General features: G+C 42.8%; 1 protein-coding gene and 3 long non-coding RNA genes across 5 annotated transcripts; all 4 read right to left on the bottom strand.

The window, feature by feature from the left end:
- Positions 1-27,509: 27,509 nt before the first annotated feature.
- On the bottom strand, positions 27,510-49,734 carry LOC311428742 (ubiquitin carboxyl-terminal hydrolase 17-like protein 6). Its single transcript, XM_084540050.1, has 19 exons — positions 49,637-49,734; positions 48,531-48,577; positions 47,379-47,532; positions 41,767-41,858; positions 39,938-40,175; positions 38,999-39,199; positions 38,300-38,410; positions 38,036-38,140; positions 37,766-37,831; positions 37,539-37,609; positions 36,925-37,007; positions 35,895-36,006; positions 35,377-35,517; positions 35,082-35,182; positions 34,477-34,618; positions 33,515-33,796; positions 32,628-32,716; positions 30,182-30,493; positions 27,510-28,245 (listed from the first exon to the last, which is right to left on the bottom strand). The coding sequence occupies exons 5-18, from the start codon at positions 40,164-40,166 to the stop codon at positions 30,274-30,276; spliced, it is 1,953 nt and encodes a 650-aa protein (XP_084396176.1). The 5' UTR covers positions 40,167-40,175; positions 41,767-41,858; positions 47,379-47,532; positions 48,531-48,577; positions 49,637-49,734; the 3' UTR covers positions 27,510-28,245; positions 30,182-30,273.
- An 8-nt stretch (positions 49,735-49,742) lies between these two features.
- LOC311428744 lies at positions 49,743-51,076 on the bottom strand. Its single transcript, XR_014687850.1, has 3 exons — positions 50,966-51,076; positions 50,721-50,869; positions 49,743-49,779 (listed from the first exon to the last, which is right to left on the bottom strand). It is a non-coding gene; the product is annotated as an uncharacterized lncRNA (long non-coding RNA).
- Positions 51,077-51,418: 342 nt separating this feature from the next.
- Positions 51,419-54,594, bottom strand: LOC311428743. The gene is made up of 4 exons (XR_014687849.1): positions 54,428-54,594; positions 53,075-53,204; positions 52,719-52,923; positions 51,419-51,572 (listed from the first exon to the last, which is right to left on the bottom strand). It is a non-coding gene; the product is annotated as an uncharacterized lncRNA (long non-coding RNA).
- A 3,301-nt stretch (positions 54,595-57,895) lies between these two features.
- On the bottom strand, positions 57,896-60,320 carry LOC311428749. Of its 2 annotated transcripts, XR_014687851.1 has the most exons (4): positions 60,180-60,320; positions 59,578-59,737; positions 58,626-58,717; positions 57,896-58,198 (listed from the first exon to the last, which is right to left on the bottom strand). It is a non-coding gene; the product is annotated as an uncharacterized lncRNA (long non-coding RNA). The 2 variants fall into 2 exon arrangements; XR_014687852.1 differs by having other exon boundaries at positions 59,578-60,320.
- Positions 60,321-60,948: the final 628 nt, after the last annotated feature.

Raw genomic sequence — 60,948 nt, forward strand, 5'->3', positions numbered from 1 at the left:
TCTCAACCCACACCCCTCCCCAGACGAATAGCAACGGAGCCCACCTGCTGGCTCTCCGGACAACGGTGGGCAACAAAATAGACCTGGCCCGGTAGCCAGATCCCTGTCCGTGCCCGCCAGCTCCGAGGGGACAGCTGCCGGGCTGCGGGCCGGCTAACTTTTCTGTGTGTTCAGAAACAAGTTTCATGAACTTCTTTATGCATTCATAAAGACAGCAAAGCTAAGGAAAGGAGCACAGGGAAAAACAAAGCGGTGCCACGAAAGGGAAAGCCAAGGAAAGAAAGCACTTTGAGGCAAAGCAAAGCACAGCGAGGCTAAGAAAGGTCCAGAAGAGCAGAGAAGGGAAAGCAAAGCACTGACAGGAATACGAAGCAAAGAAATAAAAAATAAAGCATGACCGCACAAGTAAAAACGTAGCAGGCTGAGGAAAGAAAAAGCAAAACAAAGCAAAGCAAAGCAAAGCAAAGCAAAGCAAAGTAGCACAAGGAACAACACAGCATTTCCAGGAGAGAAAAAGCAAAGCAATCTGAGGCAAGAACAGCAGAGGAAAGGAGGTATGGAAAAGCAAAACTGTGCCAGCAAGAGCAAAGCAAAGCAGACCAAGGCAAAACAAAGAGAAGCAGAGTGAACGTAGCGAGCTGGCGGCCAGCCCTCCTTTGGGTTCCAAGGGCCTGTTGTGGGGAGACCGGACGGCTCCATTTTGTGTACGGGTGGCAGCCAGACTTGGACAGTGGCTGGACCCTGATCGCCCCCTCCTCAGCCTTCTTCACAGCTCCTAGTCCACTGTGACAGCCGGCAAGAACCATGTCTTGCTTTAGCTGGTTTTATATATCTATATACATGTTGTTGTTGTTTGTTGTGGATTTCTTCCAGCGTAGTTGTGGGAATCATGTAGTTACTTACTGTCTCTGAGAACCTCACACACACAACTAGCAGTGTGGCCCACCTGGCGGCTCGCCGCATGGCTAGGGACAAAGTATGGACCATGTCGGGCGGCCAGGCCTAGTGCCCCCACGCGCTGGGTCCGAGGGGACAGTGGCTGGGCTGCGGGGAGGCCAAGTTCTGTGTCTGACGGTTTATGCGTTCAGAAATTTACCAACCGACTCAGCAGCAAAATCAGTGAGACGGTCTCCAAAAGAAGCCTAGCACGGCACAGGAGAGCAGAGCAATGCGGATAAAAGCTGAGCAAGACAGAGTAAAACCCTGCTAAGGAAAAGCCCTGCTAGGCATAGGGAAAAGCAGTGACAACCAGGGCCTGCAAAAGGAAAGCACGGCCTGTAAAAACACATCAGATAGGTCCAAAAGGAAAACAAAAGAATGTAATGAACATTTAAAGAAAAATAAATAAATAAATAAATAATAATGATAATAAAAGAAATAGATGCAAAGCATATCCAGAAAAGGCAAAACATAGCAAGGCGAGGCAGAGCAGAGCGAAGCTAAACAAAGGCAAGCACGGCCCTATAAAGCAAAACAAAGAACGGCCAGGGAAGGCAAAGCTGAGCAAAGGAAAGTAGCGCCAGGAAAAGCAAAGCAGTGCCAGGAAAGAGAAAGAAGTGAAAATAAATAAATAAATAAATAAATAAAATAAAATAAAATAAAAAAACAGCAATAAAAAGCACAACAAAGCGAAAAAGTTCGAGGTAAGGCAAATCAGAGCAGGGTGAAGAGAAGCTAAGCAGAGCAGAGAAGGAAAAGCAAAGCAATGCCAGGAATACAAAGCAAGGCAAAGCAAAGCAAAGCAAAGCATGGCCAGGCAAGGCAAAGCAGAACAAAAGAAAGTAGCAAAAGGAAAAGCAAAGCAGTGCCAGGAATACAAAGTAAAGCAAAACAAAGGTAAGCATGGCCTGAAAATGGAAGTGAGAACAGGAGCAGGTGAGGCAAAAGAGAGCAAAGCAAAGGTAAAAAAAGGCGAGCATGGCCCAGTAAAGCAAAACAAAGCACGGCCAAGGAAGGCAAAGCTGAGCAAAGGAAAGTAGCACCAGGAAAAGCAAAGCATAACCAGGGAAGACAAAGCAAACAAAGGAAAGCAAGGCAGTTTGAGGCAAGGCAAAGCACAGCACGGGTAGGAAAAGCAAAGCAGTGCCAGGTCTATAAAGCAAAGCTAAACCGAGGAAAGCATGGCCAGGGAAGAGAAAGCAGAGCAAGTCAAAGCAGAGCAAAGGAACGTAGCACAAGGAAAAGCAAAGCATTGCCAGGAAAGAAACAGCAAAGGAACTTCTTCTTCAAAACTGTACTGGGTCTGGCTGGAATGTTAACTTTCCCGGCAGCAGCCCATTCAGTGCCGTACTCTGTACTTGTAGCTGGAACAGCAGTGTTATCACACCAGTGTTGTGTCTACTGCTGAGCAGCAGTGGCACAGCATTGGGCCTTTCTCTAACCCTCCTAGGGGGTGGGCAAAAAAGTGAGGAGAGAAACATCACTAGGGCAGCTGACCTAAACCAATCAAAGGGATATTCCATACCATGTGGTGTCACACTCAGCAATAAAAGGTGGAAACAGGAAGAAGAGGGGAGGGGTGGGCTGTCGTTGAGAAGACGTCGGTCCTCCTCTCGAACACCGGCTGCGTGCGTTGAGGCCTTGCTTCAAGGACGTGGTCAATCATGGCTCATTTGTGGGAAGTAGAGAGTAATTTCTTTCCTCTGCACTTCCATATAGCTTTCATTTATTTTGTTTGTTTGTTTTCCTCCCTTTTTCCCCTTTCCCTTTTATTTCCCCTTAGTTAAATTGTTTAGTTCATGGTAGTCTTTATTTAATTATTATAATTATTTCCCTTTAATTAAATTATCCTTATCTCAACCCGTGAGTTGTTCTTTGCTTTACTTCACCCCCTCCTCATCTAAAGGAGGGGGAGTGAGAGAGCGGTTGTGGGGTTTAGCTGCCCAGCACGGTAAAACCAACACAAAAACCCACTATCAATTCCCATTTAACTTAACGACCAACGAGAACCCAGCAAAAACCAATGGAGATTCCCAAAAAAGTCAAAAACTCCCCAAACAAGAATGGGATAACCTCTAAAAACGAAAGAAAACACCAAAAAACATAGATCCACCCCAAAACCACCCTAAAGCTACCTGATGTTCTCCAAAACCCACAATTTACACTTTTCCACCATGATGACCACGGAAAACCCAACAAAACCCAACGGAGACCACAAAACACGTCAAAAACACCGCAAACAAGAACGGGATCACCCCCAAAACTGGAAGAAAATTCCCAAAAAACACGGATCCAATCCCAAAACAACCCTAAACCTACATGATGTTCTCCAAATCCCAAAGTCCACTCTCAACCACCATAAAACACATTAGGAACTGAACAAAACGCAACGGAGACCCCAAAACACCTCAAAAACACCCCAAAAGTGAACCGGATCAGAAGAAAATACATGATTTAAAGCCCAAAAAAACCTTACACCTACCTGATGTTCTCCTAAATGTACAATCCACTCCCAACTACGATAAAACCCATTAGGAACTCAACTAAGCGCAACGCAAACCCCAAAACACGTCAAAAACACCTCAAAAAAGAATTGGATCAGAAGACAAAAACCCAAAAACGATGAATTTCCCCCCAAAACCACCCTAAACTCACCTGACCTTCTTCAAAACCCACAAGCCACTCCCATTTACCTTAACGACTAACGAGAACCAAACGAAAACTAACGGAGACCCCAAAACAAGTCAAACAAAAACCAAACAAGAACGGGATAACCCCTAAAAGCGAAAGAAAACCCCAAAAAGCATAGATCAACACCAAAACCACCCTAAACCTACCTGATGTTCTCCAAAACCCACGATTTACACTTTTTCACCATGATGACCAACAAGAACCCAACAAAACCCAACGGAGATAACAAAACATGTCAAAAACACCCCAAAAAAGAACGGGACCACCCCAAAAACAGAAGAAAACCCTACAAAAACAGAAGAATTACCCCAACACCATAGATTCACGACCAAAACTCACCTGATGTTCTCCAAAACCCACAATTTACACTTTTTCACCATGATGACCAACGAGAACCCAACAAAACCCAACGGAGACCCCAAAACACGTCAAAAACACCCCAAAAAAGAATAGGATCACCCCAAACACAGAAGAAAATCCTAATACCATGAATCCACCCCAAAAGTCCCCCTAAACCTACCTGAAGTTCTCCAAAACCCACAATTTACACTTTTCCACCATGATGACCACGGAAAACCCAACAAAACCCAACGGAGACCCCAAAACACGTCAAAAACACCCCAAACAAGAATGGGATCACCCCCAAAACTGGAAGAAAATTCCCAAAAAACACGGATCCAATCCCAAAACAACCCTAAACCTACCTGATGTTCTCCAAATCCCAAAGTCCACTCCCAACCACCATAAAACCCATTAGGAACTGAACAAAACGCAACGGAAACCACAAAACACCTCAAAAACACCCCAAAAGCGAACCGGATCAGAAGAAAATACATGATTTAACCCCCCAAAAAAACCTTAAACCTACCTGATGTTCTCCTAAATGTACAATCCACTCCCAACCACCATAAAACCCATTAGGAACTGAACAAAACGCAACGGAAACCCCAAAACACGTCAAAAACACCTCAAAAAAGAATTGGATCAGAAGAAAAAACACAAAAAACTATGAATTTCCACCCAAAACCACCCTAAACTCACCTAATCTTCTTCAAAACCCACTATCAATTCCCATTTAACTTAACGACCAACGAGAACCCAACAAAAACCAATGGAGATTCCCAAAAAAGTCAAAAACTCCCCAAACAAGAACGGGATAACCTCTAAAAACGAAAGAAAACACCAAAAAACATAGATCCACCCCAAAACCACCCTAAACCTACCTCATGTTCTCCAGAACCCACAATTTACCCTTTTCCGACATGGTGACCACGGAAAACACAACGAAACAAAACAGAGACCCCAAAACACGTCAAAAACACCCCAAAAAAGAACTGGATCAGAAGACAAAAACCCAAAAACGATGAATTTCCCCCCAAAACCACCCTAAACTCACCTGACCTTCTTCAAAACCCACAAGCCACTCCCATTTACCTTAACGACTAACGAGAACCAAACGAAAACTAACGGAGACCCCAAAACAAGTCAAACAAAAACCAAACAAGAACGGGATAACCCCTAAAAGCGAAAGAAAACCCCAAAAAGCATAGATCAACACCAAAACCACCCTAAACCTACCTGATGTTCTCCAAAACCCACGATTTACACTTTTTCACCATGATGACCAACAAGAACCCAACAAAACCCAACGGAGATAACAAAACATGTCAAAAACACCCCAAAAAAGAACGGGACCACCCCAAAAACAGAAGAAAACCCTACAAAAACAGAAGAATTACCCCAACACCATAGATTCACGACCAAAACTCACCTGATGTTCTCCAAAACCCACAATTTACACTTTTTCACCATGATGACCAACGAGAACCCAACAAAACCCAACGGAGACCCCAAAACACGTCAAAAACACCCCAAAAAAGAATAGGATCACCCCAAACACAGAAGAAAATCCTAATACCATGAATCCACCCCAAAAGTCCCCCTAAACCTACCTGAAGTTCTCCAAAACCCACAATTTACACTTTTCCACCATGATGACCACGGAAAACCCAACAAAACCCAACGGAGACCCCAAAACACGTCAAAAACACCCCAAACAAGAATGGGATCACCCCCAAAACTGGAAGAAAATTCCCAAAAAACATGGATCCAATCCCAAAACAACCCTAAACCTACCTGATGTTCTCCAAATCCCAAAGTCCACTCCCAACCACCATAAAACCCATTAGGAACTGAACAAAACGCAACGGAAACCACAAAACACCTCAAAAACACCCCAAAAGCGAACCGAATCAGAAGAAAATACATGATTTAACCCCCCAAAAAAACCTTAAACCTACCTGATGTTCTCCTAAATGTACAATCCACTCCCAACCACCATAAAACCCATTAGGAACTGAACAAAACGCAACGGAAACCCCAAAACACGTCAAAAACACCTCAAAAAAGAATTGGATCAGAAGAAAAAACACAAAAAACTATGAATTTCCACCCAAAACCACCCTAAACTCACCTAATCTTCTTCAAAACCCACTATCAATTCCCATTTAACTTAACGACCAACGAGAACCCAACAAAAACCAATGGAGATTCCCAAAAAAGTCAAAAACTCCCCAAACAAGAACGGGATAACCTCTAAAAACGAAAGAAAACACCAAAAAACATAGATCCACCCCAAAACCACCCTAAACCTACCTCATGTTCTCCAGAACCCACAATTTACCCTTTTCCGACATGGTGACCACGGAAAACACAACGAAACAAAACAGAGACCCCAAAACACGTCAAAAATACCCCAAAAAAGAACTGGATCAGAAGGAAAAAAAAACAAAAACAAAAACAAAAACAAAAACAAAAAAAACATGAATTTCCCCACAAAACCACCCTAAACTCACCTGATCGTCTCCAAATCCCACATTTCACTCCCATTCACGATGATGACCAACAAGATCCCAACAAAACCCAACGGAGACCACAAAACACGTCAAAACCACCACAAAGAAGAACAGGATCACCCCAGAAAACACAAGAAAACCCCAAAAGCCATAGATCGACCCCAAAAGTCCCCCTTAACCTACCTGATGTTCTCTAAAACCCACAATTTACCCTTTTCCACCATGACAACCAATAAGAGTCCAACCAAAACCCAACAGAGACCCCAAAACACGTCATAAACACACCAAACAAGAACAGGATCACCCCCAAAAAAACAGAAGAAAAACCCAAATATCATGAATCCACCCGAAAAGTCTTGCTAAACCTACCTGAAGCTCTCCAAACCCCGCAATTTACCCTTTTCCACCATGACGACCACGGAAAACCCGACGAAACCCAACGGAGACCCCAAAACAAGTCAAAAAGACCCCAAACAAGAACAGGATCTCCCCAAAAAAACAGAAGAAAACCCCAAAAACCATAGATCCACCCCAAAACCACCCTAAACCTACCTGATGTTCTCCAAAACCCACAATTTTTCATTTTCCAACATGATGACCACGGAAAACCCAACGAAACCCAACGGAGACCCCCAAAAAAGTCAAAAACACCCCAAAAAAGAACAGGATCACCCCAAAAAGCAGAAGAAAACCCCAAATACCATGAATCCACACCAAAAGTCCCCCTAAACCTACCTGATGTTCTCCAAATCCCACAATTTAAAACTTTCCACCACGATGACAACGGAAAACCCAACAAAACCCATCGGAGACCCCAAAACATGTCAAAAACACCCCAAAAAAGAACAAGATCACCCCAAAAAACAGAAGAAAAAACCAAATACGTTGAAGCCACCCCAAAACCACCCTAAACCGACCTGATGTTCTCCAAAACCCGCAGTTTACTCTTTTCCACCACGATGACAACTGAAAACCCAACAAAACACTTCAAAAAAGAACGAAACCACCCCTAAAACAGAAGAAAACAATAAAAAAAAAAAAAGAAGAAATCCCCCAAAACCAAAGATTCACCCCCCAAAAGTCGTTAAACTCACCTGATGTTCTCCAAAACCCACAATTTACCCTTTTCCACCATGATGACTGAGAACCCAACAAAACCAAACGGACACCCCAAAACACCTCAAAAACTTCCCAGAAAAGAACGGGACCACCCCAACAAAGAGAAGAAAATACCAAAAACGATGAATCTGTCCCCAAACTCCCACTAAACCTACCGGATGTTCTCCAAATCCCAAAGTCCACTCCCAAACACCATAAAACCCATTAGGAACCCAACAAAACCCAACGGAGACCCCAAAACACCTCAAAAACACCCCAGAAAAAAACTGGATCAAAAGAAAACAAAACAAACAAACAAAAAAAACTATGAATTTTCCCCCCAAACCACCCTAAACTCACCTGATCTTCTCCAAAACCCACAATCCACTCCCATTTACCTTAACGACCAACGAGAACCCAGCGAAACCCAACGGAGACCACAAAACATGTCAAAAACACCCCAAAAAAGAACACGATCACCCCCAAAACTGGAACAAAACCCCAAAATCCATAGATCCACCACAAAAGTCCCCCTAAACCTACCTGAGTTTGCCATGGCACCCCATGTCTGCCATGGCAAGAGAAACCTTGGTTACCATGGCAACAAAATGTGATGGTTGCCATGGCAACTCAACCCCATGGTTACCATGGCAACACAACCCCATGGTTGCCATGGCAACAGAACCCCATGGTTTCCATGGCAACCCAACCCCATGGTTACCATGGCAACACAACCCCATGGTTGCCATGGCAACTCAAACCCGTAGTTACCATGGGAACAAAACGCCATGTTTGCCATGGCAACACAACCCCATGGTTGCCATGGAAACACAACCCCATGGTTACCATGGCAACACAACCCCATGGTTACCATGGCAGCAGAAAACCATGGTTGCCACGGCAACACAAGTCCACGTTGTTTTAGGGACCATTACAGTGTTGCCGTGGCAACCATAGCGTTGTGCTGCCATGGTAACCATCGGGTTGTGTTGCCCACCATCCCAGAGACTTCTTCCATATTTGGCGAATCCTGGTGGCTTCCCACTACCAAGCTGATACAAATCCTCATGGATAAGGTGGTTGTGCTTTTGCAGCTAGGTTTTTTTGAAAACAACCTAGAGCATATTACTGAGCCACCGGATGGGTCTCTGATGGGCCAGGATGGAAATAACTAAACTAAGGCAGGATTTGGGAAGGCATAAAGACCCGTGACATTTCTCAACCAACCTTTGATCCCCTTTTATATCTGTGTTCTGCTGCAGAGCCAGTACTGGTTGATGCTGGAGTGTCGAATCCTTCTAGTTTGATTTTTCAAAATTCAGGAGCCCCGCAATTGTTTTTAATGATGCTCTGTGGCATACACCTTTACACGAAGGGAAAGTGCCATAGGCAGCATCACACAACCTGGGTTGTCTAGTACCTGTACAGTGCTTTGTACATAAACAGAAGAGTTGGCAGGGATTTTTGTATCGTTCTTTTCTATTTCTTTTCTACAGTTTTTCAAAGACTGTATGCAAACTGTGTTTACAAACTGATTTTGCTGTCAGTATTGCAGATTATCGCATGCCCATTTTGCTGTTTTCTATCGTCTTGTGAGTCCTTGTGTGTTACGTGTTGTCCTTCCTTCTTAAAAAGAATTCATACTCTTCCATCCAACATATCCTGTGGCCTTCTTAAATATATCCCATTTCCCATGGTCCAGTGTGAGCTGTAGCTTGTAGAATGCATGAGAAAACACCGCACATATATTAATATAAATATGATATGCTCAATACTGATGTAGTTATTAATATAGGTTTTAGGGGGTTGCACTTGTTCTCTGGAAACTACAGTTTAGACTGAACTAAATTGCCTAGTATCTGTAATTTACAGACACTCATATTTTCATATAATATTTTCTATATGACCATATAAGATAGGGGCATAGGCCTTTAAAGGTGATCTGTACCTTAGAACAAAACCAGTTTTCTCATAGCATTTAGGATCAATGAAATGTTTCTGTGTTACGTTTAGTGATGAATTATAAACAAAGCACAAAATGCAAGAAGCAAATAGGAATTTCAAGATGTCCTTAAATGCCGCAGTTCATTATAGAACAATGTTATAATAACCTGAACAATCTTCTAGATTGACTGTCTTGGGCAATTGCCCCTCATTTTTGTCATTTTTCCTGGTATTCCCTTTGCCAAATCTTGCAGTTCTTTCTATCAACCTGATCATGTGTAATTGACTCACTCAGACTTCTGATGAAAGAAAATTGGAGGTCTGGGTAGGCAAAAGATAGGTTGTCAGTTACCTAGTCCATCTTGCTATAATGTAATGTAGCCTGCAGAAAGACTTCACTACCCACTGCAATTGGGTAGCATCTGTACAAATACCTCCTGCATTCTTATGTATTTTAAAGAGATCAAACACTATTTTTTTGACCAGGACAAGTAAAGGTTGCTTCTCTTTTATGGTCGACTCTTCCCATTAGACAAATACCTGTTGGCATTAAGGCCTTGGCTACAATAATTTTATTTCGTGAACAAAGTACTGTTTGGAGAGGAATAAACATGATTTAATATAAATATTAATAACACTTACATCACAGAAGGTTTCCCTTATGGTCAACAAGTTCCCTGATCGTGATTAAAAACGAAGAAAATATTGAACAGCAAATATTGCTATCCCAGTGTGACTGATGACTGGGCATCTCTTCATCTAGTCAGAAACCTGTGGGGTGTGTTATTGTGCTGAGGTTTTGGAGACAGTAGGATGCTCAAAACCCTAACTCTAAACATTAGGATGCTCAAAACACAAACCAAAACCCTAAACTTTAGGACGCTCTAAACACAAACTGAAAACATTAAGACACACAAAACTCTGACCCAAAAATTAAGATGCTTAAAACCCAAAGCCCTAACCCAAAACATTAGGACGCTCAACACCATAACCCAAAACCTAAGATGCTTAAAACCCAAAGCCAACCCAAAGCAGTAGGATGTGCAAAGCCCTAATCCAAAACAGTAGGACGCTCAAAACCCAAACCCTGGAGAACCTCACCTAACCTGAAAAAAAAAAAAAAAAAAAAAAAAAAAAAAAAAAAGGATCTTAAAACACTAACCCTAAGTAACTGACCAAAAATAAAACCCTAGGACCCTAACACTAAAAAACCTATCAACACTACAACCCAAAAAATTCTAAAACCCTAACACAATAACCATGAAACCCAGTTATACACCAGTTACCTCCCTTAAGGGATATAGAGAACCTCTCTCAGATATGGCAGTCCTACTTCTCCTGCATGCAGCCGGAGGTCGGTCTCATTCTGGTGCTGATGGTGGTGGAAGCAGGGGCAACGGTGGTACTGCTAGAGATACCACAGCCACCGGAGGTGGATTGGTAGGATATGGAGATGGTAGGTTATGCAACAGCTCCCGTTTATTTTCTTTTTCTTTTTCCTGTTCTTCTTCAAATTTCTTATCTGCTTTTAGTGTAAATATTGAGGCTGGAAAAGGACATGAAGTCCTCCTGATCCACAGTCCTGCATAATCACTTTCTTCCCAGCAAAAAGGTTCTTTCGAATTAACATGTGTATTTTACTCGATTGGATGTAAAAAAATAACTGCAGTGACAACCGCACCCCAAAAATAACAGCTACCTCTGCTCATCACACACCACTCACTCCAGAGGCACCTCGGGTCATGATGTCATGGACTACACACTGCCTTTCAGCCTGAACAAAGGAAAACACAGTCACAAGATAATCATTCAGCTGCCAGCATTAGCACCCATCCCTCAACAACACAAAGGAACCCCATTTACAATATTATCATTTCAAAACAGCAGCCCCATTGCCTCAGCACCTGGAAAGGGGATCAGGCCAGTCACCGAGTTGCCTACCGAGTGCTGGACAGTTCCAGAAGGAGCTCTTCCCTGTGACAGGTTCCTCCAAAGCTGTACACTCTACTGGGGACAGGAAAGAAATAAAAATAAGAATTTCAAAACCCCATATCTGTAAGCTTTCAAGATTCAAAAGACCTCCTCAAGCACACCGTTCAAGCGCTATGTGAGCAGCTGCTCGCAACAAGATATAGTCTCCCACCTCCACATTTGCCAAACACCACAGAGATGACTGTGCCAGCTGCCCTTCAGTACGTGCCCAGAGGCAGACCGGATGTCTTTGCCAAAACAGTCCGGACAATGTATTAGTATACCCATGGACATTAGCTACCATCACTAACTGCCAGGCAGGACAGTTCTAGACCAAACACATACACACAGGCACACCACAAACACTACAAACAAAACACACAACACAAGGCACAAGAAAAAGCGACCCCCAGAGGGAAGCCCTGTGGCAACAGCAAGTCAGAACAGGTGCTCTGCAGCAGACCCAAGGAGAGACTCAAATGTCACGACATGTGACTGGAAGCAACTGCCAGAACTGGGAAGATGGGTGCATAAGAAACCTGCCTTCAAGACAAGAGACCAGAAGGATGGGGAGTAAAAACTCCATAGGAAGACGCTTAGGAAATCAATTCCCAAGCAAGAGCTCCTGATGCAGCCCAGTTGACTTCTTCAAGAGTGAGGATGGAAACAGATGTGATCTCAAACTGAACACGATGCACAAGACCTGAAACAGATCTGTACTTCAAGCAGTGACTGCAAGACAAGAAGTGCTCAGATCAGAGTCATGATGACAAAACAAGCATTGAGGCCCTTCAGCACCGCTATCAAGTCGCATGTCTAGTCAGTCCAGTGTAAAAAGCTAGGAGGATATCAAGACCTGAGAAGCACAGAACAGACATTGCAGAAGCAACACTACAGGACAGATGAACAGAAGGAAACTGTCATGCCTGGCACACGCACTCAAGCTACAAAATAATCCCGCTGCTTCTATTAGGCTGGTGACCCAGCCACAAGCAGCCTGAACATGACCCAGCCTGAACCACCCTCACCATGGCACCAAGTATATTCAGCCAGCTGGCTCCACGCTGCTCTGACTCCCAGCTCCCATTAGCCACCCCAGATATGCAAATACCAGGTGCCCCCCAACTTAGCTCTCATGTTGCTGGATGGTAAAGTCCCTCCTCCTCAAGAAACGCACAGGCACTGATTGTCATCTTAGTCAAGTGCCAGGCTCATCATCAGCTGCAAAAAGAGTATCAGCATTCACTAGGACGCCGGCAATGACGCCCACCTTCTCCACAATGCTGACTACTTCTGATGCAACATACTATTGTGCTCACGTGTACCTCTCCAAATCCAAACTCCAACAGTGCAGCCAGTATCATCCACACCACCTGGGAAAACAAAGGGATTAAATGATCGCTGCGTTCACAAGAAGTCACCCAATGGTATTTTTTTTTTGTTGTTGTTGTTTTCTTTGTGTGTGTGTTTCCTGTGCTCTCAGGCGTCCCGGTGGCAGAGCTTTTGGTGCTAAGCTGGCTGCCAGGAGAAAAGGCTGCCGTGAAATGGCTGCTCCACAATGCCAGGAGCAAGGTCTGCTGGGCTGGGGGTTCGCAGGGGAGCTCGGCCTTGGGCCTGACAACTGCGCCTGGAAGACAGGGATGGCCTTGGTGTGCAGCTGGACACCTGGGCCTGAGAAAGCAAGGTCTCTTTCAAGATACTTGGCCCCATCGTCACCCAGTGGCTGTCTCAGGGGGACGAGAGAAATGCACAGCATCTCTTGCTTCCCTGAAAAAGGGACGGATTTGGACCCCAAAGCGAGCTCCTTTCTCTCGGAAGCATCACGTCCTCCTGTCTTTCTTGTATTTGGCAATGACTTTAGGAATCCCTGCAATCCCTGCAGCTGTGTCCCCTGCCAGCTTCTTGTGTGCCCCAAGCATCCTCGCTTGCAAGGCAGTAGAAGATGCAGAAAAGGCCTTGCCTTAGTGGAAGCACTGCCCTGCAGGAGCTCCAACAACCCTCTCAGCAGCACGCTGTAGCCCCCAAATGCCCCCGAAAGGGTACATTTCAGCTACTGGGAAGGAAATGAGCTCGCTCAAGGTGAGCTACCCGCTCAAGGCCCAGGTGTCTGTGAGGCAGTGTTGGCAAGGAGTCCTGTTGTGTGAGTCCGTTCTTTGTGGGTGCTCCGTCCCCACAAGGCTTGCTTTTCAAGGCCCAGGAGCGTCTTGTGGGCACTGGCCTGGGGTCCCAGGCTGAGCCAGCTGCTGGCTGGCAATCAGGGAGGCTCGCTCGGTGTCTTGGCTTGGGTTTGCGTGGCCAGGCTGTGGGAGCAGGGGGCTGCAGGGGTGTCCTCTGTGAGGAGAATGCAGCAGCTGCCCCATGGGAGCTCAGGGCCGCTGCCAGGAGGCTCCTTCCAGGAGGGACCCACCCGCTGCTGCCCAGAACGCAGAGCAAAAGGATGATGTTTGCGCCTGGGGGAGAGCCCATCTAAGAAAGGGAACAAAAGCTGCTGCCCAGCAGCGTCTGGCTCAGGGGGGAGTGAGAAAGCTCTGTGCAGCCCCCAAGGTCTGTGCAGCAGGAGGCAGGAGGTGCTCCAGGCTCACAGCAGCAGTTCCCCTGCGGCCTGTGCAGGGAGAGGCCCCTGGTGGAGCAGGCTGTCCCCCTGCAGCCCATGGGTCCCCCGTGGAGCAGATCTCCACGCTGCAGCACCCCTGTGGCTGGAGGAGCCCCCGGTGGAACAGGTGGATCTGCCCTAGAGGAGGCTGCGACCTGTGGAGGACGCCCAAGAGGAGCAGGGTGTTCAAGGAAAGGTTGGAGCTGGTGCTTAGGAACATGGTTTATTGGGTGACATTGGTAGTACAGTGATGACTAGACCGGACAAATGTGAAGGTCTCCTCTAACAATTGTGATTCTATGATACCTCCAGCACGTCCTCCTCCATCATTTCCTCCTCATCGTCCACGGCCTTTTTCTTGTCCACTGCCTCCTCCTCGTTCACTGCCTCCTCCTTGTCTACTGCATCCTCCTCGTCCCCCGCCTGCTAATCCTATTTCTCATTTTCCTCCTCCTTCTCCTCCTTCCCTGCCTCTTGCACCTCCAACACCTCCTCCACCTCCACTGCCTCTTCCTCCTTCTCCTTCTCCAGCCCTACTGACTTTTCCTCCTCCACAGCCTCCTCCACCTCGGCAGAAACTTCCTGGCCAACTTCCTCTGCATGTTCCTTGCTAAGGCATGCTGGTAGCAATGATGGTGAGCCCAGAGATGTCAGGAGGAGTTGCCACGAACCAGGTGTGCCAAGGCGGCTTCTCTGGGAGGCTATGGTTGTGAGCGCTGCCCACCGCTCCTAATTCGAGTTCCATTTGTCACCCCACAGGACCATGGCACCGTGGCCCTGTAAGGTAGCAGCTGGCGGCTCCTAGCAACTTGATGACGCTCTGTGATGCGTTGCTTGTGGCCTGGGTAGCGATTGTTAGCTATTATGCAAATGGCTTGTCATCAATCAGGGGTGTGGCTGCTCCTCCCTATAAAAGGGCCAAAGGGGGGCAGTGGGAGCCAGAGTGCTGGAGAGGGGAGATGGGAGAAGATGGAAACAGAAAAGGAGGAGGATGAGGAAGAGGCATAGGTGGAAAAGGGGGGGGGTAAGAGGGGAAGAGGGCAGTGGAGGAGGTGGCGGAGGAGGAGGTGGTGGAGAAGACTGAGGAGGTGGCGGAGAAGATTGAGGAGGTGGCGGCATTTCTGGAAAAGGAGACGGATGAGTAGGAAGTGGTGACAAAAGAGGAGGTGAGCAAGGGCTAGGCAGAGGGACACGATGGAGGTGGAAGAGGAGAGAAGAAGGTGGTGGAGAAATAGTAGAATATGAGAGAAGGAAGTGGCGGCAAAACAGAAAAACAAAAAGGAGGAGGTGGAGGAGGAGGAGGAGGAGGTGGAGGAGGAGGCCAAAAAAAAACAAAAAACAAAAGAGAAGGAGTAGAAGGTGGAGGAGGAGAAGGAGGTGGAGGAGGAGGTAGTTGAGGAGGAGGAGGCGGAGGACTCCAAAACAAAACACCCTCTCTGGTGCTGAGCGTTGACCACTGCTCCTAATTCTAGTTCTGTTTGTAATCCCACAGGACCATGGCACCGTAGCCCTGTAAGGTAGCAGCTGGCTGCTCCTAGCAACTTCATGATGCTCTGTGATGCATTGCTTGTGGCCTGGATGCCTGGGTAGCGATTGTTAGCTATTATGCAAATAGCTTGTCATCAACCGGGAGTGTAGCTGCTCCTCCCTATAAATGAGGAGGATGAGGAGGTGGTGGTGGTGGTGGAGGAGGAGGAGGAGGTGGAGGAGGAGGAGGCGGAGGTGGTTGAGGATGAGGAGGAGGCGGTGGAGGAGGAGGAGCCGATGGATGAGGTGGAGGAGGAGGAGGAGGAGGAGGTGGAGGAGGAGGAGGAGGAGGTGGAGGAGGAGGAGGTGGTGGAGGAGGTGGTGGAGGAGGAGGAGGTGGTGGAGGAGGAGGAGGTGGAGGAGGAGGAGGTGGAGGAGGAGGAGGTGGAGGAGGAGGAGGTGGAGGAGGAGGTGGTGGAGGAGGAGGTGGAGGAGGAGGAGGTGGTGGAGGTGGTGGAGGAGGAGGAGGTGGAGGAGGTGGTGGAGGAGGAGGAGGTGGTGGAGGAGGTGGAGGAGGAGGAGGAGGTGGAGGAGGAGGTGGAGGAGGAGGAGGAGGTGGAGGAGGAGGTGGAGGAGGAGGTGGAGGAGGAGGAGGAGGAGGTGGAGGAGGAGGAGGAGGAGGAGGAGGAGGTGGAGGAGGAAGAGGAGGTGGAGGAGGAGGAGGAGGTGGAGGAGGAGGAGGTGGTGGAGGAGGAGTTGAAAAGGAGGAGGAGGCCAAAATGTAAAAGACGAAAAAGAGGAGGAGGACGACATGGCGGAGGAGGAGGTTGCTGAGAAGGGGGACAAAAAATCACAAATACAAAAAAACATGGGCGAGAAGAAGGAGGTGGGAGAGGAGGAGGCCAAAAAATAAAAAACACAAAAATCCTAGAAAATGAGGAGGAGGAGGAGGATGTGTTGGAGGAAGTGATGGTGGAGGAGGAGGCCCCCCCAAAAAAATATGAAAATATTTTTATTTGAAAAATGGACGGATTTGGACCCCAAAGCGAGCTCCTTTCTCTCGGAAGCACCACGTCCTCCTGTCTTTCTTGTATTTGGCTATGACTTTAGGAATCCCTGCAATCCCTGCAGCTGTGTCCCCTGCCAGCTTCTTGTGTGCCCCAAGCATCCTTGCTTGCAGGGCAGTAGAAGATGCAGAAAAGGCCTTGCCTTAGTGGAAGCACTGCCCTGCAGGAGCTCCAACATCCCTCTCAGCAGCATGTAGCCCCCAAATGCCCCCAAAACGGCACATTTCAGCTACTGGGAAGGAAATGAGCTTGCTCAAGGTGAGCTACCCGCTCAAGGCTCTGCTCTTTGGCCCAGGTGTCTCTGAGGCAGTATTGGAAATTAGTTCTGTTGTGAACATAAGAACATAAACATAAACATAAACATAAACATAAGAACATAAACATGAACATAACATAAGAACATAAAATAACATAACATAGAAAAAATGTATAATAACATAATGTACCATAAGAACATAAAACAAGAACAACTATCATCATGTGGTCTGCTAAGATCTAGGAGAAAGCAGAAATCCAGCAATGCTGTGTTTCCTACTCCTCTAAACCAATTCAGTTGACAACTATGAATGCTTCCAGCTGGAAAAAATTGGAAGAATGAAGTGGAGGACTCCTTGCCATCACTGTGTTTCTGGAGCACACCTCTACCTCTCTGCCCAACAAGGGCTTCTTCTTGGGAGAGAATTGCAGAACATGAAAAAACATGACCAAAGCCAGAGGACCCATCTCCACAACAGCACGATAAATATAAAAGACATCTCTAGATGCAGACCTGTCGTGGTTTAACCCGGCCGGCAGCTAAACACCATGTAGCCGTTCGCTCACCCTCCCTCCTCCCTCTCTGGGACGGGGGAGAGAAATGGAAAGTGAAGCCCGTGAGTTGAGATAAAGACAGCTTAATAAGACAGGAAAATAATAATAACAATAATAATAATAATAATAATAATAATACAATGATGATAATAGTACTACTACTACTAATATGTACAAACAAGTGATGCACAATGCAATTGCTCACCACCCGCTGACCGATGCCCAGCCTAACCCCGAGCAGTCCGGCCCCCTCCCCCCAGCTAGCCACCCCTATATATTGTTTAGCATGACGTCAGATGGTATGGAATACTCCTTTGGCTAGTTTGGGTCACCTGCCCTGGGTCTGTCCCCTCCCAGCTCTTACTGCACCCCCAGCCTGCCTGTTGGCAGGACAGAGCAAAAGGCTGAGATGTCCTTGGCTTGGTATAAGCACTGCTCTGCAACAATTAAAACATCGGGGTGTTATCAGCACTCTTCTCATCCTAAGCCAAAACACAGCATTCCACCAGCTACCAGGAAGAAAATTAATTCTGTTCTAACTGAAACCAGGACAGTGACCTATTTGGGATTTGAAATTTCGGGAGGACCACGAGAACTAGGAACTGAACGTAAGGAAGTCATTTGCCGGACTCCAGAACCTCAAACGGTAAAGGAGCTACGAACCTTTTTAGGAATGACAGGTTGGTGTCGCCTTTGGATTTATAATTATGGGCTAATGGTAAAGCCTCTATATGAATTGATAAAGATTAACCAGTCAAAGTTAGTCTGGACTGGAGAAGCACGAAAAGCCTTTAAACAACTTAAACGAGAATTGATGCAAGCTCCGGCTTTGGGATTACCGGATCTCTCAAAACCCTTTTGATTGTTCTCTCATGAGAGACAAGGGATAGCTTTGGGAGTACTAGCACAAAGATTGTGTCCCTGTAAACGAGCAGTAGCTTACTTCTTTAAACAATTAGATGGAGTAAGTAAAGGATAACCTTGATGCCTTTGGGCTGTTGCAGCTGTTGTTATCAATATACAAGAAGCTCGGAAGTTTACAATGGGACAGAAAATGACAGTGTTAGTCTCCCATATGGCCTCAGCACTTTTGGAACAAAAAGGAAACCATTGGCTTTCACCTCAGAGGTTTTAAAATATCAAGCAATATTAGTAGAACAAGATGATGTGGAAATTGTGCTCACTAACATCGTAAATCCAGCTTCTTTCCTTAGTGGAACTCTGGATGAACCCATAACCCATGATTGTATAGAAACAATGGAGACCTGATCTTAAGGAAGAACCTTTAGAAGATGCTGACGAATCTTGGTATACTGATGGAAGCAGCTTTGTGAAACAAGGACAACGTAAGGCAGGGTACGCCGTTACAACCACTCAACAGGTAATCGCGTCCAAACCATTACCCCCTGGGACATCCATCCAGAAAGCAGAGACAATTGCTCTTACGCGAGCGCTGGAACTAGCAGCAGGATGGAAAATCAATATTTGGACAGATTCTAAATATGCATTCAGCGTGGTACATGCTCATGGAGCGATTTGGAAAGAACGTGGATTGCTGACTGCTCAGGGAAAACAGATAAAACATGCTGAAGAAATTTTAAAATTGTTAGGGGCTATAAAACAACCAGAAAAGGTAGCTATCATGCATTGTCGGGGACACCAAAAGGGGAACGCCGATTTTGAAATTGGAAATCGATTGGCAGATCAGGAGGCTAAGCGGGCAGCTGAAATAACTGAAGTGAAGGTATGGTCTTTGATACCAGATGGTAAAATCCAAACTATATACATGAACCAAAAGCCAAATTATATAAAAGAAGACTTAAAATTAATTGAAGATTTGAAAGGTAAAATGAAACCAGATGGATGGGTATATTTAAAAGATAACTGCGTAATAATACCCTCTAATTTGACATGGCCCATAGTTCTTACAGAACACAATAAAACACACCGGGGGCTGACATATTGCATAAGAGCCTGAGTCAGACATTAGTGGGACGAAATTTATATACAATGATAAAACAAGTAACTCAACAATGGAGCATTTGCTTACACAATAACCCCAATACCAAGAATAGAATAAAATTTGGAATAATCGATAAAGGAAATTATCTGGGGCAACGGTGGCAAATTGATTTTTCAGAACTCCCTAGAAAAGGGGGGGTATCGTGATTTACTGGTTCTGACTGACACGTTTTCAGGATGGCCTGAAGCCTTTCCCTGTCGAACAAACAAAGCAAGAGAAGTGGTTAAAGTCTTGTTAAATGAAGTAATACCACGCTCTGGGATTCCAGTAGCAATGTCTTCTGATAGAGGTTCACATTTTTGTGCGCAAGTGGTACAACAGATAAGTAAGATTCTAAAGATAGATTGGCAGCTGCATACTCCTTATAGACCGCAGGCAAGTGGACAGGTAGAAAAAAATGAACCGTTTAATTAAACAACAAATAGCTAAAATCGGCTAATTTGTCATGGCCTCAATCCCTCCCTTTAGCATTACTTAGAATCAGAGTGAAACCTAAAATAAAAGGGAATATGAGTCCCTTTGAAATCTTATATGGAAGGCCGTATCAATTTCTATTTAGTGGAGAAGACCTAACGCAGTTAGGATCAGAATATTTATATGCTTATATATCCGAACTTCAGAAACAATTAAAGAAAGTACATAAATTTGTTTTAGGGACCAGGGCTAGAGGGTTGGATCAACCAATCCACCCCTTTAAGCTCGGGGATTATATAAAGACTTTTTCAGGACAACCCCTAGAGGAAAAATGGAAGGGAAGTGGAGGGGACCATACCAGGTATTACTGACAACACACGCTGCCATTAAGATTAAGGAGCAAGCAGCTTGGATCCACTATTCAAGGGTGAAGAAGGCCCCGGCGAGGATATGGAGCACCACCCCAATTGGACCAGCAAAACTGCGGTTTTCCAGATCCTAATGATTGCGGGGGTGATGTTCTCGGATTTGGGGTGGGCAACTTGGGATGAGAACTTACACCTGTCCCTGATACAAACAATATCTCAAGTAATTAATAAGACGAGATGTTGGGTATGCACCCATCTGCCAGAGCATGGGAATAAGAGTGTATCGTTAATCGGGATTCCCTTGCCTGCAGATTTATCTTGGACTAATTTGTGGGAAAACACATCTTGGGGTCGAAAATATGAAGAAGTTTTGGAACTAGAAGTGAGTAGCTTCCTGCCGTTGGAATCTTACTATGCATGTGTACAAAGGTGTAACCTGCCTAAGGGCATGGGAAAACAGGATTGTATAAATACGAATACTACTTCTGTGGGAAATCAGACATCTTGTGATCGAACAATTGATATTAGTACGACTAGCGGTTGGGCAAATTCAACCAGCTGGCCGGTTCCAGAAGGAAAAGGGTGGTATTGGCTATGCAATGATACAGCCCATAAGGTCTTGCCCGAGAATTGGAAGGGAACTTGCACTCTTGGAGCAGCAGTCCCCAATATGATGGTTACTTGAGTGATCATATCAGGAGAATCAGACGACAAATTAACAATCCGTTGATAGAGAGACCCACCGCTTTTCATAGTTTTGTTCGATGGTTTATCCCATGGTTAGGAGTGAGTGAATTGGAAAAGGCAATAGTTAATATTTCTGCAATTATAGAGAAGTTAGAAAACAAAACTCCGGATGCTATAAAGGCTCAACAAGAAGAGATATCTAGCTTATCACAGGTAGCATTACAAAATCGGATGGCCCTAGACTTGTTATTGGCCGTTCAAAGGGGAGTCTGTACAGTAATAAACACAAGTTGTTGTCTGTATGTAGATCAGAGCGGAAGAATCTCTGCTGACCTGGAAGAAATAGGGAAGCAAACAAAGATCATACATGAAATCAGTAAAGATGATCTTTCATGGAATTTTAGTGAAATATGGAATAAGTTAACCTCCTGGTTGCCCAATTTCCAATGGTTGAAACAAGTTTTCATTGCTCTAATTGCGCTAGTGGTGTTAGGAATATTTGTGTACATGTTGTTTAGATGCCTGCTTTGTTGTGTTACTGCGAATAATAAATCTGATGCAAAAGAATTTGCATGGGAAAAGAAAAGGGGGGATTGATTAAGGAGACATTGGGGAGGCAAGGGCAATAGACATTGGGGAGGCAAGGACAATCCCCCGATAAGGAAGCGGCAGACAGACAGAGAAACAGATGTAAGGACTATAAATCTCAAAACAGAACATTGGAATTCATGATAAAGATACAACAAACAGAAGAATCAGCAAAAGCCAGCTCTTGCAATTCAGAAACATGCCAACCCAGCAGAATTCTGACCAATGGTGAAAAGTACACTGTGAGGAGGACTCGGGCTCTTCCTCCCAAAGACCACTGCCCACATCCCAAAGACCCCTGCCTGCAATTCTTGGGAGGCTATACACAGGTGCAAGGTGCCAAAAAGCTAATTAGCATGAGAAACGAGGGAAGGTGGGGATAGGTGATGAATATGTATAGGCGCTTGTAGAACATTAATAGATTGATTGTATAAATTCAAGACTGCTTTCCGCTTTGGGTATGCATGATAGGTGGAGAGATCCCCCGTGCATCCAGCGCTGCAATAAAGAATATACCACTTCAAGGAATTTCGGCTTCAATCTTTGAATCACCTTTGAGGAAGGTACCCCTTGGGGGGCACCAGGGGGAAATAGGGTTTGTAGTGGTTCCTTTGAACACGTCAGATGTAAGAAATTTTAAGAAGGAAATGGGAAACCTTTTAGATGACCCTTTAGGAGTTGCCGAAAGATTGGACCAGTTCCTAGGTCCAAACACGTATACCTGGGAAGAAATGCAGTCCATATTAGGAATCCTCTTCACTATAGAAGAAAGAGGAATGATCAGGCAAGCAGGAATGAGACTGTGGGAAAGACAAAATCAGGGAGGTCCTCCAGGGGATGTGAAATGGCCAAATACCAACCCTAAGTGGGATCATCAGGCTGCTCAGGGGAGGCAAAATATGAGGGATCTTAGGACCATAATGATACAAGAGATAAAGGAATCGGTTCCAAGGGGACAAAATATAAATAAAGCTTTTAACGAGTGTCAGTGCAGAGACGAATCTCCAACTGAAGGGTTAGACAGGCTGAGAAAAAGCCTTCAGATGTACTTGGGGATAGATCCTGATTCCCCTGCAGGAGGGGCACTGTTGAGAACCCAGTTGGTAGCAAAATCCTGGGAAGACATCCGAAAGAAATTGGAGAAACTTGACGATTGGCATGAAAAAGGATTAGAAGAATTATTGAGGGAAGCACAAAAGGTCTATGTGAGGAGAGATGGGGAAAAACAGAAGGCAAAAGCAAGTTTTTGTGGCAGCAATAAGGGAAAGTCAAAAACAAAGTGGACAGGAAAGCAGGAAAGGATCAGGAGAAAAACAGGGTGAAAGAGAACCCATGGATAAATGGAATGGACAAGATAGAATCCTTATCTGTTACTATTGTGGCAAAAAGGGGCATCTTCAGAGGAACTGTAGAAAAAAGAAACAGGATGAAGAAATGTTGAAGGAAGACTAGGGGTGTCAGGGGCTATATCTTTTGGGGACCCGAACATCGAATGAGCCCTTGATAAAATTATTAATAGGTCCCCAGAGGGAAGAGGTGTATTTTTTGGTAGATACTGGAGCAGAGAAATCACCTATGAGAAAATTACCAAAAGGGGTTAAGGAAGGAAAGGGGAATACCATGGTAGTAGGAGCCCTTTAAGGTTCCTATATTGGAAAATATAGAAATAGAATCAGAAAAGAAACTATGTCTCAATGACCTATTGCTGGTGCCTGAGGCTGAGCACAATCTATTAGGAAGGGACTTAATAATAAGATTAGGGTTGGAAATCAAGAGCCAGGGGGGAGAATTTAAAATTCAGCTATATACCCTAACCCAAGAAGATGAGGGAGAAATAGACCCACAGGTATGGTACCAAGAGGGAGATTCAGAAAAATTAGATATGGAACCCTTGGTAGTAGAAATAGTGGATCCACAACAGCCAATAAGGATTAGGTAATATCCTATCCCATTGGAGGGGAAAAGAGGACTCAAACCAGTGTGAGGAATGTTTGAACAATTCTTGTCAATAGAGAGCTTGAAGGAAAATGTATTCGTAAGTTTTTTCCTTGAAGTCTCTGATATCCGGGGGTTTCAGAACAACTGCTAACTATTACGACTTTTGCATGGGACACTATGCAAGCCCCTGATATCTGGCCAGGAGATGAAGGAGAAGGGAAAAGCTGAAGGACGGCTACAAGACAAAGCTTGCAGGGAACGCTGTGCAAGCTTTTGACATGCACCCAAGAAGTACAAAGAAGAAGGACAAGAAAAAAAGCCTGAGAGGAAGACTATGAGCCTTCAGTATGGGAGACCCCCAGAGACCCCCAGAAGGACCACCAGAGACTGATACGCATGCTCCAGTAGGGGGGTTCAGATTCTGGAACTAATTATAATAACCCTGCTTTTTTTAGAAGTAGTAATGAATATGTATTAGTCTAGGAGCAAAAAAAAATCATCATCTTGATGTAACGGGTGTGCGTCTAGGTGGAGCGGAGACTCCTGGCACACCCAGCACTGTTTGCTTACTTCTATTCCTTTAATAAATTGTAAACGTTGATTATAATCCTATTTGGGGATTTAGCCATTTATAACACCAGTTATAGACAGGTTGCTCCAAAAGGGGATGCTGGAACCATGTATGTCCCCACATAATACCCCCATTTTGCCAGTAAAAAAGGCTGATGGATCATACAGGTTGGTTCAGGATCTTAGGGCTGTGAATCAGCGAACCATAACCAAATTTCCAGTGGCGGCTAACCCATATACTTTATTAAACCACCTAACACCTCTGCATAAATGGTATAGTGTAATAGATTTGAAGGATGCTTTCTGGGCCTGCCCATTAAGTGAAGGGTCTTGGAATTACTTCGCCTTTGAATGGGAAGACCCTGAAACAGGAAGGCGACAACAGCTTAGATGGACTGTACTTCCTCAGGGATTTACTGAATACCCAAAGTTATTTGGCCAAACCTCAGAAAAATTATTACAACTTTTTGAGGTAAAGGGGGAAGTGAAATTGTTGCAATATGTGGATGACCTATTAATAGCTGGGGAGACTGAAAAAGAGACACGGAGAACCACTATCGAATTACTTAATTTCTTAGGGAAAAAGGGTTGAAGGTCTCAAAATCTAAATTACAATTCGTGGAAAAAGAAGTAAGGTACTTAGGACATGGGCTTAGCCAAGGAAAGAAAAAATCGGATGCTGACAGGGTATCTGGGATTTTAGCCCTATCATCACCCAAAACGAAGAAGGAAGTGAGGCAACTGCTCGGGCTCTTGGGATATTGTAGACCCTGGATTGAAGGGTTTAGTGAAAAGGCAAAGTTTTTATATGAAAAATTGACTGGAGAAAAAATTAAGTGGAACGAGGAAGATGAGGAAAAGTTGAGGTTGATCAAGAAAACGTTAACAGAAGCGCCAGTGCTGAGCCTCCCAGATTTACAAAGACCCTTTTATTTATTTGTAAATGTTTCTAACCAAACTGCATATGTTAGTTGCAATTACAGCTAAGTCAAGAATGGGCAGGAATCAAGAAACCTGTGGGATATTGTTCCAGACTATTAGACCCTGTGAGGAGGGGGTGGCCAGTGTGCTTCCAGGCTATTGTGGCTACTGCCTTACTGATTGAGGAAGCTAGAAAAGTCACTTGTAGGGCACCTCTGAAGATATATACTCCACATAATGTTAGGGGAGTACTCCAGCAGAAGGCTGAAAAATGGTTAACTGATAGTAGGATGCTGAAGGATGAGGCCATCCTGATCGACTCCCCTGATTTAGAATGAAAAATAGCTGCTGCACAGAGCCCTGCACAATTTCGATATGGGGAACCCCTAACAGAACTACAACATAACTGCGTGGAAGTGATTGAATTGCAAACCAAAATCCGACCCGATCTCGAGGAGACAGAATTAGAAACAGGGGAAAAATTATTTATTGATGGATCATCCAAAGTAGTAGATGGAAAAAGAAGATCAGGGTATGCCATCGTAAATGGGGATATGGTCCTAATAGAGTCAGGACCACTCAGCGCTGCCTGGTCCGCTCAAGCATGTGAACTTTATGCATTATTACGAGCCCTAGAACTATTGAAAGGAAAAAGTGGCACTATTTATACAGACTCTAAATATGCTTATAGAATAGTCCACCCATTTGGGAAAATTTGGGAAGAAAGGGGACTCATAGGCACACAGGGAAAAGGGCTGATTCACCAAACTTTAGTTACTCAAATATTGCAGGCACTGAGAGGACCTAGGGAGATTGCTGTGGTACATGTCAGAGGACATCAAAAGGGAACTGCCTTCCACATAAGAGGGAATAACCTAGTGGATAGAGAAGCTAGGGAAGCAGCTCTTAGGAAGCATGATGTAGTCCTCACCCTACAAGAAACGGATAACGGAAAAGGGACACAAGAGAAAAAGTATACAGAAGCAGAAATAAAAATTATAAAGACCATAGGAGCAGAACTGAAAGAAGGAAAATGGATTCTGCCTGATGGAAGAGAAATACTGCCAAAGGAACAAACTAGGTGTCTACTTTTACAGCTACACCTACAAACCCACTGGGGAACAAAAGCATTGAGTGATCAATTTCTAAAATTTTATGGGTCTGTAGGAATATATGAGATAGCCAAACAAACCATCCAAGGATGCTTAACATGTCAAAAGGTGAATAAGAAGGTGATTAGGCAAGCACCTGCTGGAGGAAGACGAATTGCATATCGACCATTTGAGAGAATACAGGTGGACTTTACTGAACTACGAAAGAGACGGCTAGAAGAACGGTGGAAAAGGGGTGAACACACGCATCACGAGTAAAGGGACCCGTAACAGGAACCTGGAAGGTTGAGTCTACTTCTGGAGATCCGAAAGTTAAGCTTAAAAGAACTTGAAGCATATCAGGGCATAGCTACCCTTTGGATGCTAATTGTATGTATATTAAATCTTGTACTGATTAGAATATTAGCCATCATTGGAAACTCATATAAAGGCCCTAATAGAAGGATTGGGGGACCCCAAAATCCCATAGGGGGAGTGCCACCTCCAGTAGAGATACCCACAACATCTTGAATTACCTGAAAAATTTAAAATAATAGGTGGGAAAATTTACCTAGATGATTGGTTATCTGCTTTGAATCGAGCCCCCACTAACTCGTGGAAAAGTTGAACGCAAATAGAAGAACTATTGCGTGTGTAAGTCTGGACCATTTCCTAAGAAGCATCAGGGAGAGGGCAAGACCGGAGAAGGGACCAGTACTGTGGCTCAAGAAGGTTTACCAAGGGCTGCAACCCCTTAGGGTAATAACCACCGGGTAACATGGCCTTTACCGGACCTCTCCTAATTACATGTTATTGGTCTCAGAATTGTAGTGAATGTATTGTTAACACCCGGAGGGGAAGAATTCAGGAACAAACACTACTATGCCTGTTAAACCTATGCTATGGAAACCAGAGTATGCTCGATGTAATGAAAGCAATAAGATAACCAGTTACAAGCTGAAAGAGGTCCCCTATCAATGGCGGATAGAGGTAAGAGCTAATAATGAAGGAGGGTTAACTGGGAAAAGTACAATTATTATACACCCTGCGGAATCATGAAATTGAAACACGAGCTAACTATGGGATTCCAACCATTGCTAAAAACTTGTTTATAAATCTTACAGAGAATATTGTGAAAGCATTCTTTTATGGTTCAATTGGCCTTGGCCAAATTCAAAGCCAGGACACGAATTAATGACATTCAAAAGAAGAGGAGGGATTGTTATATATGGAGTGGTAATTTGTGTCAGAAAAATGGCTGATATTAATAAAGAAGGGAGAGATTTGGGAATGTGGCAATGGGGGTCGGAAAGCCTCCTGGTTGATGATAACATCAGACTCTTAACGGTGAGGTCATCAGGAATGTAAAGAGGTTAGAGGAAATAAAGAAGGGGGATTGAGGCAACGCCCTGCTGTCTGGGGTTGCTTGTTTTCCCCTCTGTTAAGGCACAAGGCACGGAAGTTGCTGGGGGGGTTGCTGGTTAGAACTGTTAACATTTATTGTTTTATGTTATATGATAATAATATTATTAGTGTGGTTTCAAGGGTTAATGAAACGCGGGAAAAGCAATCCCGTTTTGTTGCTTTTGGGAACCTTGTGGTGGGCAGAGCATGTGCAGAAGAAGAGGGAGACAGTCGAAGCCGCTCCTGCAGTCTGGAACAAAAGGTTGCTAATGGTGATGGGGAAACCGTGAGCCTTTCACCCACAAGGACCGCCACAAAGAGAATTCTAATATGAAGCGGGGATAGGATATCCATATGTATAGGCGTACTTGGGTTTCTTGTAAATATGTAACAGCAATGTCCTCTATATATTTGGAAAGTTTGACAGTTGGGTGCGCATGGTGGTAGAGCATAGACTCCCCACGCACCCAGCGCTGTTTACTTGCCTTTTATAAATATTCTTTTATGTTACTAAATTCAGAGGGAGTTGAGACTTCATTTATAACATGATGAGGTTGCATCGTCGGTTGTGAAGGTAAAAGGCAGTCAGTTTTGACTGTAAAAGGCAGTCGGTTTTGACGGTAAGAAGACGTTGGGATTGACGGTAAGAAATTGTAAGAAGTTGTTGGGTTTTTGATGGTAAGAAGTCATAAGACGTTGTTGGGTTTGACGGTAAGAAGTTGTTGCGTTTCGATGGTAAAAAGGTTGTCGGATTTGATGGTAGGTTTAGTCTGAGTATTGAAGGCTTCCAGCAGTAAGCTCTGCATCTGAAAGACAAAGGGAAGAAATGTCATTCCCTGCTGTGATAGTCTACATGGAACTGTCTGGCTCACTGGTTTTCTTTCCAAAGAGAGAAGTCACAACCCTGTACACGGATTGATCTGCTCTCTGACTACAGGGCTGAACTGACTGGAGAAGGCGGCTTCCAAAGCCCTCCCATTAAACGGACTACATTTGAATTCTATGCTAAAATTGGTGAGCTGTACAGAATAGTAGGACAAAGCTACCTGCTTTGATAGCAAATGGTTGCCCTTAGGTAAGTTACAGTCATTTGAAGGTTTGACTGGACGGCATCCTTGGTTTACTAGTGATCAAAGCTGACCAAATCCTAGCCACAGAACAGAAGCGTTCAGAAACTTGCTAGAGAGAACACTTAGGAATGCAGGAATTTAACTGCTTTAATGCTGCTCTTTCTCTCACGTATCTGCAATTTCCTTAAATCACAAATTGTCACTAGCTATCCTTGTTCATTTATTCAAAGGAACATGATTCCGGTTGAAAAGGCACTCTAACAAGTCCTCCGTTGCTCCTAGTCTGTCCCTAGCTTCTTTGAGAGCTTCAATACAGTAGAAAATTAAAAATAATAAACTAGCAAATAATTAACATGTGGAAGTGGTCGTTTTTCAGATTAGATTCCACCATTCAGAAAATCCTGCTTAAGAGACATTTTTTCTTTGCTTTGAAAGACTGACCTTCCCCAAAAGGAAACTAATTAGTATCTTTAGGCTTGACGAAATACTTGAATTCCTCAATTTAACAGAATTGCTTTGCACAGCCCTCCTATCCTGCTTACCTTGCAAGCAGTGTATCCAAGTGGGGTGGGTACTGCTGTATTTATCAACGAACATCTCTTTCACGTATATAGCCCAGGGATCCCCATGCCCCGCGCTTGTGTAATGCATGCAAGACGTTTACTTTCTTCCTCTACTTTGGACTGGTTTAGAAAGAACGAGTTCGCCATCTGCTGGCCAGAGAATTCACTGAAGCCCGAAGAGCAGTAGAGCAGAGGCATTTTCTTCTGTGCTCTTCCTGATTTTTCAGCTAGAAGAGATACTTCCAGTCCAGTACAATCAGGATTCTTTTGACATTAGTATCGTAAAAAGTCCATTTTTGCAACACTGGAAATTGAAAGACCTCCGTTCAGTCCCTAATTTTGTTCTTGATAATGGGACAGATTGCATGAATGTTGGCAAGAATGTGTGAACAACCAGCCTCCCCTCCATGTCGTATTTTAAGATGACAACTTCTGGTGCTCCCTGTCTCAGAAAAGAAAAATGCTTGGAAACAATTGCACTCGCTCTTAAGCTTGAAGAAGCTTGTCAGTGCCAGAATCTACTGACTCTGGCAATTTACTTCATCATCCAAACTGGGCAAAAGATATGAAAACCTCTTCCAAGATTTTACTTCTCCAAACATTACGTAAAAGGCATTCAGCTGTACAGCAAGAAGCTGAAATAGCTGCAGGTAGTATGTTATTCACATGAATTATTCAGGCAGGTTTTTTTTTAGGAAGGCTGCGATTCATTAGAACATTACTAGCCTGTAAGCCTCATGGCATCACCTTCCATCTTGACTGCTAAACCTCCTTGCTGCCTACTATCTTCTTTGCCAAGATACAGCTGTCCACATTTACTTTTCCTACTTGGCTGGACTGAATTTAAGAAGGGAGCTTGCAACTCTTCCTCTTGTTTGCCACTTCATCATCAAACCAGATGAAAACCATTTGCCTTTAACCTCTTTATTTCAGGCCTTCTTTCCTAGTGGTCATTCAAAACTGGGAAAAAAATAGTCTACCAAGTCGGGGTTTTTTTTGATTTGATAATAAATCTGCAGACTGTTAAGTCATCAAGCACTTCAAGACTGTTTGAAATAGTCTCGAGATTAATATAAAAGGAATTCCTCAAACACGCTGCGGCCGCTTACCTTTAGTATAGTTGTTGGATGTGATGGAGCTGTATTTCTTGCTTTCGCCTGCACTGGAAGTCTTCCCTTCCTTGTAAGGTTGTTTACTGCTCTCACTTCTGCATTACTGACATGAAGAGCCATCTGGAGGATGGCATTCTTCCTTCTTCTCCCGCGTTATCTTCTGGAAACGAGGATCTAAGTGTTCCAAGGAGCCTTTCGCTTTCCTGGTGTTTCTCCTTTTTCTTCTTTTTCTTCTCCTTTTTCTTCTTTTTCTTACGCTTGCGATTGGCATTGTCAAAGTGAAGCGCACAGAAACACAGATCATGAAGTCTGAAAGAAACATGCAAGTTAAAAAGGGAAAAAAAGATGTGGCACTTGTTGCCTATATGAAACTTGATTTATTTTACCACAGGTGATGATTTGCAGCATGCCAGCTATTTTGTGGTGCTTTGTGCACACGCAACTTACTTTAGATGCAGCAAACTTAAGCCATCAGATTGAAGGACCATAGGTCCTGGTTTGTACACAGATCATTAACAATGGCTAGCTCTGGAATACGTGCAAGCAGAAAAAATCTTTTAACCTAATCTGGAATGGTGTACGGATGTGATTCGAACTATGTGGTCCAAAGCTAGTGCTCTGACACAATTCAGCAAGAGCTTTCCTGTCTTCACTGATCAACCTAACAACATGATCCCCAGCCAGCTGATGCTATCTAAATAACTTAGAAACTACCAGGAAAAAAAAAAAAAAAAAAAGGAAGACATGAGAAGCACCCAGAAAAGAATTAGGATAAAAAATGCGGAGTATGCTGGAATCCTTGCTTACTTGGAATCCTTCTCTCCATCTTTATCCTTAGACTTCTTTTTCTTCCAGAACTTGTGATATTTTTGCATTTTTTTCACCACCTAAAAGCTCCTTTTCTATCTTTCTGTCTTTCCTTTCTATTTCACTTTCACTACCTTCTGCACGGGTATATTTTCTTTTTCTGTTTCCTTCTGTTTCATTTTTCTGGCGACAGTTCTCCAAATGAGCTGACACAGGTGGAAGCGCATGTCTTTCACGAGAATGTCTTCCGGAATGTTGCTGAGGTACCGAGCAACGATGCAAGTCTGCTCGGGGTGTGCTAAAGCGACGTACATCTTCCTCTCTCAAGAGGGAACCGTGAGGCCATCCGCTTTTGTAACGATAATGCTTATGTGACCTGCTGTAGTAAGTTGCAGTCGATCTGTCAAAGGCTGCATCGCCGTGAGAGAACTTTCTCTCTCTACTGTCTCCTGTCGCATGAGGTGAATAGTAATCATTGTAATAGCTACATCTTTCCCATCTCCGTGCTTCGTCTCGATAGTATCTTTCTCTGCTCCAACTTCTTTCCCCTTTGGATCGGTAGTATCTATTGCTACCTTGTTCTGATCTTCCTCCACTGCCAGATCTGTACTTTGAATATTTGACTGCTCTTCTGCCATTCTCAGGGCTGTTTCTTTCACGAGGGAAAGATCTGTACCTGCTTCCCTCCCAGTACTCCTGCTTGTGACTCTTTTGCTCAACAAATTCCACGCTCTGAGAACACCTCCTCTTGCTGGAAGGACCTGCTTTTTGACTCTCCTTCTCTTCACTAGGAGCATGTTCCCTCTTGCTTCGGTAATGCTCTTTCTCAGTGGTTTTAGTCTTGTCCTTTGTATCTTGGCGTCTATCTGCAATAGCTAAGGAGGAAAGGTTTTTAGAGCTACATTCAGTGTCACACTTGAGAGAGGAAGTTTGCCGCAATTTCTCACCAGGCTCACAAGACTCTTTGCCGGACAAAACGGTTTCTTTTGAAATGAGGTCACGTTCTTTTGATCTTCTTGGTTTCTTCTTGTCTCCACGGTCATCACATTGGTACTGGGCGAGGTATTCATCATTCCCAGGAGATTTCAGAGGTTCCGCAACACTGCATAAAATAAAAACCCATTTCTCACTTCTGCTGAAGGACGTGAATATTAAGAGTAAAACCTTCCAAAGGCAAACAAACAAACAAAAACCTCCAGACTACAGGAACGCTCGCAAAGATATGCCATTTAGAAACCTCTCCTGTGATTAGGACACCTTCTTCAGCTCCCAGAGAAAGTGTTTTTTCCCCTCTTGCTTCTGAAGCCATTGCACTAAAAAAGCAAACGCATCTGTCTCCTTCCACCTGCTGCTCTGAGAAAAAAGGCATAGGGGCGAGCGGGGAACAGCCAATGTTTCTCCAGACAGTGGAGAAAAACGGAAAAACATTCTATAAAGGAACACAAGTTCTCCTTGAGGCACCAACCTGCATCAGAGTGATATGCTCAGTGCTGATCATTAGTTCTGTTCGTGACACTGGACACACAGTATGGAATTGTACTAATTTAAATCCTTCCATTAAGTACTATTAGTAGACAGATAAAACTGTAACGAACTTCCATAAAGTCTTTTCTTAATAAGACTGTGCTCATTTTACCTCATTTCCTCTGACAAGCTGTTCAGCTGGCTGGCTGTGAGGGACTCCGTGATGACTTCTCGATTGACTGAAGGCATAGCTCCAGGCATCTGCAATTAAAACGCACAAGTCAGCAGACAAAAAAATGCTATTTGTAGTAGTACTGAGGACTAGTCTTGTCAGAATGTCTCCATTAAATGGTAAGCAAGACCGCTGTGAGTTGTATGCGTTATCTACACTTCAAAGATAACCCCAACTCACCCCCCAAAATCTACTTTATGAAATTAGGAATTTTTATCTCAGCTGAGCTTAAGTTGACAAGTTCTAATGTAAGCTCAGGTCTGCAAATTCTAATGGGATAATACCACAAAGTCTTACGATCACATTTGTGCTGTGTTTTCTCAGTATTTCACCTGAATTAGGAACACAATAAACACTTCCGGATACATCGTAGGTGAGAAATTCTCGATGGAGCAAATCTATGTTTCAAGCAATCCATTTGTTTTAGAAAAGAACATCTCAGAAGGTTTAACATGTTCAACTCGGCAAGTGGAATCATCAAGTTTCAGTCCGTTTTCTTTAGATTCATTAACTAACCTAATAGCACCATTTAGTGAATCTGTTTTTGGCAGCTCATGCTGGGATCTTCCTTTGTCAGCATTCTGACAGGAAGAGTTGGAATGCTGCAATGTACGGACTACCTTTCCAACCAAAATTCCATTAGAGGACATTGCATTGCAATTCCTTTGAAATAAGCCCTTTGACTCCTCCTCAGATTTTCCTGAAGATTCTGCACCATAAGGGACTGTGTTATCAGAGCTGAGTTTAGGATTTTCATTCACTGTTGGCTCCACAAAAATTTCATCAGAAACTTTTTTGTTTGTTTGCATTTGCTTCATTTGCATTACCGAATTTGTAATTGTGGATGAAGGAACAGCCTGGTAGAGATCTTCATCCTCCACAGCACTGCTAAGACAGTCAGGCTGTGACACAGTCTGACGAGCAGGCAATTTATTGTGAATACTGATGGTGATCTTCTGTTTTCTTGACGTATCAGTCATTGAAGGCCTGGTAATTGCCTGGTTTTGAACACAGGCCATTGGTGGTGCTGAAGATGGCCTTTTTAGGGTGACACCAGTGGTCTTTGCGTCCTCTTTTATGGATCCATTTCCATTTAAATGGCTTGAATTCTGTATTTAAAAAGAAGAAATTGCAAGATGGATTAACGCAAACACTGCATGTAACATTTTGAAACACAAAACTCTCCTACTGAGTGTTTCTACAAATGGTCTTAACACCTAAAAAGAAAAACACACTGCCCTTTAAGGATAAATGCAAGTCCAATAAGCGTATTCAATTCCTGCTTTTGGTTTACTGCAGATTGGTATCAAATTAACATCATCTTTGAAAACCAGCCAAGCAACTTAACATTACCTGCTGCTATTCCCAAATATATTTATTTTCCCCTTTAAACATACCCTGAAAAGCCTGAAATAATTGTTCTGGTGCTCAGGAATAAGACAATTAGTTTTCCCTGTCTTAGCTAAAGTGACGAGGATAGGAAAAACAAGTCCTCTTTTAAATGATTTGAGGATTAGTACACTCTGCTTAAATTGTCAAAGAGCGTAGCTCTCTGTGCTTTAGAAAGCTGTCTTGGAGGTATAAAGTAATGGAGTCGCATGGCTGCACAATTTAGCAGTAAACACTGTTTGAGTGACTCTGGCTGTAGCATGAGGGCTGTGAAGAAAGCTGCAGCGTGGGAAGGAAAACAAAACTAAGATGCCGAAAACCAAACCAAAAACCCCACACCAAACCCCAAACCCACTAGCAGTTTGGTGCCGTTATCTGCCCTCCCACTTCCCTGAATTACCTTAATCATATGAGGAAGAAGTCGTGGTCCCATAAATCCAGCCTGCTTACTATTAGTCCCCTGCTGACCAGGAGGGAATAAACAGGGATAAGATGGAGCTGGCAAGTAAAACGCACGTTCTCCAAGTGTCAAATCATAGCGCCTTCAGAAAAGAGCAGTGATTGTAGTTTAGTTTTTCTTTCAGCCTACTCTTGGATTAAATCCCATCCTATCATTTTAGAGGAACAGCTCATACGATATGGAAGCCTTCTCTACAGAAGGCTTCGCCAAGACTACAGACTGAAAAGTAGAGAACAGTCTTCCTACTAAGACTATCACTTGCACAGCAATAATTCATTCTTACACCACAGATGACCTTCATTTCTCTCCTTCTCTAAATTAGCCAGCTACAGATAACACATAGATAGCAATTTACACAAGTGCTGCAGTTTAAGGCCAAGCAACAAAAGATAATAAACGACACAGAGAATTTCAGGTTAGACAGAACTGAATTAGACAAATAATAATCTTCTCCCCGGATAGCAAGAAAAACACTTGCAAAACATAAAAATATCAATAACGGGAAAGTAAATCTCTTCTGAACACATTTTAAGATTTGTTATTACCTGATATAAAAAAGTATGTAAGCTTGCTGACCAAGAACTCTTTTAATGTCAGTACGCACTACTTTAGCATCATTCATCTGATACCAAAGTCCATTACCAGCCTGCAAATAAAGACAACGATTTCTTTAGGTGAATTGCACGTTTTCCAATTGAAATCACGGATAGGAACAAAATACACACATGTCCAATAAAAATATAATGAAATCTTTTTCCCTAGAAACAGTAGCTGCTAGTCATGCTTTAATTGGTTTGCCAGCACAACCTTTACCCTGTTAGAAATGCTGTTGACTTCTACCTTTACATAGCATATATAGTGTCCTGAGTGACAGTTGACACCGTGATGTACCAGCACCGCATATAAGGCATAGAGCAGTGGTTCTCCCATTGACTGCGACATGTAGGCTCTCAGGTCCAAATACTCCGGATATTTCACCTCCTAAAGAGACACCAAGAAGATAGAAAAATTATCCCAGAGTACTTCGTGGACTAGCCAGAGAAAAACACTTCCAAAAAACACAGACTAGAATTTATTTCTAGAATATATTTCTAGAATATATTTCTTGATTCACTACAAATAAGTCTTCCCATAAACAATGGTTAAGACTAGAAGTTGCAGAGAACTGTTTCCTGATGAATCAGCCTTCTCAGAGGAAAGCATATGCTTCTTGTCAAGCGGGAACTTTATTGATATTAAGAGAAAGAATAAGCCATAGTCGTTAGTCTACAATTATTGTCTGAAAATATTAACAACTTTCAGCTTTGGGGGATGTCCCATTACACAATGATATAGTTGCATTACAGTGGTAAATATACCTTGTTGATCTTTCCACCTGTGAAATCTGCAAATCTTTTCAGTGATATTGTGAGAACCTGGGAAGAACGGTGTATGGTAAATCTCTTGGACGCAGGAACCATCTTTTTACACCTTAAAAACAAGCAGAGAGAAGTGTTTGAAGGCATCTTCTTTTTTCGCCCCCAAAACAAACTCCTTTTAATGTCTCACGCATGCCTATGCTATTTGAATGATATTTACTTGCATAATAGGTTGGTCTTTTTTCTTTTCATAAACCCATGCACTGCGTGTCAGGTTTGTTAATACAGAGAAGAAGGTCAATTTTCCCAACAACTCAGAGCATAGCGGGAACAGGAATCTCTCACGAAAGGGTATTACCAGGTTGGATGGCAAGGTACCATTTCTTGGTCTACAAAAGTGGCTATTTGAACTCCAATCCTGGATACATTCTTTCAGCTTTCAAGGGAAATACAAATACTGAAAGCGGAACGAGAGAGCCTTGGTCCCCAGGACTAGAAATTGCAAATAATCTCCAACATAGGTCGACTATCAACATCAAAAATACAACAGAAGCACATGGTCATTCTACAGGAGGGAGACATTTAACAGTAGGAAGTCTTCATGTACTGAGCTTGTCTGGAAAGACACTGAAACCATCTGCCATCCTTTGAAACAAAATAGTTCAGTTTGACACATTGCCCGCTCCAAGGTAGGACCTACGGCGTAAGCAGTGAAAATTAGCCACTAGCCCAGAGAACAACGGAAACTGGGCAGTTTACATCAAGAAAAGTACTGTCGAGAGCTAATAAATAGAAAGAACAAAAGCACCTCTTTTTGAATTCTGATGGCAAAATACAAGCCAGAGAATTGCAAACCCATAGGGAATGCCTATGAACAAGACTTCCCCCCTTCAAAGAAACAAAAATCCAAGTCTTTTATAAACTTCCACAAAACTTGTAAGTAGATCCAAAGTTTAGAGGTAGTCCAACAGAGTCATGCAACATAGAAAACTGACATCTAGGATTAAGACCTAATCCGTCAAAATCTTACTCGCTACATTTATAGCAATTCTCTCCATCCAGCTCTTCAGGTTTCACAAAGAGTTCCAGAGCTCTGCTAACAGACGAAACCGCCTAGAGCAGCGAGAAAGAAGAGCGTAAAGTCACCGTAATTCAAAATTCCAGAGACACACTAGTAGTTTATAAGAGAATCTTACTAACATACTCAAGCGATCTACTAGGAGCACTGTGAAGAAGGAGGCAGAAAGAGCATGCTCAGCATTGACCTCACCTGGAAGGCATTTGACTTTGGAACAAATACTTTTCCAGTAGCCTAGACAGCATCTATAGTGTGCTTTGTCATCAATACTGGGGACAAATTCATCAGTCTAACAATTAGATGTATATTGAGGTAGAACAACAAAGAAGTATGACAGCATTATCATTTTTGCAGAAAGAGAATTCCTTCCCCTTAAACCCAATGCAAATGTGGAGACTATTTACATGGGTTCCACAGAAGGACAAAGTCCAATCCACTTCCTTAGCACCACCAAGCTCTTACGTTTTAACATTATATGTGGTTTGGTTTTTTAAGTTAAACAAGTTTAATTTAGAAAGTTATGCATGTACTTAAACATCATGAATTATATTTAGAAAACATCTTACCTTTATATCCAAAGTGATATCAAGAAATGCCTCATACGTATCCGAAACTGCTTTGCAATTCAAGCACTTCACTGGAAGCAAAATATAAATGCTTAACATTATGTGAAGGAGACTAACTGTCCAAATTCAAGTTGTTGACAGATACTACTTTAGACAAACTACAGACTGCTTTACTACCGACAAAAGACACAGATCAGTTCTAAGGACAGGAATATTTTTTCAAGTACCTCTCGATCTTAGAAATCCTCCAAATATTTGATGAATGATGGTGGTAGCTTGAGAAGATCTGTCCAATCTGGAAATAAATTATAATCAGACCTCAGAAGATTTAAGGCACAGAGTTAACTCTTCAAAGAGTTTGATGAAAACCAAGGATGATGTAGACTTGCGTTGCTGATAGTAAATAAGGCACTAAAAAGTGCTAGAGATCATTTCTGAGAGTAAATAAAGGACTAGAAGGTGCTAGAGAATGTATGAAAGTGAACTTGTTTATGCTTATTCGGTGCTTCCGTTCAAGCACGCTTCCTGCATAGCATCAACAGTATAGCGCAAGAACTCGTGTGCGTCTTCTTGACTGCCAAAACGGAAATGTTGTCCTATTCCTAAATAAGAAGATGATAGTATTGACCCCATTTAAAAATGAAATCATTCTTGTATTTCTAGAATCTCTCTTCATTTGAGTGTTAAAACCACTTAGACACATCAAATAATTATTTGAAGATTACAAGCTATCGAAAAGAAACACATCTGAAGCCACTTACGACTGAGATTACTGATAACATGCGTAGGCTCGATGGCATCAACAGTGCAATGCAGGGCCTGGTTAATGTGAGTCTCCATCGTGCACATCATGCAAAAATCTTGTTCACGACCTGAAGAGTGAAAGAACAAAGCATCCCAGTCCAGCGAAATATCCATAACTACAAACATCTAAGTACAATTTAAACTATAGATACAATATCCACTCTCCTTGCTACATTCTATTCTCCCAAGATGCCAATGTCCCAACAGTCTTGTAACATTTCATTTCACACAACTTGACAGAAGAAAAATATCCACTAAGCCTGTATTCAAATGCATTTTGTGATGAGAAATCTAAAAGACTACTGCAAAGTCGCAGTTGTAAAGGCTGACAGGAATGTGAACTCCACAGGCTGCAAAATGTATTACTCTCCAAAATTACTACTAAATGCATTACTGTCCAATGCACTTCATTATTCCCATGAAGCAATAAATGATCCTTTAATAAACAAACAAACAAACAAACAAATAACTAAATAAATAAAACATGGTGCATTAATTGCACTCCATATGCTATTCGGAGCCCACTGCTAATACGGTGCTCAAAGCCAGCTTCTACAGGTAAAATCAGGCAAATAAGCTTATCTCACAGAATCACTGCTGTTCTTTCACCTTCAGAGCTATCCAACAGATTCAAAATACTGTTAGAAAGTACTCACATGACTGGCTGTGCTCAAGAGAAAGCATGTAATTGGCAAGTGGGGGTGTGTAGGTCAAACACTGTAGGGTAGCATTAAGAAAACATGTGTTGCCAAGATTGTATAGGCCAACTCCAACACTTTGTGTTTCTCGCCAATCCATACAAATCTTCTCAGGTGGAAAAAGAATGCTCTGTGGTGGAGCAATTCCATCATTAACGACTGCAAGAAAGTTAAATTTAAAAAGAGATTTTGTTTGTTTGTTTCTAAGAAAGGTATTTAAAAAAATACTATTCTGCAGGAGCACCTAGAGGAGCTAGCTACAATCCAAACCAGAAAAACTTATTGCAGACAGCTTTAATACCACCAAATTCAAATTGGCTGGTCAACACAATGTTTTGGGGAAAAAAAAACAAACAACTTTAGTCAACCATTTTAATTTTTCTAAGGCAAGGCTAACTGCCATTCTGTTTGTAGCACCTAATGCCAAGTTCCTCTCCATCTATAATCTTTAACCTGATTAACTCAACTACTGTTTTTTTCCTTATTATAACTTAAACCACAAACTTAGACTTGAAATTATACGGTAAAAACGTAAAAACTAGGAACTAGGAATGACGGTACCCCTACAGATACCAGGTTTTTTCCTGAGCAATGTTATCATTCAAAAAACCTGTGAAGAATGGAAGCTGTGAATAGCAACCATCAAACACTTTTCTTTGCAAAACAGAAAAGACATGGAGGAATCTGTGCATTACAAAAAGCTCCCCACATTTCTCTGTTGACTGTAAATATATCAAAATTAATTTCTGTAACATCAGTCACTTCAGTTGCCTTAGGGGATTCGCTTTTGAAGTCTTTCTTCACAGTAGTCCCCTTCTCTATCAGTGCAACAAGTAAGAACTGCATTTTCTACTTTTGCTTTGAAGAAAATGGAGGCAGGATAAAACGCACACTTACTTAGATCTCTTGGGGCAAAAGCCTTAGATTTTTCAGATGATCTACAGTAAATAGCACCTCCACGTCCTTGGGCCACAGAGACTTGGCTTGAATCTTCTGCAGGCACTATCCGGCCCCAGTTGGTGGTGCGTGACATCAGTATTTTAGGACTTGGTTTCTTGGATTTGCCAGACCGCCTTGAAGAGGGCTTTTTAGGCTTTGAAGATTTGGGCTTCTTAGCTACGGTCATTGTTCACATCTGCAACAGAGACAGAAGTTCTGGTTGACGTAAGAATATCAAGAAGCATTCCAAGAAGAAAAGAGTAGCAGAAGTCCTGTCACTTAATCTCAAAGAAACAGCCTTAAGAACTAAATCGCTGGTATGAATGATTTAAAAAGAATCCCCAAACTAAACACACAAAGTGAAAATTTCCATCTAAACTCTATCAGTATTACTTCTAGCTTCTGCAGAACTAGTGGCTGATGCCATTTCTTTCCCTTCCGTAGGATTTTAATCCATTACAACTCTGGAGTCTTTTTAATATAAAAATGTAGAAGACATTCTCTGAGGGGAATCAGTTATTTATTGATTTCCGGAGTTGCGCAATTATCTGTTAATTAGTACCTATGATCTAATAGATAATTGTTGCAATTATCTATTGCTGGCATGAGTAACGGAACACTATTACTTCACTGCCTGCGTTTTTCTGTTTCGTCTGCACAAAGGTACCCAGAACTCACTGCTACTTTTCTTCTGTCTTTCCAGGGCTCGCCCTCTACCTCACTGTCTACTGCACCAGTCATGAGGGGTTCGTTGTGATTCTATAATGAGCCTAGCTTTTAAATACACCTTTCATGGGCGTCACTTGGTGATAGCAAGTTAATTTCTGAGGGCTCCTCAGTCTACATCATGTGGTCGCTTTTTCCAGGTGAAAAAGCGGAGCCGTAAGTGGCAGTACACTAAAGCCCTGGCATGTTGAGATCCAAGAGGAGAGATGTTTGGCCCTCCTTTTCACTCCTGGGAACCATATACCTCAAAACCCACAGAGGATGGGCTATATCTCAGAGAAATCTTGGGAAAGGAGAGCATGAAGAGCATGTTTGCAAATTTATTTCTCCCTGGGCTTCTTCTGCTTCTCCAAGAAAGACGAGTTTGAATATAACTTTGGCAGCAGTACTTCTGGTGTTTTACTCCTACCACATTTAAAACTCCTACGACAAACTGAAAAAAGCAGCTCTTTCCGTTCTACTTTGTAAAGTTGCACGTTTTCCTCATGCAAAACAACAGGGGAATGTAAGCTAGAAACGGAAATGCTGAATGTAAAACAAAACAAAACAAACCTCAGCCCTCCAGGACAAAAGCCAATAACTGCTACAAAGTCCTTTTTAAAATGCTGATTAGGTTTCAAGGTGATACCGCTTTAAATAAGCATAGCTGTGTGTCCATAGGCAGAAGCTGAATAATGACAGGATGAACTTCTATACTTCATGTTTTGTTACTGTTTTACTGTAGCACACAGGGACTTGTTACCTTTAGGGAAACCACTAACCTCATGGAGGGTTTAAAACATAAGCTAGTTTGTTATACCAAAATGACGGAGAGAACAAAGCATAAAGTGCTTTCAGATTTCTAGCACGCCTTGATTGCTATCCATTAAACTTCAGACACGTTAAACAAAACACAGTAAATAAGAAAACTCCTAGTCCCACAGCTGGCAAATTGTGTGCAGAGGTTGTAATTAGAACTTTTTTTGCCTTGACGTTTTACATTTAAAATTGATTTTAAATCCATTCTATACACACTTTCCATTCCTGAAAAAACAATACGCAAACCTGACAAATGCATTTACATGAGAAATGAAGTCGTCCTTGTCCGATTGGAAGACTAAGGTGACAGCTCCTGGGCTCAGGGATAAGCTCTGATCTTCACCAGTGACAGCTCCTTTTTTAGGATTGAAAGGGAAAATGTTTCAGCAACACATTGAAAACATACTTAAGGGACAAGAAACAAAATCAAGACTGCAGTGAGAAGGAGAACAGAAAAACAATACTGGGGAGAAAGGGAAGGGAAGGGAAGGGAAGGGAAGGGAAGGGAAGGGAAGGGAAGGGAAGGGAAGGGAAGGGAAGGGAAGGGAAGGGAAGGGAAGGGAAGGGAAGGGAAGGGAAGGGAAGGGAAGGGAAGGGAAGGGAAGGGAAGGGAAGGGAAGGGAAGGGAAGGGAAGGGAAGGGAAGGGAAGGGAAGGGAAGGGAAGGGAAGACCTTGATCTTTATACTGACCAATGAGATAAGCCTTACACATTTTTAAGTTTATTTTTGACAACTGATTGAGGTGTTACCAGGTATTAAGTACGATTCAAGAGCAAATATTAACACTAGAAAGAAGAAATCCGATCCACCACCACTTTTTCAAAATACATCCATTTCTCATTTGGAGATGACGTCTCTCTGACAAGGTAGTAGAAAAACTGTAAATACCGATAGAGCTTCCTCTCCCGATGTTCCATATACATACCGATGCTGTTCCTACACCTACGCTCTGAGCATAAATTTATGTTGACATGAGTATCGGGTGTTACTCCTCTCTTTGTTTGCCTTGAGAGACACACCTCTTGTCCATTGAAAAGTAAATTCAAGATTCCAGATCAGTTAAGACAGTTGCTATCCCCCCATTCAGAGTTCTGCAGCAGCACTCTTCAGATGTGTTTAGCAGTCTCTTTAGAAAATGTTATCACTTAGGACCTGCTTCTCAGGAGGTCCATGTTTGGCCTCCGCTTAGCAGAGAGTCAATCCCAGCTTAAGCTTTCGTACAAGAGCCCCTTCACGAAACGGAGTTGAACCCTGACATAACTGAGTTGAACCTTTAACCTTGAAGCTTCCTTAAAGAAGAAAGCAGCACCCAGGCCAGGAAATAGAAATTAATCGTCACTTTACCCTGAAACACAGTGGGCTATTCTGTGCTGGCAGGATTGCTGCCGGGCTGGCCGACGAGGCGGCGGGCAGCTCCCCGGGGCCACAGGGCCTGGCACAGGGAGCCGCCGGGGGTCTCCAAGGTCCGGGAACAGCGGCAACAGCGGCAACAGCAGGGACAGAGGGGACAGCAGCGACAGCAGCAGCCACCTCAGCCGGGGCCGTCTCCACAACCGCCACAACGGCCTCGGAACGCCGCCAAACTCCGAGCTCCAGCGTGACGCCTTGTGAACCTGGCCGCGCTGCTCATGGCTAAAACCAGAGCGTTTCCTCCGGCGTGTGTTTACTGTCGGTGCCGGATCGGCCCTCACCCCGAGCTCTCCCTGCCGGGAGGGCTTTGGGGTTGGGGTTTCCCTCCCACCGCCGCCGCGGGCAGGCCCCGCGTGCAAGGGGTCCGCACTGGGGAGCAGCATCTCACCCACGGCGAGAGCCTGAGGGCGCGACACGAAAAAGCCCCGACACAAAAAAGCCCCGACATGCGGCCGAGGCGGCGGGGAGACGGCTCTGAGGGAGCTGCCACTTCGCCCCGCCGTCCTCCCCTCCCGGGCCGCCCCGCCGAGCCCCGTGCGCCTCAGGTGCTGCGCTGAGGGGGTGGCTGGCTACTGAGACAGCTGCCCAGGGCACTGCTCATGGCACCGAGCCTGACGGAGGTCAACAAGTGTTGAACAATGCTCTCAGACATTGGGTCTCACTTTGGGGTGGTTCCTGTGTGGAGCCACGAGTTGGACTTGGTGATTATTGGGAGTCCTTTCCACCTTGGGATGTTCTCTGATTCTAGGTCAGCAATCCAGTAGCTGATGAGAAGTGTGGAGTCATTCAAAGGGAAGAGAGAACACAACACTTCTCATTTGCAGAAGCGGCTATTTGTTAACCAAAACGATGATTCTTTTGCTTCTAGAGCAACTAACAGCAGGGATCCGCTTTACAATAGAGGGAAAAGAGTCATTGGCGTGTCATGTGAAGTAAGCTTCAAATCCCAGAGGATGATTTTGTTGGAACTTTATTCAGCTGAAAACACGGAAGCCTTGCTTCTGCTTGTGTTAGTTACAGATCCAGTTTACTTTGGTTGGGAGGGAAGGCATTCCAGGCTAATGTGCTGTACCTGTTCCTTCAGCTCATTGTCCATAAACGGAGGAGCAAACGAAATCAGTTTAATCTCCATTAAATGCAGCAGACAAAGCGGAGTAGAGGGTGATCTAGCACTTAATTTTTCCTGTAAGCAGGAAACCCAGAACTCAACAACAGTTTTCAAATCTTGTCCTGCAGTAAATGACCAGCTGAGTGAAGCTTGCATTTAGAGGATGTGCTCCTACAGTAGATGGAAATAGCTCTTCCCCTTCACAAGTGCAACTGAGTGGTGGACTGGCAGCTATGTGGTTAACTAGTTGTGCCAAAGGGGTTGTGTTGAATGCACAGAAAAATATGCAGGTCCCAACAGTAAAGGGTTGTCTGTAGGCATGACATTGAGTACAGATGTTGTCCGCAGGTTCGTGCAGAGTGCACCACGCCAATAAGCACCCAGAGTCGGAATGCACACAAAGGTCTTTTAATTATATAATCACTTATAGAACTCTGCAGAGTCAGGTACTTGGCCATCTTTCGCAAAGCAAGCACACCTCTGACTGGAATCGTCATCATTTATACACAGGAAACTTGTGAAAACTCTCTCTTTGGCTCCTTTGGATTGGTTATTACAGCTCACCTAACTTATCTCCACTGAGCTTGTGCATTACAGAGGAATACCGGGGGGGAGGGGGAACAGGAGAGGGGACACACACACCGAATCCCACATTAGCATAGATTAGCATTTTGACAGGTGTGATTTTTAATGTGCTAATGACCCTTAATGAGAAAAAGGTTACTATAGGTCAGTCTGGAGCTGGTGTTCTCCTTCCTGTTTTTTCCCTTTTAGCCCTTCTCTTCCTTGCTTCTGCTAGCTCAAGGCTACCTGTCTCTCTCCTTCTTTATTTTCTCAGCTAGAAGACTGCACAAGCTACAGGCCTCCCTATTTGCTTCAACATTTCCTTGTTTTTTTTTTGTTTTTTTTTTTTTTCCCAGCTCTGGGACGACACAGGTGTGGTTTGATATTTGCCAGTATAGCTAAAACTCACGCCAGTCTGCTCACGCACAATAAGTAGTAAGATTTAAGGACTGGTTTCATCAGCTTCTTCCTTACTAACATCCTTCTTATGTTTTAGATATGCTGTAGTTAAATCAACACTAAGTTACTACTTGTGGAGTAATTGCCTTAAGCGACTAGGCATCATAAGCACACCTCCATTCCAAAAGCACCCCGCCTCCAAGGTGCAACCACCCCTCACTGAGCACGCCCTCAGAATTTCTCACAGTCTGTACCTTTAAACGCAAGTGAGATCATTTCTACCAAGCACAACCAAGATATGCACGACTAGAGTCACTCAAGCTCCACCTTAAAGATAGAAAATAATACCAATTGGTTTAAGAGAAAGGGGATGTTAGGGAAGATACTATCAGGAAGGATTCCTTCTGACATCACTCGACAGGCTGAGCCTCTTACTCCCCCACCCCCACTCCATTGGGACGCCGTGGGGTAAGATCTGAACGCTTGCTTATACCAGGTGTCTCTGTGGAATCTTAGAAATCTCTAGAGTTTTGATGCTTTTTAATGTCTTAATACCTAGGCTGTGTGCCTGTGCATTTCATGCATGCTAGCTTGCTTTTGCAGACAGTGAATTTATCACTGACAATCCAAAGAACCTGTGTACCTGTCGCCGTAAGAAATTGCACTTAATTGCATTCTTCCTAGCTGTGAGAGTTCTCCTTGAACGCGACTAGAGCGAGGCCGTACTGCGTTGTTGGTGAATCCGTGACCGTGATAGTTCAGCACCCTGAATCCGACGGGACCCATGACGGTCAATTGGCTACACCCCTTAACGCGACACTACTAGAGGAAGAAGATGACAGGGCTTGCATGCACTGCATTAGGCTTTGCATGTGAAAACACCCCCAAATAATTTCACGTGCATTTAACGTTTTTAAAGGGAAAAAAACAGGAAGGTGTAGTCTCTCTGTAAGCTACAGCCCTACATAGTTAAGGCATCAGCATTCATTCCTTTGCTTGATAGCAAAGTATGAACATACAGAAGAGTTAAATATTTTCTTTGCATTCTTAAAGGCGATTTTTCAGACTTGGGCTTCAGTTGTTGGAGTTGAAGAGATCAGTAGACATCCTTACTTTTACGTTAAGACCAAAATCTTTATCTAAGATTGTGTTATCTAACGCAACTAAACTCCCACCCCCATGGTTTTTTTGTAACTTCGGAACGATCTTGCTGCAGTCCTACTCCGATGGTCTTTCAGTAACATGCAGACTGCCGTGGCAGATTCTGTTACAGTGCTTTTCTATTGACAGTGTGCATAACACTCAAGGTAAAGCCCCTCATTTCGCAGTGGGGACATAAAGTGTTTCTTTGGACCCTGCTGCTTCTGTTAGTACTCATTTTTTCACAAACTTGTTGAACCTGAGCCGTGCCTACTGAGCCAACGAATGCTTTGATGACACAGTATTTGTTCAAAGCAGTTTTGCTTCTTGGAGCTACAGAAGCAGCTCTGGCTACGTGATAGGGAATTGTGCTGCATTGGCAAAACCAGACTTAGCTACAGACTTACAACACTTGCTAACTTGATCTATTTCAAATCTCATTTTAACTTTAAAGGACAATCAGTTTTGTGGCTCCTGTCTTACTAATTTGCCTTGTTTTGCATGGAAGGGCAGCCTGTGAATGTTTTGCTTTATTGCATGCTTCAAAAAAAAAAGGCTGAGGAAGAGACTGGAGGAACCTTTTCTATTCTATGGACTTTCCACCGAGAGTGTGGAATTGCAGGCTACTTGGATGAATGTTCGAATATGAGTAAGGGAGCAGACCTCAGCCAAAGGAGGTGGAATCCTTGCTTAATAGTAAGTATCAGTGTGGGGACATCTTTGCTTAACGGGAGCCATTTAAACTCTTCATAGAAACAAAATAAGCTGGACATCTTATGCTTGGAAAGCAGTATGGTTACACAGCTGCTAACATAATGACTTGAGTCTTCTGCTCTGCAACTTCAGGTTTTGTTTTCAAGCAGTGCATACATCAGTTTAAGCTTTGGACAAGGATATTTGCAATGCAAATAGTGATAAACCAGAATCAGCGGTGCTGACGAGTGTAATGGTGAAATGCAGCAAATCAAGTATTCCTGGAGAAATGTGAGATTACAAAACTAGTAAGCCATGAAGCACTTTTGTTGTTGTTGTTGTTTTTTAAATCAATTCTTATATGCTGAAATAGCACCTTCAAGAAAATCTGTTTATCTAGCCAGGTAACGGTGTCTCCCTGTAAACATGAAGGAAATGCCAGGAGCAGCCATAACTCTTTGCTGTCAAAATAAAGAGCAAGTCGAGGCCAACATCATGCCATAGTGCAAAGGCTTGCTAAGAAAGATCATTCTAAGAGGTCTGCAAGAAAAGATGACTTACTTTGTCATAAGTTTGTCAAATAGAATGGATGAGTTAGTAGTCGAGTACTGACTGTGTCCGACTCTACAGCTGCGGCACAGCTCCAAGTCCCTGTTTTCTCCGTGGACTCGTCTCACAGTTTTTGCACCAGCTCTGCTCCTCAATGTTCTGGTGACTGAAACGCAGAAACAAAGGATTTTGAAACAGTGAAGATGGGATTCTCCTTATTTCACCGTTGCTCTTGTAAAATGTAAACAGACAAACAAAAAAGGCACCCTGAAGTGGATTGATTTTTCTTTACATTTCAGATCAGAAGTTGTTGTCACAACCACTGCATTCCACTTCTTTATCGCTCTGCACGTTTAAACTGTCTACTTAAAACTGGGACCTGTAGGGAAATTTTTAAAGAGACTGAAAGCTAGCCAGACAAAAACAAACGTGCAACTTTTGTTCCATGCAGGAGGGAAATCTACTCCAGTTATTTCTGTCTTGGAAAAGTGAGAACAATCAACACCTTTCTCTAAGGTGTTTTCACTCCATTCATGTCAAACTGTATCTAACAGTGCTCAAAACAAACACTAGGACATTGCAAGCCTCTTCCTAAGAGGTGTATGTTTGATTACTCTGTTTATGCATGCAGCACTTCCATTTCCTGCATTAGGATCTAACAGCTCAAGGAGGGAAGAATCGTTTCAAGAGAAACACCCAAACACCACATAACTCAAACTCGTGCTTTTTAGAAAAAAGCCTGCCCATTGTTTACCATACAGCACCCTTTGGCACAGGTTTGTTGCTTGCACTGTCATTAAAAGAGACAAGAGGACAAGGGGAAGGGAAGAGCTACACCACTGTGCTGGTAGGATCACAGCTAAGGTTTACTTTTGTGCTTGCCAGCTATAAAACTAAGTTTGAACTTATCAAGTATCGATTTACTTTGCACAATTAGAACAGTTTGCTTTGTGCCTACCAAGCTGCAATTCACACTGCTCCCTCCCCAAGGAATTCATAAAATCTCCTATTTGCACCTACCTCTCTTCACAGAAAAGTCACTGAGGAGTGAATTCAGATGACTACAGAAGGCTTTGGGGCCAAATGAAAGCCATGGAGTGACCAAGTGCCATCCTCTTCAGTAACCAGCGTAAATAGGTATCCCGGGGACTTACAGCCACTTACCTGTGTTATATTCTTTTTTTCGTTCCAATTTTGGCTTTCTCAACTGCCTACATTAAGAAAGAGGACAGGGCAGAGAAGGGAGAAAAGACTTGTTGTATTAGACCCATCAAGGATGGGAAATTTCACCATGTTTACAAGCCAGTGCTCCATGGTATACAAAGAGAAGCCTGTAGGCCTCACGCAGGATCCACATCCCAAGTCTGTTGCGTGCCATATACACGCGGTTCTGTATGTACCCACATTTCCTAGCTTGCTCGTGTTGAATTCTCAAAATTATGAGCAATAGCACCCAAGTGGAAAAGATACATGTCCTGGTTTCAGTTAGGACAGAGTTAGTTCTCCTCCTAGTAGCGGGTAGGTTGCTATGTTTTGGCTTAGAATGTGTGAAAGGATGTTTAGAAGAGTGCTGATACCACCCCGATGTTTCAATTGCTGCAGAGCAGTACTTACAACAAGCCAAGGACCTTTCGGTGTCTCACTGTCCTACTGGCGATCAGAATCGGCGCACAGCAACAGCTGCGAGGGGACAGACTCAGGATGGCCGACCCCAACTGGCCAAAGAATTCTATGCCTTATGGCAACACGCTGCACCATGGATAGGGCGGGGCAGCCGGGCTGCTAGGGGTTACGCTGGGCACTGGTCAGCGGGTAGTGAGCAACTGCATTGTACATCACTTGTTTTGTACACATTACTAGTAGCAGTACTATCATCATCATCATCATCATCATTATTATTTTCCTGTCTTAATAAACTGTCTTTATCTCAACTCGTGGGCTTCACTTTCCCATTTCTCTCCCCCGTTCCAGAGAGGGAGGTGGGAGGGTTGCAGAAGGGCTGTGTGGTGTTTAGCTGCCGGCCGGGCTAAACCACAAGAACACCTCAAAGGGGTTGGGAAAAAAAAAAAACAGGTTTTTTTAGAAAAGCGGGAGACTTTCACTGAGAAGAGGGACTCTAGTTTTAAGGTACTGGTACGCCATCAGCATGCTCACAGGCCTCTGCTGATTTTAGCCGGAGGTTTATCAGGCCACAACTCACTGCACATGCTTTCTCTCTTGCTTTTCAATCTACAAATCGAACAGAGATTGAACATATAGAAATACAGTACCTTGAAAAGCATCTTCTCTTGACATTTCCCCTCAGTATCGCCATACTTTCTTCAAAGCTGGAGACTGAACACCGCAGGATGCTTTTGCTCATTGATCTTCAACGGTGTCCGTTGAAACATTCAATACTGGGAGAAGAATAATCCTAGGGAAAGAAGGAAACAAGAATATATTTATGTGAACCACGTAGATTCAGATAAAGAAATTCTGCCTCACGCAAGTTTAATTGACCCTCCTGACTTGGTAGTGGGGCAACTAATGGCAGGCAGACACTGAAACGCTGCTGTGCTCAAGAAAAACCTGGAGAGAAAAAAAAAAAAAAAAAAAAAAAAAAGCTTTCAAAACTAAAGCTTCCCTCTCCCCACCATTTTCTTGTGGATAACTTAAGCTTAATATCCTTGGCAAAAAGATATTGCAGCAAAACCTTTCACATAAACTTAGTGTTTCGTGAAAAACAACAACAAAAACTTTAAATTCAATTGGAATTTTTTTCAATAAATTCAATTGGAATTTAAATTCAAAACTTTAAATTCAATTGAATTTAAATTAAAAAAACTAAACTAATTAATTTAAATTAAAAAAAAATAAATTCAATTGACTGTTCAGAGGAACAGTCAAGCTTGACATTATACATCCTAGAATTAAAATCTAGTTTGAGTTTTTCTCCCATCTCCAGACCTTGCTAAAGATGCTTATTAGGAGCTCTGTCAAAAAAAGTGTAAGGCTTGTTATATCAAAGCTTTGAACCCTTCTTACTGCCCTTGACCTTCTTCACATTGCTGCTCCTACAAGGGTGAGTACTATCATTTTTAGTACGGGAGGGAAGCTGTGATATCCTTGAGTGGGGGGTCGTTCTGTTTACAAAATGAAGTTCCAGTAAGAGTACATCAAATGAACCAACTTTCTTTGAACTTTAATTCATCACTATATTGAATGAATGACCTCTGGATTTCTCTCTCCCATTTGGAAGTCAATTTGAAAACAAAATACCTCTGCCATAAAGAGCCAGGCATCAGAGACACCTGTTGCGCCTCAAGAACAGAGAAGGTATGAACGACAAGAGCAGCTGAATAAAATGCAACTTGCCATTAGAAATGGGTGTACTGGCATCTACAGGTGCCGCTGGCACCTCCTCATTTTCATTACTCTCTTCATCTGGTTTCTCGTCTTCAGTAGCAGGGTTCTGCTGTGGTGACTTGGAGCTGTCGCATGGAGCCACGCTGCAGAGGTGTGACCTTGCAAGAAAGAATAGATACCAAAGATCTTCGTCGTGCATTTTTAGTTACAAATGCAGAGACAAGTCTTCAAATCCTTAGCGTTAAAGCACGTACCTCTTTTCTCACGAGATTCTTTAATTTGTTCACAAAGTCGTCCAAACTCTGTATCCGTTTCGTTCCTCACCATTGAATATGCAGTGTCTTGCAAAACATAGGCGCTGTGACGATCTGAAATTTTACACACTTTAACTGAATGTTGTCTACCAACCAATGAAACTGTTTTGATCACAGAAAAAAATTGCTTTCTTCATAGGTTGGTTCCGAAAGGTTCTCTCAGTGAATATTTTCAGCATAACATCGAAGTTAATTAAAACAAAAGCACTAGTTCCTTGGGAACACTTATATCACAATTCCATGCCCAAGTAGCAAAATGATAAAATATTTACAGTCTGGACGTCCAAAATCATCTAATCCATCCGAAGTCTATTGTCCGCACACAGCATTTCTCCATCTATACGTTTGACAGATTTTTTAAACTAGGGCTAAAAAGCACATCTTCACCTGTAGATCTTTGATCCGGGTAGTACTCTAAGGCATTGTTACAGATTAGATTGATGTCCTTCAGCTAGTCTCCTGCAGCGAGGTACTGGCACGAGTCAATTTGAGTCAGAACTGTTGAAAGATCCATCGGCTCTTTAATCCTTGTGGCATAGTCAGGTACCTGCAGATCAAATACAAGCATTCAGAGGTTTTCATAACCTTGCACACTGTCTACTAAAATTATTCTGAAAACTTTAAATAAACGACTTCCTAAAAACCCTGAACATTTGCGATGCATCAGAAGACGCTGAAATTAACCAGTTTGCTTCTCAAAAATGGAAGGGCTCTTTCATTTTTCATTAGAGCGGCTAGGAGAGGACAACAAGAAGTAGGGAGGTCAGAAGCATGTGCATGGTAGAGAAGAAATACTGAGGGTGGGAGATTCATTTCACTTTGCTTCAGAAAATCACAACAGTGAAAGCTGAGCAAGCCATCCGGCATTCTCTTCGTTGTCGACATTGAGGAAAAGGTGCATGAATTGCACCTGTGAAGTACCTATTGCAGGCATCTACTTTAGAATGAGATAACTGGGCCCTGAGGTGCTCATTTCTTCCCTCAGACCAGAAGAGGAGACTAATGACCAGTTCAGATGAGGACATATGTATCTGTCTAGATTTTTCACAGCTCAAGAACCTAGGAGAAAAGGGGAAGAAAAGCCAGTGGATGCCCACAAGAAGAGGACTTTGCTGATCCGCAGGTATATTCAAGTTACATCTGTCTTTGAAATATACGCCCCTAGTTTAGGCTTATCTCATAAATTAAGGAGAAAAAGGCATCTAAGCAGCCAATTGGAGGAAAAAGAAAACACACTGCACTTATGGTTGATTCCTATTGAGGAGTTCCAGATGAAACAGAGAACAGGATCTCAAAACTTATTTTTACAAACTGCTGCTCTTATTCCTGTTCCCACAGGAACTGACAGTCCAATAAAGGGCTTCAGACTTCATTAAAGTAGTCCTGTAAATACTGTTTGTAATTATAAGGAAAGATCTCTGTGCTTTTCAGTGCTGTGACACGCCTACATATCAAAGCCTTTTCACGAGCAAACTGTGTTGGCATTTGGACTGGCTTTTTAGAATGAAACCAGGGCTTTCAGCGAATAATCCCATAAGAGACATTTGAGAGTCAGCAGAAGTAAAAGCACTGCCTCTGCTTCTTGCAAAATCCTTACAGTGCAGCCCTAAAAACAAAGTTGAACCTCACCCAAAACGCTGAGAAATACGAACACTGAGAAGTTACAGACACACACAGATCAGCACTACTTTACCTTCTGTGGGTCAACGGGCTTTGCAAATTCCCTGAAATGTCTGTCAGTGGCAAGTCTGTGAGTAACGTCCCTCAAGAAAATTCTAAGGTCACGCAAGGTATCCTCCTCTTCCTCCTCCAACATCCCTACTTTTGTGGGGATCACTCTTGTGGCTTCTGAGGCTCAGCTGGTGGTGCTACAGGCACGACTTCCAATGTCCAATCAACTTCAATTCATCAGGAAAAATTAGCCAATTTACAGTACTCAAATACAAGCATATGACAAATTACTGACAGAAAATGACCACCAAAGCAAAGCCCAAAGAGCTAGTAACTTCGATAGGAAAGTTTTAGATGTACTTCTCATATCCTCCTCACCTCTTTTCTTTACAGGAGGCTTAGCCACTTCATTTAGAATTAGGTCCTCAAAAAAAGATGCTCTCTCTGCCCTACCAGGCAACTCAATATTGCACACTTCTCCAAATTCCTTATTAAATAATTTTTGGATCTAAAGCAGAAGGACGAGAGACATTTCAGATTTAAGGCCACAAAAAACTCATCTTCTATTCCAAAAAGACGAGTACCTTTTCAAATTAATAATAACCTGAAGAACACAAACTGAAAAAAGTTATCTTCCTGGCCTTAAAACGCTACATTTTCACAGGCTGGCACGGCAAATTCAAATATCACCTTTAAGAATCACCTATAGAATTAATGCTCGGTGAAGGGATTGTACGCTACACTGATAAAGTAATGGCTTTCACCACATCCAACAGCGCCTCCTTTGTATTTACTTGCCTTGCTGCAGCCTTTACTTAGAACCTTTATGGCTATAGAGGGAAGAGAAAGGCTTCAGCAGACAAGTGAGGGCTTTTTGCTGAGTTTTTATTTCTCTCCCAAAAGGTGTCTGAAGTAGCTAGTACCTCTACGTCTTCCTCCATTTTCAAGTTCTAGTATTAAAAGGTAGGTAAGGAATTTCACTACTTATTTTAGAAGGAATTTACAGCCTGTACAAAAACTTCTGTGGGAACTCAAGCACTTTCAAAGCAGTTGATAATAAACACGTCTAGGTAAGACCCGTTCTCTTCCCCCAATGACTGAGACCAAATCATCAGAATGACAACAGCGTGGTCCTGTTTTGGGCACCTTCCCTTAATGTAAACTCTCAGAAGTCAATGAAGTTCTGCACCTACTTTTACTACACTTTATTTAGGACTACAACTAGAATTCGATTCCAAAGTTACTTTAGCAGAAATTGGAACTCAGCTTTCCAGCTTGGAAAGCTTTGGCCTATATGAAGAAAGAAACTGATTTATTTATTTTTTTTTTTAATCAAAGTGTTTCAATTCTCTACTAAATTGCATTATTAGCAGTTTACCCAACATAGCATGGAATGGCAGACTGTCAGAAGAAATCTCTTCAGTAAGAACATCCTCTTGTCATTTCAAGCACTTCATATTCTTGACTGAACCACTTTGTAGCCACCAGAATTATTGTATTAATTTATTATTTGCATGTGTGAGAAGGGGGTGAAAGTCACTTGCTTGATTCAGAAAAAACCTGAAGCAGATGCTTTCACAGTATTCTTTTTCTCTAAGCAAATTTTAAGTGATTTGTTAGGGTGCCTGAGTAATAACAGCATGCATTTAAGAAAGCACAGCATTTTGATGCTGAAAGCATATATAAATTACAAGACACTGAAGAAATAGTAAGAAAAGTATTGACAAATACCTCTTCTGGGAGATCTGAGTGACGTACATCAGACGTAGCAAGCAGCAAAACTGGCGAAAATGCTGGAATGTTACGTAGTAGAGTTAGAAAAGTAAGTTTCAAGGCAGGTCCAGCGTTGTCCCACCATAAATGGATATCTGGGACATAAATTGTGCTTGGTGCTGTCTTCTGAGCATTTCGGATCAGCTAGTGAAAAGGAAAGCTTGGGTAAGAAAACTAAAACACGTACAAGAACCTCTTAATACATAGCTACATAGCCATCTGACTGCCCCATGAAATGAAACTGCGTGAACAGAGTGGCAAGCATCCTTTCACATAAGGAATTTCTCTGTGCACCCTTTCAGATTATCAGTATTCGGAGAACTCTAGTCAGAAGATGGGAAGGATATATTCAGGCAGTGGCTAGACACCGTAACTATATGGCCACAGCCACAATCATCGCATAACAAAGAAAGGAAATGTCCCTCTTAAGGGACACATCAGTATTCAGTCGTGTAACATGTCTGTCCTTACTTGTATGGCTCTCAAATGTTTCCACTAAAGGTAAAAATATTTTAAGGTAGTGATGCCAAACAAGAAAATGGATTTCCTGCCTAAAAGTAAAAACACCAAATCTGTTCATTTTTTCTAGTTAAAACCACATCACCGTGCAAATGAAGTGTTTTCTGAATGTTAATGCTTTTATTGCACATACTGCAACAGCACAAGTTGTGTATGTCCGTGCGAAAACAAAATAAACAGAAGCCCCAAACCTTGGTTGCCTTACTAATATAATTTAGAAGAAGCCTACAAAAAGTAGCCGACATGCAGTCTGATACAGAGCCATCTACTGGGAGCACACAGTCTTAGGAGGCAATGAGAACTACTTTCTGGATCCCAGTGACATGAGCAGCATTTCTTTCCACAAAGAGATGTTTATTAGCAACACCGCCCAGCTTCCTGAGCTGCTAGCAACAGCCTCACTGTAAAACTGGGTATGGAAAATGTCGACATGTACAACATCCAGATTGTTTGTGGTGCTGTCTAAAAGAAAAGGGCATTTTCAGACAGAAGCAAACATCCCAGCACATTAAAACAAGGCCACCTCCATTACCAATGAATTTTGCTCACCTTACTTGCAACTCCATTGATCCTTTACATACAGTCAGTGAATCCGATGAGAAGAAAAAGAAAAAAGGTACCTGTCCGCAGATTTCTTCTGGCGATGCAACGTTTGTAAGCAGAACAGAAAGGTCCAGGGTGTGAACGGGAAATTTCTCCAAAGCGTGCAACACCGCGGGTGCCACGTAAGAAACCTGGCCGTACCCTTCTTTTTTACTATTAGCAGACGGGGCTGGCATGATGTTGGTTCACAGAAAGCACTCCTAGAACAGGAGTTAAGAAAACAAGTTTATAAATGAGGTGCTGAATAGACACACAGATGTTCCAAGTAATTTTCCTATAGACTTTCTTTTCCCTCCCCAAATAATCCAAATGGCAGCGGTACATTAAATACATGTAAGATTTCCAGTTAAGTTATTCAGTCATTCCAATTGTTTCACCTTCTTCCCTTGTGTTTCCTATTCTTTACTAAACCAAGACTGCAAATTAATATCCCTGCAATCTTGCTTTACTTTATTATAAATTTATTATTTATTATATATTTATTATTTACTTTATTATAAATTTATTTTTATTTAAAAATAAATTGGTGAGGAGCATTTGTTTCCCCACTACAATCAGGCTGTACCTCTGCTGGCTTAAATCAAAGATGCTAGAGACTTAGCCTTGCTCTAAAGCACAGAAAATCTTCTGGACAGCACAGCAATAGAAACTGAGAAAAATAACTGATCCAGCTGTGACAACATGATCTAACTTTCCAACTGTGGGCTTGCATGACTTCCATACTAAAATAGCACAAGATTAACACAACTCGGTGGCTTAACAAATAAAGACACCATTCAATTTTCTCTCAAGGTGTTTTAACAAGCCCTTTCTCAGTTTTCTTTCTGCTACATAATTCACTACTGGTTTAACAATCCTGGAAAACAGAAGGGCAAAAGGTGGCAACACAAACCCATAAAGCTGGGGTATTTTTAGCTAAAAGGACAGACTGCACATTTATGTGGTCTTGAGTCTTTCAAAGAATGCCATGGATTAAGTCAACGTGTTCTGGTAGTCTACGGATCACTTTGGCTTACGAAGAGAAGCCTGGGCTTTTCAATTTGGTCATTCAGAGCAACTTCATTACAACTTTAGTCCCTCCACCCTTTCTTCTTGTGAATACCAAGCACCCCTTCAACACACAAACTTGATGTTGCCCCTTCATCTACCACCCCTCGCACTTTTAACAGCTGGAACTGTTTACAAAGACTCAGCAGACCTGAGAATTTAAACGTAACAGGGATCTATCTTTCTTTACCTGCTGAAACAGAGGCAATTTTTCTCTGGTCCGTCAGGCATTCCATCTTTTAATTCATCTCCAGAAACCAAGGATGCATCGTCATCACTGTCAAACATATCATCTTGTAAAATAGGATTGAAATGGTCTGAAAGGCAAAAGAGGTTTGTTAACTTTCCTGAATAGCCTTTGTCTCTTTCTCTTCCATTAATACAGCTTCTAAATCAGTGCCAAAACCCTTTCTTCATTTGAGAGCACACACTGAAAGCTATTTCCTAGAGTTCAGCCCACCACAGATCTAAGGAGATGGAACAAGGCCCTACAAAGCTGTACTAAGTCCCACTGATGTGTACGTATAAGGTACGCTACTCTTGGTGATTTTTTTCTCCCCCTTAGAATAAAGGAGATTACGAACAATTTCTGCAGTTGCTAAATAGCTAAAATAAAACAAAAACAAACAAGACCATTTCTTTCTGGAGGAGGTTCCCACAATGAAAGCACGGGGATAAAGGATGTGATGGCCACAGAATTCCATTCATCTAGTAAATATCAATGCTAATTGATCTCACGTGTATAGTACGATTCACAAACATTTAAATTAGGAGACTGGTTAAAAATGATGATAGCTAAAACAATATTTAGCTTAGACCAGTTATACTTGTATCCTGGTCCTGACATTCTTCAGAAAGGAATTAGAAACATTGACCTAGAAATGCTTCCCCTCCAAAGATCTGAGTTTTGATTTTTAAAAGAAAAATAGGTGCCTTATACTTCAAACCTCAAGTCAACCTCTACAAATGCTAATTATCTTAGCTGCCCTCAGAAGCAGGATGCTTCAGTAGAGAACGCATCGTCCTTTACTGTGTTTTGAGTCATTCAGAGCTTCCATTTGGCATTTCAGTTTCGAATCCACAATAAAACCTATGCGTTGTATTCCAGACTTGCCCAAAAAAAAGACATGCACATGGAAATAATAAAATTCTACCACCATTATGTCTGAAAGGTTTAAGTTGATTGCACAAACCGCAAGTTTTTGCTTTAGCAGAATTATAAAGAAGTGGATGCTGTGGTTATACCTTGCTGTCGGTCCTTCTTTAGCGCAAGCTGTGCATGCGGGAAGATCTTCTGCACAACTTGTAAAATATTCTCTACTGATCTTTGAAAAAGTGGCTTGAAAATGGGTGATAGTGCTTATACGGGTGAAGCCTTGATCCGGTTTGAAGCTGGAACAACCTTCTTCATAGCCATGAAAAAGTCCTTTGCTTTTATTTTAATAGAATTAACGTCTAGTAGCAACTTCTCCCTACTTGCATAAATCTGAGGATAGCATCGGCGTAGAGAGCACAGCGCAGCTTCAGTACAGAGGGATTTGATATCTGCACCACAGTATCCTAACAAACAAAAATCAAACGTTACATCGGTCAAGGCCCAGGTTTACAACATGCAACATTTAAAGAATTTGTAATGCCAAAACCAAACAGCTTAACAGGGAATTCAAAGTGCTACCGCTCTGCAGGGGTGTTTCATGTTGCTCACTGCCTGATATCCTGCGCTTATGCAGCTGAAGCAGACTCCTCATCAAAAACTATACTCTTGAGGAAGATGCCCCAGAACCATTTAATGTTCTCAGACAACAAGAGGAACGATAACAAAGAGTAAATAGATGAAAGCATCTCACTCAGATTGCTATGAAGGTGTGCCAGCTGCCTCGTTGACTAGTTGTGCAGCAAGGCACAAGAGCATGGGTACTGCCTGGTACAAGCTAAGGTTCTTTACAACTTGGTCACAAGCAAGAATCCGTTTCTGTTTCAGTCTTACCAATGCATTTCTCAGCTAGTTCATCAAGCAACATGTCCGGTGGCTGAGGGGTCCAGTCACAAGTATGAATCTTGAAAATTTCTTTTCCAACCCTGAAGCAAAATCATTGCATTTTAGCTTGTCCCAAGTTTTCCTTAAAAATACCAACAAGAAACAAACAAACCAAAAGGCAAACAAACAGACAAAAAAAACAGTCCTCCCTCAAAACCCCTCATCTACTAATACACTTTTCTTACTTGCTCAACTTTCAAGTATTTTACAGTTATTTAATATACACTCTGCATTGTCAACCAGGAAATTGAATATTTCTTATTTGTTATACTGAACTTTTTCTAGGAACCTACAGTGAAAGAAAAGGCATTTATAGCTTCAATAACAAGTTTCCAAACTACGAGACCTAAGGACCCAGAGGAAAATACTGTAATGAAAAATTTATCCAGAAACATTTCTTTGCTGTCCAAAAAACTTCTCTAAAACTTAGCAAGCTTTCATTGGGACAGTCTCATTACTTCATCACATTTGCTTTCCAGCCAGTAAATTCACAGAAAGCACTTCTGGCACAATGCTTCCAATTGCTACAATTACTATAAAGAAGAAAAGAATTATGACTCAAACTACTACCACTGATCCGGGGCACAATCAAATGCAAACACGTCCACTATTCACTCATAAGGGAAGGATTGAGACCAAAAACACAACTTCATGATGAAAGCGCCCAAGTGGACTAAATAATTAAGCAAACAGGTACAACTTTGGGAATTAAAGGTTTGATTATAGAACTAACTACTTGGTGGTATCATCCTGACCATATATATCCAGTACCAGATTTGCCCTCCATGGAACAACGCAGTGTCTCCACGTGTCACTCTTTTGTTCAAGTTGTCAATTATTTTTTTTTCCTATAAAGTTGGACTTTGCCATGGTAGCACTAACGTTGAATTTAAGTTCTCACCTCTTAATTTGGCAAGTTGAAGAGGAACTGTCTGCCAAAGCGTCCTGGTCTTCGTAAAGCAGGATCTATAGAATCCAGTCTGTTGGTAGCTCCGATTACCACGATCTCCCCTCTGTTATCTATGCCATCCATAAGCGTCTGAAGAGTTGAAACAATGGAACTAATAGAAAAATATAATTTTTACTTACTGGTTCAGTAAATTTTGATACATTCCACATGACTTTTTTGATGCCGGAATAACCTTCTTCCTAGTGGTCATTCAAAACTGGGAAAAAAATAGTCTACCAAGTCGGGGTTTTTTTGATTTGATAATAAATCTGCAGACTGTTAAGTCATCAAGCACTTCAAGACTGTTTGAAATAATCTCTACGTTAATATAAAAGGAGTACTGCACACTTCTGCTCAGGAAGAAAATCACGGAAAATGTCAACTTTGATTTTAGATGTTGAATTTGTTGCAGTGAGATCTTCCTCATCGCACGATTCTATTTGGATTTAAACCATATTATCTATGGAGAGACCAAGATTAGGACAAGAACAGCACAGAGTTCAGCATGAAGCCAATCAGGAGCTCAAGTTTGTATTCTTTGTATTCAACTTTACCCTTCTCTTGCTGGAAGGACCTGCTTTTTGACTCTCCTTCTCTTCACTAGGAGCATGTTCCCTCTTGCATTCGTAATGCTCTTTCTCAGTGGTTTTAGTCTTGTCCTTTGTATCTTGGCATCTCTCTGTAACAGCTGAGGAGGAAAGGTTTTTAGAGCTACATTCAGTGTCACACTTGAGAGAGGAAGTTTGCCGCAATTTCTCACCAGGCTCACAAGACTCTTTGCCGGACAAAACGGTTTCTTTTGAAATGAGGTCACGTTGTTTTGATCTTCTTGGTTTCTCCTTGTCTCCACGGTCATCACATTGGTACTGGGCGAGGTATTCATCATTCCCAGGAGATTTCGGAGGGTCCACGACACTGCACAAAATAAAATCACATTTCTCACTTCTGCTGAAGGACATGAATATTAAGAGTAAAACCTTCCAACGTCGAACAAACAAACAAAAACCTCCGAACTACAGGAACCCTCGCAAAGATATGCCATTTAGAAACCTCTCCTGTGATTAGGACACCTTCTTCAGCTCCCAGAGAAAGTGTTTTTTCCCCTCTTGCTTCTGAAGCCATTGCACTAAAAAAGCAAACGCATCTGTCTCCCTCCACATGCTGCTCTGAATAAGAGCCAGAATATTCAAAGCCACTCTATTTGTTCTCCCCACATAGCCGAAAAAACACCAGTTGAAAGAGTTTTCTACCTCTCTCCACGAATTTACATCCACATATCCTATGACTGCAAAAATAGAAGGCGGGGCTCAGGAGAAACAGCCA

This window comes from Aythya ferina (assembly GCF_964211825.1).
Source record: "Aythya ferina genome assembly, contig: HAP1_SCAFFOLD_132, whole genome shotgun sequence".
Classification (NCBI taxonomy): Eukaryota; Metazoa; Chordata; class Aves; order Anseriformes; family Anatidae; genus Aythya; species Aythya ferina.

What these genes read in the sequence shown, in the direction of transcription:
- LOC311428742 (XM_084540050.1), bottom strand. Translation starts at nt 40,166, where the DNA reads ATGACCGTAGCTAAGAAGCCCAAATCTTCAAAGCCTAAAAAGCCCTCT. An exon ending in AATTGCTATAAATGTAGCGA is followed by an intron (nt 36,007 to 36,924) that starts GTAAGATTTTGA and finishes CTTGTTTTTAAG; the next exon opens with GTGTAAAAAGATGGTTCCTG. An exon ending in TACATACTTTTTTATATCAG is followed by an intron (nt 34,619 to 35,081) that starts GTAATAACAAAT and finishes TCTTTTCTGAAG; the next exon opens with GCGCTATGATTTGACACTTG.